The sequence below is a fragment of the Pristis pectinata genome, chromosome 9, assembly GCF_009764475.1.
Source record: "Pristis pectinata isolate sPriPec2 chromosome 9, sPriPec2.1.pri, whole genome shotgun sequence".
Classification (NCBI taxonomy): domain Eukaryota; kingdom Metazoa; phylum Chordata; class Chondrichthyes; order Rhinopristiformes; family Pristidae; genus Pristis; species Pristis pectinata.
In genome coordinates this window covers 85200230-85272318 of record NC_067413.1, presented here as the reverse complement: position 1 = coordinate 85272318, position 72089 = coordinate 85200230, and positions in this window count along the sequence as shown.

Below are 72089 nucleotides of genomic sequence, written 5' to 3'. Positions count from 1 at the left end.
CACCCGTTGCGTTCAGAAAGCATTGCATAAATAAATATGATTGCTAGTGCCTATCTGACCTTAGCCTGGAGCAAATTATGCAAACTTTATTATCTTTTTGTATTTCCTATAAATATATAAAATATACTTTTTGTCACTATGCTCTATTTATGCACAACACATTACTTCAAAAGGCTTGTTTGCAGTACCAAACTTCTACTATAAATTGTGAACAATAAGATTCTCTGATGTAATTATAAACCTTTTGCTTATCATTCTATTTAGAGACCTTGGATTTCCATTTTATGAATCTTAGCAATTCTTGCTAATAACATAGGATATTCCTGTAGTTTTTGTTCCTTGTATTTTATTGCTTTGAAAAGATTTTTTTTTTGATTTTCATTTTTCTGAGATGTTATTTGCTAACCAGTATAGCCATCCAGAGTTCTTGCTTTGATTGCAGTTCTAGCTGCAAGGAAAATAATTTTGCCTGGCACATAATGTAGGATTTTAATTCAGCATTAATTATGGAATGTGTCAAGCTAAATTTCAGTCAAAGCTCCATGTTAGTCTCCAGAGCTTTCTTAATAACAGTAATTACAGGTCATAAAATAAATCTTCTAAAATTAACATTTTTCTATGCCTTTATAGGGAACTGTAAATGGCCGAACAATACAGATATTTTGATTACTTGTAGCTTTTTTTTGTTTCAACCAGCTGCCTGAGCTGTGAATAGAATAAAGGTTGACCGAGGTGCCTCATTGTAAATTCCTTAAAGGATATATTGTAAAATCCAAACTGATTGTGCAGCCCTGAAACACTTTCATAAACTGTCTAATAATAACAAGGTTCCATATTATTTATTTGATTTTATCTATGAAAAATATAGAGATATTAAATGATAGCAACTGACATTGGGAGTTTTGAAAGAGAAAAACAGTGGTATGTAAAAAAAAATTGGCAAACAAATAACATCAGTAAGACAGAAGTTGTATTTACAGACATGTAATTTTCCCTAACTATAAACAAACACTAAACAGAACTGATTTAAAGTTATACTGGAAGATTATAACATTTAATGAACAAAATTGACCATACTCACACTCACATTCACACACCATCCAGTGCATTTGAAGTGATAGAAAGACAATATTATGAATGCTGTACTTAATACATTACTCTTCATTGCTGCCATTTTGCTTGTCCCTGCACTAGTGCACATCTGGCAATATATAGTTATATTCAAATGGAGTTTTATAATGTTTCATTGCTATTTTTTGTGTGGCACAAACAGCATTTGGAAGCAGTATGTAAGGAGACATTTATGGGGACTAGGGAAATGGTAGACAATAAAAAATAAGGTCCTTAAAACAAGAAATAGAAGCATGAGTGGACCATTCAGTGACTTGTAACTGCGCCACTAAAGGTAAAAGGTCATGGCTGATTTTTTTTATCTTAGTGACACTTTCCTACATATACAACGTATTCCTCAATTCCCTTAAAATCCAAATCTCTATTGGTCTGTTTCTTGAATATACTCAGTAACTGAGCCTCCATGGCCCTTTTGGATGGAGAATTCCAAAGATTTACTACCCTTTGGGGGGAGAAATTTCTTCCTATCTCCATCTTGAATGGACACCCCTATAGTGAGACTGTGACCCCTGGTTCCAGACACTCTGGCCAGAAGAAACATCTACACTGTATCTTCCCCTCAGAACGCTTAAGAATTGTGTATGCTTCCACGAGATCAACTTTCATTCTTCTAAACTCAAGGGAGTATATGCTTCACTTCTCTTTATCTCTCCTCAGTCCCGCCCCCACCAATTCAAGGAACCAACCTGTTTAACCTTTACTACACTCCTTCTATTGTAAGTATATCCTTCCTTGGGTTGGGAGATGAGATCTGTACACAATATTCCAGGTTCTATATAATTGCAATGAGATGCCTTTACTCTTATACTCAAATCCTCTTGCAATAAAGCCAAATATTCAGTTTGCCTTCCTAAATTGTTTCCTGCACTTAACATATTAACTTACAGTGACTTGTTGAAAAGCACAAACAACACCTTTTAATCTCTCACTATTTAAACAATACTCTGCTTTCTATTTATTCTACCCTATACTTTTCCACATTATATTCCATCTATTATATCATCACCCATTCAGGTAGCCTGTCTATATCATTTTAAAGGCTTTCTGCATCCTCTTCACAATAGACACCGGCACTCAGATTATATCATGAGCAAACACTTGGTCCCCTCATCCAAATCATTGATATAGATGTGAATAGTTGGGCTCCCAGAACCTATTCCATCACCCCTCTCATCACAACCCACCAACATAAAAATGACCTATTTTCAGGCTTTGTTTTGTTCATTAAACAGTCTTCAGTCCAAGCTAGTATATTACCTTCAATCTCATGTGGTCCAATGTTGTTTATAATCTCTTGTGTGGCACTGAATCAAAGGACTTCTGATCATCTAAATACACAACAACTATTGGTTCCTTCTTACCTATTCTGCTTGCTACAACCTCAAAAAACTCCAACAGAATTGTCAATCAAACTTTCCCTTTCAGAAATCAATGTTCACTCTGTCTAATCCTATTATAAAGTGCCCTGTTATTACTTCATTAATATTTTCCCTCCTACTGCTACCAAGCTAGCTGGTCTGTTTCTCCTCATTTTATATTTCCCTCCTTTCTTAAATAGGAGGGTTACATATGCTTCCTTCTACTCTGGTAGAACTGTTGTAGAATCTATGAATGTTAGAAGATGATAGCCTGTCCATCCACTCTCTTCACGACCATCTCTTTCAAAACCTTGAGATCTGGGTTATCATGTCCTACGGATTTATTAGTTTTCAGTCCATCTAATCCTCTATCCTCTAATGTGCAGCATTGATAGTGATCACATGTTATAAGGGCAACAGAGTTACGAGGAATCAATCCTTATCAATTAATCTACAGCAGTCCCAGACAAGACATGAAGAAAACACCAGTTATACACACTTGAGAAACAGGTTTCTCACAAGCAAACTAAATTTATCACCTATTATGCCTCAAGTTACTGATACTGAAACCAAAAATGTTCTCAGAGAAGTCAATCTAAATCTTACTGCAATTCTCAATATTAACTGTTTCCACTATCTTCTTAAGGAGCTTGTTCCAAAGATTGAATAGTCATAAACCAAAATATTGTTTCCACAGATTAGTTTAATATGTAATTTCTTTAATCATTTGGTCCTTCTGGTCTCCATTCTATAGTTCCTTTAGATTCCCAGAACAAAAGATACATGGCATCTCAACTTTCTCTCAAAGACTACACTCTCTACATGTCTGACTGTAAAAATGAAACAAAATGCACTTCCTGTGGACATTCAGAATAATTCAATGCTTTGACAATTCCCTTGTTTTCTTATGCAAGTTTCATATTATTTGATCCCATCTATGGAAAACATATCTAGATATAACAAAGCTGCGACTGGTAATCCTCATTGATTTACTTTATTCTACAGGCCATGGTGTATAGTAACCCGCTGATGGAACATAGAAGGGCATCACAGTGTCAATTGCTATGATAGCTGTCAACTTACCTGTTACCTTACAATACAAAATCACTGGTTCCAAAACCATCTTTAGTTCATAACAAAATGCAGAAAGGGTATTCAACATGCATTTCTCAAAGGCAGAATGAACAGAAGAGATCAAAAATTTGACATTATACAGACATTTAATGGTCCAGTTTTGAAGATCATTACAATGTTTCCAAATAGATATTCAGAGCAAGAGCATAATATCCCTTCTCTGAAAACTCAGAGAGAAGATATATTCTCAGACCATCAAAAATATTTAGGCTTTGAATTGCAATCTTTCTTTGTATTATATGAAATAGATCATATTTAAGTTTTCAATTGATCTACTTGATATTGTTATTTATATCAATTGTAAAAATGCAAAGTACCCAAATGTGGAAAGATACAGCAGGCTGAGGTTTATAATGTTCAAGCAATGATGCAATAACTCATCATCTGGAAGCTAGGAGGCGCAAGAGGCTGCTATCCTTATTAACGGCAGTTAGTTAAATTGAAAGGTTTACATTGGTAAAGAAAAAATTGACTTATAAGCAATTTTTCTCCCTCTGTTTTGATGTCTGGGTGTTGAAAAATCTTTTGGGATTCCGAAGCTGCAGGGAAATAAATTCCCAAGCTTTGAGGGAAATGTGAAATTTTTGCCAGGATATTATGCCATCTTCCTAAAGAGAAAATGCCTTAAAGATAGGAAATAGTGCTAAACAAAGAAGTAGTAGTTGTTACCTTTATCTAATTAGGTCAGCAGCAATATCAAGTCAAACTGATTTTCTGCTAGCTTCATTTTCTTGGTATCATCGGATTGCAGGTAGGGGTGTGACACTGGAAACAGGTAGTTAACTATAGCAGTGGGGAAATATTTTGTAGAGGATGTTGGTGAAGATTCCAAGTGGATTCAGGATCTTGTGGAGAGGAGTCCAGGGAATGCAAAGAGGAAGTGGGAGGTAGGTGCTGGCAGGCAACAGCATATTAAGCTACTTTAAAAAAACAAAACCTACTTGGTGGCTAGGCTGTACCTAGAACAAGTAATCTTGATTAGTGGTCCTAAAATACATTAAACATTATTCAAGGCCACCAATTACACTTTTGCAGTGTCTGATTCATTATGATAATGGACATGATTATCTATACCTGCCTATCTATGACTGAAATAGCCCTCTTTGAAAACATCACATAGAAATCTGCACAAAGACTCCGCACATTTACTTGATAAAGAAGGCTTGAAAGGTAAAATAAAGTTTAAAAATAAATTCTCTTAACCTTACTGTACCTCAATCATTTGTTACTTAGGTCTTTCTTAGGAAGCTGCATTTAGTGTGATTTTGAATTCTGTAACCTGAAGAGTAATAGTAAATTTTGGAAAACAGCTTTACAAGAAGCCGAGGCAGTGACTGACACACAATCTGCTGATGAATATAATACAGACCCATAGGTTACCACAAAACTATTACTGCCCTAGAAGCAGATATATAATAATCTTTGTTTGGAAGTTGTTCACTGATCAGTGGTGTTTGTTAATGAAATGTAAATGCTAATTATAGCATTTGACTGTGCTAATGCACCAAAGTTGTTAAAAAAAATAAACATATGGTCAGAAGGCACTGGCTTGATCTCCAAAATATAAAGGTGCCGATTAATAATTTCTGATGTGACTATCAAATTTGATTACCTGCTTGAAAAAGATTCATATCATTTAGTTAATCCTTCCTAAATGGATATTAAAACTTAAACACAGAAAACTAATTTAAAAAAAAACTATGGAAAGTCAGATGTAATGCTGCCAAAGTAAAAGATCTAGCAATCAATACTCTGTAATTTCATAATAAGGCCTGACAATGGTCAGAATAGGAAGAAATTCAAGGCCTGCTCTCCTCACATTGATTTGACTAGTTAGAAAAAGTATTTAAAGAAACCAAGTTGAAACAGTTTATGTTAGGCTGGAGATTAATTCATGCCTAGAGAGCTTAGGAGTTAAAGATGTATGACTAATGGATATTTTGTACTTAACCATTAGAAGTCAAACCTCTAATGTGCACCATCACCGTATTTAAGCTTAAGCTTTCAAACATGTTGCAAGACTGACATGCCTTTTCAAATTGTTGAACTAAAGCAATATGAAATGGCGGCACAGGCTAACTCACCTTCAATGGTCTTGATAAAACACTGCCTACATAAGAGGAAGCTGAACAAAGAACTACGAAGTAAATCTACAAAGGAACCAGTTGTTAAGTTAATTGAGCCATGTGCATTGAACCATTCTTAGTTGTGGTTATGGCACAGCAAGACTTTCAAGTTAGTGACAATAGTTTAAATATTCTGTTATTTTTATAATCTCTGTTTATGTTTCCAATATCTCTAATAGCCATAAGGACATGCACAATTTAAACTGAATAGTCATTTTAATATGAATGGTGATTGTCGTGGAGATCAATCAAGAGCCATAATGAAATCAATGTCAATTTTATGAGAATAATGTCTTAATTTTGATGTACATTAAATTTATCACAGTTACATTCTGTACCAAATCAACTGAAACATTGGGCAAGAAAATTTATTCACACAAGAAAGTGCTGTGCTGTTGTAAATTTGGGTTAACCTGGAGTAGATAAACATTGGACACAATTTTGGGTGCCTTAGCACCAAACGGGAAATACATCTTATTTATCAGTGGGATTTTTGTTCTTCCTGGCACATTTTATTCCAGCAAAGATCTCATCCATATGTAATCCAACACGTAAAATTTGTCCGCAGTCAGATCTTCAAATTAACAATTCTTATGTACACACAAAACCACCAAGCCTAAATTTCCTCTGAAACTGCGCTACTTAAAGGGCCAAAATTCATAATGCATTACTTGTGCTTATTGAGATCTCTGATCTCTTAAGTCCACAATTACAATTTTACAGAAGCCAGGGTCCCAGCCATTCCAGCTTGCTGTAGTTGCTGATCTCTGTCATATACCATAACTCATAGTTTACAGTTCACTACCTCTTTAGGGAGGTCATCCGGACTCCAAACTCAAGGAAACTTTGCCTACTTTTCCTTCAGCCCACGAGAGCAGGAAAGTAGCGATAAGGGCATGGGGATTTTCTTTTATTGCAGATTTCCCCAAAGTGCAGTCATTCAGAAACTGCACTCATGTTCATATAGTGACCTTCCTGGCAGCTTCCTGCTCTGGCCCTGGGAGGGGTTGAGGTTGAGGGGTTCCCTGTAGTCCCTGCACACAAAGAACATGTTTCCTGCAGACAATGTTATTCACCAGCTTGTCCATGTCCCTCTGATCCCTCGGTTGCACCTTCCTCCCATCAATCCTTTCATTCATCAGCAACATTCTCCTGTAGCTGGAGGAGTGTGGCTTGAATTGTGGTATGTTCTTTTAAGAGCTTGCTCTGAAGACTGAGTCTGTTGTGCTACATGTTGAGAATGCAAGAGCTGATCTCACACCCATAAGGAACACTGTGCTGCAACCAACAATATCAACTTGAATGAGTGTTACACAGGAAAATCAACAATGTGCTTCTGTCACCCTCACAATGGAAGATCTAATTTTTTTACTTTGACTTTCATAAACAGTATTAGGGTGACCCACACTGTTGTTTAATGCCAAGGAGATGGTGGAGCAATTTCTCAGCAAAGATGTCTGCAGATGTATTTGATAATTTTGACAAGTAGAATTATATAGTTTATTTATATAGAGATTCAATCCAGTCACACTTGTGAAAGGAAAGGAAGGGTGGCACGGTAGCGTAGCGGTTAGCGCGACGCTATTACAGCTCCAGCGATCGGGGTTCGATTCCCGTCGCTGTCTGTAAGGAGTTTGTACGTTCTCCCGTGTCTGCGTGGGTTTCCTCCGGGTGCTCCGGTTTCCTCCCACATTCCAAAGACGTACAGGTAGGTTAATATCGGTTTAAAATGGGCGGTGCGGACTCGTTGGGCTGGAAGGGCCTGTTACCACACTGTAAATAAAACTTAAAAAAAAATTTTTTTTAAATTGTGGAACTACATATTCTATATGCTCTGGTGTATTTGACCAGCTACCCACACAACCTTCCACTGCCTCTTATGGTACTATCACTGAGTGCATGTTAGCTACAGTTGGCATTATTTATCTGGTCTGGTTTATGCAGCCTCTGTCTACAAGTATGAGTTTCAGGATGTCATCAAGTGGACAATTTCAAGCTTTCATTCAACATTCTCTTCTTAAAAGATATAAGCAAGGAGAATTCTGATTGTAAATTATTATGGGCATTCTAAAAAAGGTGTGCTCGGGAAAGCAATTGAAACTACATGTCCTGAGCAACAAAATCCTGACAGACAAAATAAGAATAAAATTCATCAAAAAAAAGTTAGAAGTATTATTTCAAAATATAACAAGTTTCCTCATACAGTTTCAAATGTTTTTTTTCTGCATACAGCAACACCCCATCCAATCGGTGACATCTCTTTTACACAGTGGGATTTACAATGCTGTCGTATTTGAGCACTAAATTGTTGAATGTATGTGGAAGCCTAAATTTGTCAACAAAACTTTTTGGCAATTGTCTTTCACGTCTCACTTGAAAACCAAGCTAGATAATTAATTTGGAGGTTTAATGAATGGGAAACTAGCATAATTAATTACCATTCAGAATTCCAACAGGCAACACCTATTGTACAGGTATTTTGTAGGAAACTATAAATTATTGTGAGTAGTAACCAATTCCATCACAGGAAAGCGCAGAAAGAAGAACCCAGTTTTCAGGATTTAGAATGCATCTTGCTCGACACAAGACTGTAAGAAATGGCAGCAGGAGCAGGTCATATAGTCCATCGAGCCTACTACCCTATTCAATAAGATTATAGCTGATTCCCTTTTCAAGCTCACTTCCTGGCCAATCTTCATAAAGGGTAACAGATGCAAGGAACTATTTGGGGTTTTAATTGCTAGTAGACCTTTTATTACGGCTTTTATTTAGGTTGTTTCAATTGTTTTAAGATTTTTAAAAGTTTTTAAACATTTAATTGTTCTTAAATATTTCAGTAAGCTTTTTTTGTCTGAAACACAATGGAACACTCAGAACATTTTAAGTAATCGACAACTCATACAGTTGTGGCAAAGTCAAAGTGAGTGGGATAGCTGGCTGTCAACATTCTCACACCACACTTGTTTTGGCCCTTCGCTTTTTTCCCATTGTGGTGCAGATATCCTTGTCACCCCACAGGGCCTCATGATGGGAGATCCAGCGAACTCTGCTCCAAAGGTTGTCTAGATCACTCCCAGTCAATCTGTAGTTTACTCACTAGCTGCTGCTGATTGGGACTTGCTGCTGATTGGGAATTTGAACTTTGGTTAGATGCTGGCTATCCTGTGGCAAGTGACTTATCTCCTGACATCCTAAATCCTTTCCATCAATTACAAGGACCAATAGGGAGTATGGTGGAATTCTCTCCAATTGCCTAGATGAGTGTAACTCCAAAAGCACATAAGAAGCTAGACACCATCCAAGACTTTTTTTCCTTCCTGTGTAATCTTCACTGGCCCTGCAGTTCCACCTCTGTACCTGTCAATGTAGGTTCTTCATCTTGATGAAGACCACAGTCAGTATGGATCGGTGACAACATCTCCTCCTCGCTGACAATCAACACAGGTGCACCTCAAAGATGTGTGCTTACCCCACCTCTCTACTGTCTCTACACTCATGACTGTGTGGCTAAGCACAGCTCAAATGCCTTTTATAAATTTGCAGATGACACCACTGTTGTTGGTAAAATCTCAGAAGGCAACAGAGCGAGGAGTGAGATAGATCAGCTGGCTGAGTGGTGTTGCAACTCAACGTCAGCGAGACCAAGGAATTGATTGTGGACTCCAGGAAGGGGAAGTCAGGAGAACACGCACCAGTCCTAACATTGAGGGGTCAGCAGTGGAAAGGGTGAGCAGCTTCAAGTTCCTGGGTGTCAACATCTCCTAGGATCTGTCCTGGCCCAATACATTGATGCAATCACGAAGAAGGCATGCCAGTGGCTCTACTTCGTTAGGAGTTTGAGGAGATTTGGTGTGTCGCCAAAGACTCTTGCAAATTTCTATAGATATACGGTGGAGAGCATTCTGACTGGTTGCATCACAGCCTGGTATGGAGGCTCCAATGCACAGGATCGCATAAGGTTGCAGAGGGTTGTAGAGTCAACCAGCTCCATCACGGGCACAGCCCTCTCCACCATTGAGGACATCTTTAAAAGGTGGCGCCTCAAGAAGGCGGAATCCATCATTAAGGAGTCTGACCATCCAGGACTTGCCCTCTTCACATTACTACCATTGGGGAGGAGGTATAGGAGCCTGAAGACCCACACTCAATGATTCAGGAACAGCTTCTTCCCCTCCGCCATCAGATTTCTGAACAGTCCACGAACCCATGAACACTACCTCATCGTTCCTTTTGTTTGCACTATTTATTTATTTTGTAATTTATAGTAATTTTATGTCTTTGCACTGTACTGCTGCCGCAAACAAAAAAATTCACGTCATATAAGACAGTGATAATAAATTTGATTCTGATTTTAAGAATCTCACCTGTAAGCTTTTCATGCAGGAAAGGGGCAGTGTGGTTGATGTAATCCAGATGGACTCTTGTAAGGCCATTGATAAGGTCCCACGTAGGCTCTTAGCTTTTGCACAAGTTTCCTAAGAAATCCAGGTTAAGCTGGCAAATTGGATCAAAAACTGGCTTGGTACAGGGAGGCAGAGTGTGATGATGGGAGTTGTTTTTGTGAGTGGAAGCTTAAGAACAGTGGTGTACCACAAGGATCATTACTGGGACCCTTAATGCCGTTATATATGTTAATGATTTGGATGTGAATCTAGGAGGTATGATTAGTGACTTGGTTGATAGTGAGGAGGGTGATATTGATGAGTTGGTCAGATGGACATTGTAATGGCAGAAGGCATTTAATCCTTGTAAATGTGAGGTGATGCAGTTTGGGAGGACTAATAACACAGAAACATTCACAATAAATGGCAAGGCCCTAAGACATATTGAGGAACAAATGGACCATGGCGTACATGTCCAAGAATCTCTGAAGGTGGCGAAGAAGGCAAATAGGATACTTGTCCTTATTAGTCATGGCACAGAATATAAGAGCAAAAAGGTTATGGTATAATTTTATAAAGCACTGGTTAGGCCACAGCTGAAATATTATAGTGTAGTTCTGGTCACCACACTACAGGATGGATGTGATTGCACTGGATAGGATACAATCTCAGGATGTTGCCTGAAATAGAGTATTTTAGTTACAAGGAGAGACTAGACAAACTGGGTTTATTTCCTTGCAGTGGAGGAGGAAAAGGGTGGGGGGGAGTCATGATTGAAGTGTACAAAATTATGAGCGGCATAGATAGGATTGATAAATGGTAGACACTAAAAAAGAAATCCCTTTGTGGAGTTGTGTATCACCAGGGGTCACAGGTTTAATGTGAGGTGGATAATCTATCCCACTGGACAGATTTTCAACTTCATGTGGGAAATAAACAGGTAAACCACCCCTTCCAAAGCTAAAATGTTTGCACTGGGGCCAATTTGAGTTTGATTAGTGGAATGGGTTACATTTTTTTGTCTTTTAGATATAATTTCCACAGCAGCTCATAAAGCACATTGAACATCTATTCCTCCTACAGGACCTATTTCAACAACTTGTCTGTAAGGTAGTAATTTTCAATTGTTTTTTTGTTGAGATTTAGGCATTCCCTTGCTGTATTCCCTTACATTTTGGTCAGAGTGCAACCTTCCTAAAGTTTATTTACATTGCTCAATCCTTATTAACAGTATCATGTTTTAAACAATATAACCACAATTATTAACTATTTATCCAGAGTTAATTATATGAATGGAAGAAATATACATTATAAAAGATTATTCATTAGATTAAATATTTCATCTTGGATATGACAGATGACCCTTAACAAGTCTTGCTTCACTCAGAATTAGATTGCGTGGCTGTTTTAATGATTAAAGTAACATTTTTTCTAATTGGTCAACAGTGGATATATTTAGAAAGACATTTTACTAAGCACAGCTGTATTTGCTTTATTAAAATTTTCAGCAGCATTGGGCTTGCTGTTACTACTTCATAGCCCCAGATCATGTAGCTACTGGTTCAAAAGAATCACTGCAAAGATAGGGAGTGCTCTTCCAACTTGTACAATCCTTTGCATGGGTAAATAGTTAAGAATAAAAGTTACTGGCAGTGTTGCATCAAATAACTTCCTTTGGTGCAGTGTAAATCAGACAATCACAGAAGTAAGTATAAGTATCAGAAGCCTCATAATTAACTCTGTTCTTCATCTGAATTTCATTGATTTCTGCAGTAAGGACATCTCACTAATCTTGGCTGGTTTTATTAGTTTTGTGTTTCTGTTAATCATGGAACAACCCCTAAAGAGGTCCACAATTCAAAAGATGCCAGGGGAGAATAAGATTAGATTTGGCTAATCCTAATGCTGTTAAATAGATTATCAATGTCCACAACTGAATAAAAACCATTTAGACAAGTAGACAATTGTAGGTCTCAAACCATTCCAATGAGACGTCTATGGCCATTAAGCCATCTGCACGTGTGATTCTTTGTTTCCATGCTGTTTAACTCTATGATTCTACGGAATAACAGTGGTGAAGACCTCTTGGGAAATGGGGGATACCTGCATTGAAGCAAGCTAATATGGGAGTCTTGAACTTCCTGATACTCACTTGCAACTGATGGAATTTCACAGGAAAATCTAGATCAATAAATTTAAGGGGAATAAAAATTAGTAAAAGCATAAACATTGTGCAAGAAAGCAAAATTCCTATTACCTGTGCTATATTCATCCAGGAACAAATGAACTTACCCCACAATTAGGAATAAGCTTAAAAAAGAACATTAAAAAAGGAAAAAGTGTAATTTGTACATTTAAATTCTGTTATTGGATGAATTTCGAACAACACAGTCGACAAAAATATAGAACACGTTGGTTGCAAATAAATTTTACAAATTTTAAAAGAAAGTGAGGCAAATGTTCAGTTCACAACAAAATTAGTCATGCCGTGGAACAGGCTGTCTGTTATGAAACACGCATGTTTGTATCATTGATCTCCATTTTGCAGAAAGTAATTTATCCCATGAAGACTAAAACAATATTCTCAATATGTGGGAGGAGAGCTTAACATTTCCATTTAAGAATTGGCTCTGTATTTCAAGCTTGATTCCTTCCCCTTTTGATTACTGTTTTCTTCTTTGACAAATTTCTTCCTTCACTTAAGTATAAACTTACCTAGCAGCTAAAGCTGCCATTATTGAGATTAACCTTTGTAGACTGTTACATAAGAACATAAGAAATACGAGGAGTAGGCCATCCGGCCCTTCAAGCCTGCTCCACTATTCACTAAAATCATTGCTGATCTTCTACCTTAGTGCTTCCACCATTTGCACATCCCTTTATTCCATTAATGTCCAGAAAAATATCAATCTCTGTTTTGAATGGACGCATTGATTTAGCCTCCATAGTGCTCAGAGGTAGAGAGTTCCAAAGATTCATCTCACTCTGAGTTGAGACATTTCTCATCATCTGAGTCCTAAGAAACCTACACATTCTGAAACTCTGCCCCTGGTCCTCATCTCCTCTGTCAGGGGACAAGTCATTCTTCTAAACTCTAGAGAATACAACCTCCATCTACTTAACCTCTCCTCATACAGCAAATCTGCTTTCCCTGGAACCCGGAATCTTCACTGCACTCTCTCTACCACAATTATACCCTTTAGATAAAGAGACTAATACTGTACACAATACTTTAAATATGATCACACCAAGGTCTTATGATAGGACTTACTTAGTTCTGTATTCAAATCTTCTCGTAATAAAAGCCAACATACTATTTGCCCTCTTAATCGCTTGATGCACCTGAGTGTTGGCCTTCAGTGACTTGTGTACAAGCACACCTTGGTCCTTTTGAACATAAATGCTACCCAATCTCTTTTTAGCATATCCTGCCTTTCTGATATGGACACAAGAGGAGATGAACTTCACATTTTTTGCACATTGTATTCCATCCATTATATACTTGCCCACTGATTCAACTTACTCTTTAAGTCTCTGTGATCCTCCTCCTCATTCGCAATCCTAACTTGTTTGGTATCATCAGCAAACCAGAAAATATAACATTTGGTCTTCTCAATGTAGATTGTGAGATGCTGGAACTTTAGCACCGATCCCTGTAGTAAACCATGAATCACAGCCCGCCAGCTTGAGAACAATATGTTTATTCTCCACTCTTTGCTTTCTGTCTAGTATTAATTCTCCATCAATATCAGTATATTATCCCCAATTCTATGTGCCTTAAACTTGTTAATCAACCTCCTGTGTGGAAACTTATCAAATGCCTTAAAAAATCCAAATACACCTCATCCAATGGTTCCCCCGTTTCTATTTGAGTCATCACATCCTCAAAGAACTTCAGCAGATTAGTCAAACATGATTTTCATTTTATAAACCCATGTTCATTCTGCTCAATCCTTTTCAAGGTGTTCTGGTTTTATGTTCTTGACTCCAGCATTTTCCCTGCCACTGACAGGTTAGTAGGTTGGTGGTTCCCTGTTTGTTCTTTCCCTCTTTCTTAAATAGTGGGGTCACATTTGTTGCCTTCCAATCCACAGAACATTCTTGCAAAGTCCAGTTTTGACCTCACCATGTTCTCATGCCAGCTTTTTTAGAAGAGCTACTTAATAGCAATAAGGGGAGGTGTTTCATTGACTTTCACCTCCCAGAGAAGCTAAAGCCATTGATAAATGATATAACTGGTAACTTTCTATTCATTATTCTAGACTGAGTCTGAACTTGAGATCTCTCTGTGATCATTGGTCTACTGATTAAATCACCTTCATAACATACCGGGGTTGCAGGTGTTCAGGGGTATTTTTTTGTCACATGAAAAGTAAGTTCTTTATTATTAATTCTATTTTTAATACTGCCCACTAGCATCATCCTTATTAAATAGAATTCAACATTTGCTGTTCAGAAAACTGAATGCTGATGTTATAACAACAAATTAGCCCAATGTCAGTTTATAATGCAACCAGTATTGTCAATAAGATGTAATTTACAGTTGCTTGGCTGATGTCGTATACTGCAGGTCATTTGTGGTACTAATTAAATATTATTAGCTAAGCAAATGAAATGACTAATTAGAATATTACAACTATTCATCTTTGAATGCGTTTCAACTTATATTAATGGCATCATAATAAATTTTATAATAATTCTAACAAGATAAAGTTTTATATCAATGCAGTCCTAAAAAAAGCAAAACTATCTAAAATTAAAATCTTATTTACATTCAGCTAAATTTTCAAAGAATTTCATTTGCATGCATGAGCAATTACAGCTAGCATCATTATCAATTACACACACAATGACATAGAGACAGATAGTGACACCATGCCATCAAATTCTTTCAGGCCTCACTAAAAATAATGATTTTCAAATGCAAATACTGCACTTAAAACATAAGCCTTTAGGCTATCCAGCACTCCCAAGAGGATAGGATAACTTCATTTACATATATTAAAAGTAAACAAGGAACAGTTAGTGAAAGTGACATCCTTCAGGTTTATTTGTCAGAACAAAGATTGTGGTGGATTACCTATCGAATATATGATTTTCATCAATCTTTGAAATAATTCTAATTTATAAATCATTATATTTTAAAAACATTTAAAATGCAACACTGCCTCTTTAAGAAACAAGAGACTGGAAGCTTAGCTGACTGTCCACTTCTTCCACAAACGTGACCTTGTTCTAGAGAGAGCACTTTGTTCTCTGCATGTAGGAGAGAAGATTCTGATCTCAACTAACAGCTGCTTTCTGAAATACAAGAGGAAACAAAAAGAACCATCTCCCAGCTATAGCAGCAGCTTGGAGCAAGAACTTGGGAGAGAGTAAGCATGACCTTCAGTGAGGTGGGGAATATAGGAATGTTCCTTAGTCATTTAGCCTCTAGCATAGAAGCATCAGTACATCAGTAAATTCTGTGCTCATGGACCCACTAATTTGAACACACTGAGTGATACTACCCTTCTTAGTGATATAACATGCCCTGCTGTCATTCCTCATTTCTTGACTGCTCCCCGCATCTAACCAACTTCCCCCTGGAGAAACTATTCTTTGATGGACACTGTGATTATTGACACAAGTGATGACCAGGGGCTGCATCTTTAGCACAATTTCCATTAATATTGTCCCCTCAATGCATTAAAAATATCCCAAGGTGCTTTGAAGGAGTAAGATCTGTCAAAATTTTACAACACAAGAAAAGATATTTAAGTAAAAGACTACTGAAAATACTCAGCAAATCATGCAGCATTTGTGGAGAAAAAGGGGATGCTGGATTGTGCCTGATTTGATCCATCCCACTGCTTGTGCTCACCACTGCACTAGCCTACTAACCATGTTACGTGTGTACTGCAAATGACTCAGAGGCCTCAGTTCTTTGACAGACCTGTGAGTGGAGCAGGCCATGAGTAAAGACCAAGCCTCAAGACACATTTCCTGACACCTGACCCCTCCACTGCCATGGCAACCTTAATCAGGGAGACTTAAAGAGTTGAAATTGATTAAATTTATTCAATAAGTTAATACTTTGAAAAAATAATTTCATTTAAATACAAACAAAACTATTGATAGTCTATAGCAACTACAATCACTGAATTGAAAGTCTGAAACAGGCTGATTCACGTGCTGAGTTCGGCTGGGGATTCACCATCAGCCGGCTATCTGCAGCATCCAACCCAATCAAGCAGATCTCACAAGTATTGCACGAGTGGTCCATTCCCGGAAGTGATATTAGGGCAAGTGTTGCACACCTTGGGATGCTGTGCATGTCAGGGTATACTGATGGGTTGCACAATGGTGCAGCCGCTTCCTCACAGCTCCAGTGATCCAGGTTCAATCCTGACCTTCAGTGCTATCCATGTGGAGTTTGCATATTCTCCCTGTGAAGTGCTGGTTGTTAAGTTAATTGGCTACTCTGTCTCCAGTGTATGTGGGTGGTAGAATCTGGTGCAGTTGATGGGAATGTGGGGAGAATGGGTTACCCGGGAAAACTAGTGGGGGAATATGATTGATCTGTGAGTCAGCTTAGACTCAATGGGCCAAAATTGACTCTTTTTATGTCATAAGGAAACATGACTTGAAAGGAAAATTACAGAATTCATGCAAGTGACAGTAAGTCCATGTTTTTACTTTGAGAATGACTTTTGTTTCACTGAAATTGAAAGGCTGAGAATAAAAATATGGCACTATTCAATCTACAAGTTTTAATTTGCAAGGAAAAGGGAAGGGGATGAAAGAACAAGATGGTTTATGATTGTGCCTAAGACAGTAATTGTTAAGTGAGGTAAGAGGGAAGATGCATGTGTAAAAATGGCTTTCGGGGACAAGTAAAGGGAAGAGAGTAAATGCGAACAGCAGAGATTTTTTGAAATTGCTGGATACAATGTCCAATTGAAAGGTGAGATGCTGTTACTTAGGCTTCCATTGAACTTAACTGAAGCAATGTTAAAGGCCGAGCATTGTGAGATCAGAGTGGGAGGAGAAAGGGGACAGGATGCTAAATGCTCAGAGATTATACTTGTAGACTGAATTCTGACGGTTGTTCCCCAGTTTGTGTTTGGTCTCCTTAGTGTGGAAGAGACCACATTGCAAGTGACAAACACAGTGTAGTAAACTGGAAGAAGTAAATTGCTGTGTTTGAAAGTGTTTGGGGACCCTGGATGCTAAAGATGAAGCAAAAAAAAGGTGCTGTATCTCCACCGTGTGCATGGGAGGTGGTATTAACCATTTTTACTCATGCAATCCCCCCTTTCCTCACTTAACCATTCTTGCTTTAGGCACAATCATAAACCTTTTTGTTCTTTCTTCCCTTCCCCTTTCCTTGCAAATTAAAACTTGTAGATTGAATAGTGCCATATTTTTGCTTTCAACTTCTTAATTTCAGTGAAACCAAATTAATTCTGTAAGTAAAAAAGGAAGGACAAGGGGAGCCTTTTAGTAACGTTAGGAGGGAAGGAATGGATTAAGAACAGAAGAGCAAGAAATGGACTGTGTGTGGTTGAGTACTGTCCCCGTCTATGTGGATGCAAATCGTTGGGTGAGGAAAGAGAAAGGTGCCGTGTAAGCTCTGGTATGGAAGTTGGCAATGTCTGAATGGATGTGACAGAGTTGGAGAAATCTGAAGGTTGGATTTCAAGTACTCATAGCAAGTAGCATGAAAGAAAGTATTGTCAAAATAGCTGTGGATATTTGTTGGTAGACTATTTGTAGAAATGGAAACCGGGTATGGAAAAGATCGAGATTAATCTTTGATGAAGGGATGAAATTGCTTTAAGTCATAGGTATAGAGGTAAGAGTGATGACGGAGGAAACCTGAATAAAAATGGAACACAGAATGTTCTATAAACCCAATGATAAGGCAGGTGTAGTTTGTAGCCATTTCAGTCCCAGTTGTACCACCTTTTATCTGGAAGATGAGAGTGTGGTCAAAGAAAATGTTCAATGTGAGAACAAGTTCAATCAGGCAGAGGTGAGCTTGATCACCATTGAAGGAAGAACTGGGGGACCTTAGGCCATCACAGTGAAGGGTGGATGGGGACAGGGAAGCATGCAATAATGAGTAGGGATCAATAAATTAGAAACCTTAAAAACTGTAAAGATGTTTGGAAGAGTCAGAGGATTGAGACAGAAAGAAAAGGTCCTATGGGATAATAACAAGATGAAACTATGCATCACCAGAGCAGTTCTGTTTGTGGATACTGGGAAGGATGTAGAAGCAAGTATAGCAGGCAATGGAGACACAAGAGATTCTGCAGGTGCTGGAATCTGGAGCAACGCACACAAAATGCTGGAGGAACTCAGCAGGTCAGGCATATAAAGGCTGAGTGACCCAGGGCAGAGAGAGGCTGAGTGAGCTAGGGCTTTTCTCTTTGGAGAGAAGGAAGATGAGTGGTGACTTGATAGAGGTGAACAAGATGATAAGAGGCATAGATCGAGTGGACAGTCAGAGACTTTTTCCCAGGGCGACAATGGCTAACACGAGGGGACATACTTTGAAGGTGATTGGAGGAAAGTATAAGGGGGACGTCAGAGGTAAGTTTTTACACAGAGGGTAGTGGGTGCGTGGAATGCACTGCCGGCAGAGGTTGAGGGGGCAGATACATTGGGGACATTTAAGAGACTCTTAGATAGGCACATGAATGATAGAGAAATGGAGGGCTATGCGGGACGGAAGGGTTGAATCGATATTAGAACAGGATAAAATGTCGGTACAACATAGTGGGCCGAAGGGCCTGTTCTGTGCTGTTATGTTCTATGTTCTAAAGCATCCAGTGCTCCCAGTGCAGCCTCCTCCACAACAGTGAGACCCGTTGCAGATTGGGTGACTACTTTGTCGAGCACCTTTGCTGCATTAAAAACTCTGTCTCCATCTCTGGAGACAGATTATCCACCGACATCTTTTACAAACCCACTGACTCCCACAGTTACCTTGATTACACCTCTTCCCACCCTGTCACTTGCAAGGATGCTATCTCCTTCTCTCAGTTCCTCTGCCTCCGCCGCATCTGTTCCCATGATGAGGCTTTCCATTTCGGGACATTGGAGATGTCCTGTTTTTTCAGCAAATGGGTTTCCCTTCCACCACCATCAATACAGCCCTCACCCATATCTCCACCATTTCCGACATTTCTGCCTTCACCTCTTCCCCCCCACCCCCAACATAACAGAGACAGGGCTCCCCTTGTCCTCACCTACCACCCCACAAGGTTCCGCATCCAACACATCATTCTCTGTAACTTCCACCACCTCCAATGGGATTCCATCACCAAGCACATCTTCCCCTCCCCCTCTCCCTCTGCTTTCCACAAGGATCGCTCTCTCTGTGACTCCCTTGTCCACTCGTCCCTCCTCACCGATGGCCCTCCCGGCACTTAACCCTGCAACCGCACTAAGTGTTATACTTCCCCCTAGACCTCTTCCCTCACCACCATTCAGGGCCACAGACAGGCAGCGCTTCACCTGTGAATCTGAGGGTGTCATTTATTGCATCCAGTACTCCTGATGCAGCCTCCTCTACATCGGTGAGACCCGACACAGACTGGGTGACCGCTTCGTTGAGCACCTTCGCTCTGTCCACTGCAACAGCCAGGATCTCCCGGTGACCAGCCACTTCAAATTCCACATCCCACTCCCATACTGATGTGTCTATCCATGGCATCCTCTACTGCCACATTGAGGCCAGACACAGGCTGGAGGAACAACACCTCATATTCCGCCTTGGTAGTCTCCAACCTGACAACATCAACATCAATTTCTCGAACTTCCGGTAACCAATCCCCTCTGCTCCCACCCCCCGCCCCCCACCTTTCCCCACCTTCACCTACTCCCCTTTCCTGGCCCCCTCATGCCTTCCCTTTCCCCTCCCCCAACCTCATGACCTGCCTTTTACCTCCCTCTTATTCCCCACCTCCTTCACTTTATTCCATGGTCCACTGTCCACTCCTACCGGATTCCTCCTTCTTCAACCCTTTGCCTCTTCCACCTATCACCTCTCAGTTTCTTGCATCACTCCCGTTCATCCCCCTTCCCCCACCCAACTCCCTTCCCCCCTCACCCGGACTCACCTATCCCCTGCCTCTGAGCTCCTCCCCCTCCCCCACCTTCTTATTCTGGCTTCTGCCCTTTTCCTTTCCAGTCCTGATGAAGGGTCTCGACCCGAAATGTCGACTGTTTATTTCCCTCCATAGATGCTGCCTGACCTGTTGAGTTCCTCCAGCATTTTGTGTGTGTTGATAGTAGGCAATGGGGGAATTTGATGTGGGGGGCCATGGAGCTTTAGAGGAGAAAAGGTAAGCAACAAACTGAGAAACAACTTCTTCATGTTCAGTCATAGTCCAGGGGAGATTGGGAGGAGGAGTCGAAGTTCTGATATTCAGCGTTTCCACTGCAGAGGTGGGATTGTCAAACAATGGTACTACTGCAGTCAGTGGGTTTATTGACAATGCTTGAGTTGGATCTTATGAACTGTGGTCTGCAGATTCAAAAGGAAGTGATTTGAGAAATGCTGCTTATCTTGAAGATGTCTGTAATCATGGGTCAATTTGAAATTTAAGGATGGAAGTTCAGTTGGAATCCACGTGGAAAATATCAAAGACACATTTTTGCTCTGGAAAACGATGTAGCTGTAAATGAGAGTTTTGTTAATTCTTATCAAAAAAGAAGGAACACTCTTGTTCCCTCAATTATCTTCAATAACCCCGACAAATCTGTCATTAGCTTTTAGTGAAAAGTTATGCAATAGAAACGTGATACATGGGACTTTGTATTAAGAAATATCTGATACCTCATAACAAATCTTAACACTAGAGTTGAAACAGTGCGTAAGCCAGGCAAAAACAGTGATATAAGTGATTTTGAACTTTGTTGTCTAAAAACTTCAGGCATAAACCTCAAAAAGTATTCCAACAAAGAAAAGTTACCGATGAGAACTAATAAATGGCCATTGACATCTTTTTATGCAAGAAACAATGATCTGCTAATAACACAATGTGATATAAAACCAAATTAGTAGTTGATTGCTCAGTGAGAAGACTTCTGAAAGGGTACAGAGCTTGAGATGAAATTCTTCTCCTAAATAGTTTAGTTTGTAATTGAGTTTCAATGAATATATTTTATTCCTATTAAATGAACCATTCTTCATTAAAGTTACCAAAACTTGCTGATTTAACTGCTATTGTGGAAATGTGAATTTCAGATTTTGTTTTAACAGCTGCAGCAGCTCCAAATGAAATGGACAGGATATCTGATAGGTACATAAATATTTGGTGCTGTAATTATTGTAATGTATTTTCTTTTTCAGATAAATGAATTAAATTAAAATGTACCTCTTCATTGTGGCTCTTTGTCTTTTCCTCCTCTGTAGCCAACTTTAATTGAAGATCTTTAGCTTGAGACTTCTCTTTCATTAGCTCCAAACAGATGCGATAATATTTGTTTTGCAGATATGAGATCTCTTCTTCCTTAATCTGTGAAGGCACCAAAGTATTCTATTTACTTTAATGAGGACATCTTAGGACGTAACATATTTGGCAGCCTTGGAGTATTTGTGATCAAAAGATATTTATAAATTACTTGCAAAAAAAGAAATATAGGCAAATATGGAAGTTCTAATTGAAAAAAGGTACTTGCTGGCTTCTTGGGTCCTAATGAACTTTAGTAATCCTTTTCTTATCGACAGGAGTCCAAAGCACCAAACTGATTAAGATTGCTTTCATTTGTGGAGGGGAACGCAAAGATGTCATACTGGTAGAGTAGACATTGGCCTCCAGTAGCTAATATTGGCACATACAGTTAAAAATTAGAAATGGGAGTTTTGATCAACACTTAATCATGGGATACTTGATTTGAAATATTAACCTTGTGCAAATTATAGGGTCTCAAATTCCAAATGCTCTTTCCTCAAACGGGCATGGTCTGTGCTGGCACATGAAGGAGATGGTGAAGTTTATCATTGATGTCTGCCTTCACTAAAAGATGTGGAAAACAGTTCACAGTTTCCAGGCTTTCAGCATTGACCCTTTATTGTCAGGGGACAGGTAGAGCTCAACCTCTGATGTGTTGCCTACAAACTGCAGCTCAGATGAGTGAGGTTAGAGTGATCTTCGTTTGTGGAGTAGAGGCAAGGAAAGTGGAATAGCTTCCCTTTCGTCCAGAAACTTGCTGCAAGAAAAACTGAGGAAAGGGTTGACTCCAGTCTGCAATGGGATTAGATCTGTGGTGGACCGACTCGTTAAAATCACAGCTTGCATGCCACCATGAAGCAGATATGGATGGAGAGGAATTCTGATGGCTGCCAAACTCAGGAAATATTCTCCACAGTCCTTTTCCACAAATAGAGTCAAAGACTTTGTTAAAATTAAAAAATGCTGCAGCTCCATGCATTCTTTTAATAATTGGAAAGCAGTGAAGATCATGTCTATTGTTGCTCTTGGTGGACAAAATCCATTCTGTGATCCAGGGAGCATCTTGTGAATTGCTGGGAGGAGGCAGCCGAAGAGCACCCTTGCAATGCCTTCTTTTATGGCAAACAGATAATGGCATCCCCGGGCACTTGTGCAAGATGCTCCCCTCTATCTGGTGTAGACAGATGGGTGGAGACTTGTTGGGACAAAGTCAAGATAATGTGCATGAGAAATCTGGTGCAGCTTAGGAAGTCCCAACACAAATAGCTAACAGATAGCCAAAGGGAGTATTTAAATTAGAACATGGCAATGAACTGGTGTATGTTGTCTCGTGAAAACAAATGCACACATTTAGAGAAATGACCTTGTTGTTTCGGCATTTGTCTGAAATTCAACTCAACAGATTTTGTTGGTATACGTTGGTGGTTGTACATGGAACCAATAATAGTTATTGGTTTAAACAATAAACGGGATTTTCATGTACGTCCTGTCAAATATAGAAGTTGCAATTGTACCAACAGATTCACAAGACCAAATTTGCCAGTTTATTCTGCTGCTGGACTTCACATGGAGTTCATCTGTGGAGCCCAACCTTGCTTGTGTTCCCTGAACTGAAGCTGTGGAGTCAGCTGTGAAAATGCCTCTGATCCAAGGTTTCACTGATTTCAATTGTGATTGTAGTAGTGTGGATGAAAAAGAAAATTATTCGGTTCTGTTCAATGCTTTTAATTATTTTGAAGTATTTTGAACTTGTCTTTAATTTAAAACCATTTTCTTTTCTTGTTATTTAATACAGTTTTAATAATTCTTCAGTGTCTCCTGACTTTCAAAGTCTTCTTGGCAGTTTCAGCAGCTTGGCTTCCTTAGCTTGGTGCCAGAGGTCCTGTTGCCATTCACTCTGCACTGCTGGAGTCCTGAGTGATTCAGACTACAACGAAGGCCCTCCACACCCAGAAAGAGCATCGTACAGATGAGGGTTGAGCACAGGTGGCAATTCCCAGCAGGTGGACTGGGCTGCCAAAATCTTGATGACATGACTATGGCTATGCTCTGCCACAAGGATGAATGCTCCTATTTCAGTCTCTAGATTTTGCTGCTGCTGGAAATGAAAGTCTACCTGTGTTTTAGCTCCATACTTTGTGTTTGACCTAAACTCCCACTTTGCTCGACTTCCCTCCTCTTCGACATCGTGCTCCATTCTCAATGCAGCTGCATCTTTTAGGAGTATAGCATAAAGTTATGCTACAGGTGCCTGGATTAGTCCACCCAAAATATGAATTTGAATACCATCATGGCAGATGGGAAAGTAATCATTCGTGAACATGGCCATATTGTAAAAATCAATCTGGTTCATTAAAGTCCTGGGAAGGACACCAGTCTAAGCCTACATGTGACTCCAGAGTCTTACCTGCACTGTGAAGCAATCTAGCAAGGCTTCTAGTTTGAGGGGCACTTAGGGATAGACAATGCTTTTCCAGGAATGCCCACATTTCCTGAATAAATTGAAACAAAAATTCTTGGTCCCTGTCTAGAACTGCCTGTGAATAATTTAACAGCAGAATTAGTTATAATAATAGTTTTATTTACCATCTGCATTTCACTTTGCTTTTTGATTTTGAGGTTATCTACTTCTGCCTCCATTTCAGATGTATGGTGCTTTAATTTAACAAGTTCCATTTGTTGTTCGTGATAATGGTTTCGTTCCTGATTAAGCTCGCCCTGTAAATACCTTATCAGATCATCTTGGTGTTGAACCTACAACACAAATATCAACAGTAATGGATTACAATTATTTTTGTTGTACTTGGAACAAAAGTACATCCACCAATAACAAATTTCATAGATCTATTTCAAGGGTGTCTTCTCAATTTTCTTCAGTAGTATGAGCCTACTAATCTAAGCAGACAAATAACATTCGTGATTATAAAGTACACGACACTATGGCCAAGAAAGCACACTGACACCTCTGCTTCCTCAGAAAGCTAAGGAGATTCAGCATGTCCCCGATTACTCTTACCAATTTTTACAGATGCACAATAGAAAGCATTCTACCCAGATGCATTGTGGCTTGGTATGGCAACTGCTCTGCCCAAGGCCACAAGAAATTGCAGAGAGTAGTGAACACAGCCCAGTCCATCACGCAAACCAGTCGCCCCTCCATTGACTCTGTCTACACGTCCCGGTGCCTTGGGAAAGCAGCTAGTGTAATCAAGGACCCCTCCCGCCCTGGACATTCTGTCTTCTCTCCCCTCCCATTGGGCAGAAAATACAAAAGCTTGAAAGCATGTACCACGAGACTCAAGGACAGCTTCTATCCCGCTGGTATTAGAATCTTGAATGGACCTCTCATACGCTAAAGATGAACTCTTGATCTCCCAATCTACCTCATCGTGGCCCTTGCATTTTATTTGTTTACCTGCACTACACAGGCTATATTCTCTGTAGCTACAACCCCATATTCTGTATTCTGTTTTCTCTTTTTGACCTCGATGTACTTATGTATGACATGATCTAACTGGGTGGCATGCAAACAAAAGCTTTTCACTGTATCTCCGTACATGTGACAATAATAAAACCAATAAATAAACTGCTATTTAAAGCTTTGAAGCAATAAATGAGAATGCTGTAGTGATACAATTGAAAGAAAGACTTGGATTAATATAACTACTTATGTTGATGATTCTCAAAGGACTTCACACTTAAGAGTTATCAAGGTCCAATAACTAGTATGCAAGAAAACACAAGAGATGCTGGAATTAGGGAGTGATTTTCGAAGATGGCATAGGTGCCATCTGAGAATGCAGGAAACACGAGCAGCTGCATCGGGAGGGCAGACACATGCTGCAGCATCCAGGAAGGCAGCAATTAGGGTTCCAATGAATCTGCCTGGAGAATGCAGAAAGTCTAGGTGCATTTGTATATAAGAATATGACCATGGAAATATCAGCAGGTCACTTTGGGGTGACAGTAACAGCACAGATGGCAGCCACACTTAGGGAGTTAGAATGGTTGCTTTTAGTACAAGCATACCGAGTGGATGGTTTTATTCCTGTATAGGAGAATGATTCTGAGAATGGTCAACCAGGTATGAACAATCATATCAATGGAAAATATTCGGAGGATGGACCCAGGAGTAGATGGACAATGTTTCAGGAAAAAGACAGATGCAGAACCAGTGAGCATTCCCTCTGGATTTAAAGCTGTATGAGCAGTTTTCCAATAGAAGTCAGGCATTTTAAGAAATCGCTACATAATCATAACAGTATAAGAGAGGCCTGTTAACTTCATTGAGATGCTTATTGTTAAAGATACTTTGCTGACTCTCAGCAACTGACTATTTTGAAACTGTTGATGATTAGAAGAATTCGAAGATCTCTTCCTGACAGCTAATTAAACCTGTACAGCATCTTCTTTCTGTGATATTATGCAGAGCTGATGCTGTCAGTGGAATCCCTATGGGTACACATCTTTATTTGCAATTTCTGGAGGAGGATCATCAAAGGAACAATGCCAAGCAAGTGCAGTCACACTTTAAAGACATCTCATTTTGAATCACCCTTGTGCTGCCACTCGTGTGTATTGAGCTGCACTCATGTGTCTGAACACATGAAAGATCTCTATAGGCACAGTTTTGCAGCACATTTGCAAAATCAGTTAGAATCATAGAATCAGTAGGGCAAAGAACAAGGGCAGCCATTGGCCTAATGAGTCTGTGTTGCCTCATTATTGGAGCAGTACAGTCTATCTCATTTCCCCAAATGATTTTCTTCCAGCACTGATCCAATTCCCTTTGGAAAGCCCAGAGTGACTGTTTCTACCACTGCCACAGACAGTGAGCTCCAGATTATCACCACTCTGCGTAAAAATGTTTTATCTCAGATCCCCTTGTACTTTTTGACCATCACTTTAAACTAGTGTCACTTAATAATTGAATCATACACTACTAAAAACAGCTTTTATTTCTCAAATCCAGTGAAGGGAGGAGACACAGAGTTGCAATGTTGATGATATTGATGCCAGAGCATTGGAGGGTGGGCAATGTAGTACCCATTGGTTTTGAAAGGGAGACAGCTAATATTAACCATAAAATTAATAAAGGCAAGTTATCAGGAATTTATCAAAGGCAGAATTAATTAGGTTGAATGAGATGATTGTGGGCTTAGAAATAGCTTTGCACAACTCCAAAAGAAAATGCTGTGAGTTGAAAATATGCTTAACCTGGAGTACAGCAATTTTGTACACACTTCTGAGAAACTCAACTCCTAATGTTTCATCAGGACTTTTGTTTGTTGTAGCATCTTTTTTTCCTGATATAAAACTTCCCAAATGACGCCAACAACAGTGCAACATGCAGTATGTTTCTAGTGAAACCACTGATCTGAAAAACAATGGTTTCTGTTTACACACTGAACAACCATATTTTACTAACACTGTTTTCCCTGAAACTGTGCCTTGTAAAGGGTCAACATTCAAACTATTTTTGCCCTCAGTAAGATCTCTGATCTTCAATGCAACCACATTTGTGTGCTTGGACTGCTTTACCCATGGAGGCCAGGGTCACCCTCAGTATCCTAGCCTCAGGATCATTCCAGGCAGCTGCTGTTATTTCAATCCCAATATCATTACTACTTCGGGAGATCTGCTAGACTCCATTATCAAGAGGAAGAGGTTTCATTCATTTTTCCTTCAGCCTATGAGAATGGGCACAATCATTGGCTACACTGCTGGCTTCCCAGTGCAGGCATTCATATCTTCACAGCGATATCCCTGCCCAACTCTTGCCAGGAGCATCTGGCTGTAGCCCTGGAAGATCTCTGTCATCCCCCATGCTTCCTGCAGGCAATGTTCTCTACCGGCCTGCTTAGCTCCACCTGACCCCACGGGAGCACTCTCTCTCACCTTCTCTCATCACTGCGGCATCCATTCATTCAGTAATGACACACTATTACAGCTGGAAGAGTGTTGTTTGGGCTGTGGTATGCCCCTTTAAGAACTGCTTTTAACACTACAGCTCTTCTTAATTAATGGCTTAGACTTGGGTATACAGGACACAATTTTAAACAGCCTGCTGGAATGGAAGGTCACATTGGGGATGAAATTTAGCAGTGAAGTATGAAGTGATGTACTTTTATAGGAAGAATAAGGATAATTAATACAATGAAAGGATACAATTCTAACAGAAAAACCTGGATGCATATGCACATAAATCTTTAAGATGGCAGCAAAGATTGATAAAATGGTTGAAAAAGCAGAGGGGATTCTGGGCTTTTAAAGAAAGGCTTTCTAATACAAAAGAATGGGAGTTAGGTTGAACCTCTATAACATCCCAGCTTGACCATCACTGAAGTATCATGTTCACTTCTGAAAACTGTGCTTCGAGAAAGGTACAGGAACAGTTCCATGGTTTAATTATGTGGGTGGATGAAGTGGCCTGGGAACATCGTCCTTAAAGAAGGCTTGATAGATGTGTTCTATCGCAAAAAATGTAAAACCAAGTGAATAAAGTTCCCAATGGAGGATCATCATAATGCCTACAGATACTAATTGGTTAGGATAACCATAAACCATATGATGTTGTTAGAGCTGTGCTAAAACATCACTGACAAATAAACTTCACATACGTCTGGGTTTCTCAACTTTAATTGAGTCCTTCAGCCAGCATACCTACACATTAATATGCAGCCTAAAGATTCAACAAAGAGATTACCATTTGACCTTCACAACTCTCTCACTATTGCTTTGCAGCTCCCTTTAAATGATCCTTGAAATTGCCATGTTAATGCTATGTTAGTTTGTGATTGTGTCATGGATGCAGCTCTCCTGCATTTTCAGTGGGCCCTTTCCTGAATCAGCATCCTTCTGATCATTTGCATATTTTTTTCCTAATGCAAAATCAAGCAAGGAATTTCTCCATTTACCCAGCTTTAATTCTTTATGGACTTCTGGCTGGGCTAATTTTGCTACTGGCATCCAACCACCACTGGGTTTTACTTTGTATGCTCTGTTTATCATGGGCATCAGACATTAATGGGAATGGGTGAAGGGCCAAAGTGGAAACACGTGGTCAATCCTCATGTCCCAGCTGATATTTCCTCTGTTAAACCTGAACATTCTCACATTGATCCTCTCAGTCTGCAATTGCTGTCAACTGGGCATCTGTGTGAAAATAACATCTTCTATGGTGACTCACTTTTCCTCATATCACCAATCTCATGTCTTATTACTTACAGAACTGATTAAAAACTTGACAAAAAATTTAAAACACTAAATAGGTTGATAAGAAGGCAGAGTAACACCAAACTTCAGTTGCAGCAAATAAACCTATTTTGTGGTGCTTTTAAGGCACATAATGTGGGGGCTATATTTAGAGTAGATGTGGAGTGAAGTTTAGGGAAAATGTATTGGAGAAGTTAGTCCTGGCCAATTAACTGTGTTTGAGTACACCAGTGGGCTTTAAAAAGACTGTCAATTTCTTGTGGAAAGTTACATTGGTACCAGATGAGACCAACGTTTGACATGATAGACATTACCACTGCATTTTATTCAACTTATTACTCCAAATTCAGCAGTAATTGAAAGGAAAATCAAGCTTTTCACAATTACAAAAGAAAACTTATTGTTGAATATTTATTTACACAGGGACTCTTATATTGCTTAAATCTATTACTCAGATGCTATAATTTTACAAATATTCTAAGGGACATTCTGAATTTTCAGTGTTTCTTTCACCATAGCCTATTGCACATTCAAAACCGACAAATTGCTTAACTATTTTTAGCAATGAACTCCCATATCACTGAATTTGTAATATTATTTGATTCAAATTATTTAATACAAAAGTGACCTCCAGTTATTAGAGTGGGCTGGAATAATTAACCAATCTACCTTCCCTCATGAAATATTTCGGTGTTGCTACTGTAAACTGTTGAACACAATCTCTCATTCATGATCTTGGATAACTTCTTTCTATTCAGGCTCTGTGGGGGTTCTGAGGTGACTAATAAGGCCATTGTGGGACCCGCAAGCTTTGTCATCGGTGGAAGAGGAGATGCCTGATGGTACATTCATTCCACCATGTTTGCTTGGCTTCCATATGCTTCCAATGAAAGTCTTTGAGTCTGTCAGACCTTCCCAGTGCTCCTCCTTTTTAAACAATTGTGGGCTGGAGGTTCTCATAGGATGGTGAGAACCCTGCAACTTTTCTGAAGAGGTTTTCAAAGCATTCTTCAATTTTCTCCTTTGTGCTTCTTGAAATCCCTGGCCATGATACAGCTTGGAGCAGTGTTCCTGTTTCAGGTGTCTAGTGTCAGGTAAGCAAATATGTGACCTGCTCAACAGAGCTGGCTAGATGTAATTGGAATCTTGATGCTTGGGTTGTTTTTCTGGGAAAGGACGGTAACATAGGTCTGCTAATAAAATTGGAGGATTCTGCTAATAGATTTTGCAAAGACAGTGCTGGCTGTACCCCTTCATTGCTTGGAGGTGCCTGGTGTAGATAGATGAGTAGTGATCCCCACCAGAAGGGTGGGGATTACTGTTGATCAGTAGAGTTTGAGCTTTGTGTGACATTTGAGGTATTTATCATCAAACATCCTTATCCTTAGACGGTCAAAAGCTGCACTGGTGCACTGGAGTCTGCCTTCACTGAGTTTGGTCTTGAGATACGGAAATTGAAGCATGTTTTCTGAGATCTCATCATGGGCCTTTATTAGCCGGAGAAGGTGTTGTACAATGGGAGCAGGCTGGTAAAGAACCTTTATTTTGCTGACGTATAGTAATAAAGAATAAAACAGAAAATAAGGGAGTTACTGAACTTGCACCATGTTAGAATGTAAAAAAAATGCTGGAAATGGAAATGCTAGAAATCTGAAATATAAACAGAAGATGCTGAAAACACTCAGCAGGTCAGGCATCTGTGGAAAATGAAACAGAGTTATGTTTCAGGTCAAAGGCCCTTCATCAGAACTGGGAAACAGAGTTTGCAGTAACAGAGAAGGTGGGGGAGGGATAGGTAGAAGAAAGGGAATATCTGTGGTGGTGTTTGACCAAGAGAGTTAATGTGGCAGCTAGTATCAGATTAGAAGAATACTCAGATTCTAACTGCCACTTTAGCTCATTTGGTCTCACCCTATCAAGGATATTCCCTTTGTTCTACCCACCTCTGCAACTGATAACTCATGTGTTTTCTCTCTTTCCCAGTTCCGATGAAGGGTCTTTGATCTGAAATGTCACTCAGTTTTTCTTTCCACAGATGCTGCCCGACCTGTTGCGGGTCTCCAACATTTTCTGTTTTTATTTCAGATTTCCAGCACCTGCAGTTTCTTTTGACTTTTCATTTAGGTAAGGCCGGGTAAATTACGTTAATTAATTTAATTAACTTAGGAGTAGGTAATGAAGGCAGCAATGAAGGCAGTCGAGTGCTCTGTATGCAGTATGTGGGAAGTCAGGGACAGCACACTTGTCCCTGATGACTACACCTCTAAAAGGTGCATCCAGCTGCAGCTCCTGACAAACCGAGTTAGGGAACTAGAGCTGGATGAACTTCGAAGCATTCGTGAGGCAGAGGCAGAAATAGACAGGAGTTTCAGGGAGATAGTCACCCCTAAAAGTCATGACGTAGGTAGCTGGGTGACTGTCAGGAGAGAGAAGGGGTATAGAGTGAAAGAGCAGAGCACCCCTGTGGCTGTTCCCATCAACAATAAGTATACCGTTTTGGATACTGTTGGCGGAGACGACCTACCAGGGACAAGTTGTAGTGGTCGTGTCTCTGGCATCAAGACTGGACCTCCTCAGCTCAGAAAGGAAGGAGGAAAAAGTGGAGAGCAGTAGTGACAGGGCATTCGATAGTTAGGGGGGCAGATAAGAGGTTCTGTGGGAGAGATCGAGAATCCCGGATAGTCTGTTGCCTCCCTGGTGCCAGGGTCTGCAATATCTCAGATTGAGTTCTCACTATTCTCAGGAGGGAGGGTGAGCAGCCAGATGTCGTGGTCCATGTAGGGACCAATGATGTGGATAGGAAGGAGGAGGAGGTCCTGCAAAGAGATTTTAGAGAGTTAGGTGCAAACTTGAAGGACAAGACCTCCAAGGTTGCAATCTCAGGATTGCTACTCATGCCAAGTGCTAGCGAGGCTACAAATAGGAATATAATGCAGCTAAATACGTGGCTTAAGGAGATGGTGCAGTAGGGAGGGCTTCATGTTTCTGGACAATTGGGCTTTGTTCCAGGGAAGGTGGGATCTGTTCCGACAGGACAGTTTGCACCTGAACTGGAGGGGGACTAACATACTTGCAAGTAGGTTTGCTAGTGCTACTCCGGGGAGTTTAAACTAGATTTGCAGGGGGAGGGGAACCAGAGTGTTAGAGCAGATAGTGATGTGGAGGAGGATAAAGGTCATGCAAGGACTGTATGTATAGACAGAAATCAAAGGTTTGTACGTGATAGAAATGTTCTCAGGTGCATCTATTTCAATGCAATGAGTATTGTAGGTAAGGCAGATGAATTTAAGGCATGGATTGGCACGTGGGATTACAACATTATTGCTATTAGTGAGACTTGGTTGCAGGAGGGGCAGGACTAGCAGCTTAACCTTCCGGGGTTCCGTTGTTTCAGACGTGATAGGGGGGAGGGATGAAAGGGGGAGGAGTGGCATTACTAGTCAGGGAAAATATCACAGCTGTGCGTAGACAGGACAGCCTGGAGGGCTCGTCTACAGAGACCATTGGGTGGAGCTGAGGAACGGGAGAGGTGTGACCACACTAATAGGGTTGTATTATAGACCGCCCAATAGTCAGAGAATTGGAGGAGCAAATCTGTAGAGAGATAGCAGACTGATATAAGAAACAGAAAGTTGTAACAGGAGGGGATTTTAACTTTCCACATATTCCCTGGGACTCGCACACTGTGAAAGGGCTGGATGGCTTAGAGTTTGTCAAATGTGTTCAGGAAAGTTTTCTAAATCAGTATGTACAGGTACCAACAAGAGAGAATGCAATACTTGATCTCCTATTAGGGAACCAGACAGGTCAGGTGACAGAAGTATGTGTAGGTGAACATTTTGGGTCCAATGACCATAATGTCATTAGTTTCAAGTTAATTATGGATAAGGACAGGTCTGGTCCTCGAGTTGAGGTTCTAAATTGGAGGAAGGCCAATTTTGTGGAAATGAGAAAGGATCTAGGAATAGTGGATAGGGATAAGTTTGACAAGTCTGGCAAGGATGTGTTCAGTAAGTGGAAGGCCTTCAAAGGTGAAATTTTGAGAGTGCAGAGTTTGCATGTTCTTGCCAGGATTAAAGGCAAAGTTAACAGGCATAGGGAACCTTGGTTTTCAAGGGATATTGGCAATCTGGTTAAGAAAAAGAGAGAAAGGTATATAGCAGGTATAGGCAACTAGAAGATCTGAGTGGTCATCTATGTGTGGAGCCTCAGGAGATGGGGGATATCTTAAACAGTTTTTTCGCATCAGTATTTACTCAGGAAACTGGCATAGTGTATATGGAAGGAAGTGAAACAAGCAGTAATGTCATGGAAACATATAGAGATTAAAGAGGAGGAGGTGCTTGCTGCCTTACAGCGAATAAAGGTAGATAAATCCCCTGGGCCTGACATGATATTTCCTTGGACCTTGAGAGAGATTAGTGTAGAAATTGCAGGGGCCCTGGCAGATATATTTAAAATGTCCTTAGCCACGGGTGCGGTGCTGGAGGACTGGAGGGTAGCTCATGTTGTTCCATTGTTTAAAAAAGGCTCTAAAAGTAAACCAGGTAATTACAGGCCGGTGAGCCTGACGTCAGTAGTAGGTAAATTATTGGAAGGTGTTCTGAGAGATCGGATATACAAGTATTTGGACAGCCAAGGACTGATTAAGGATAGTCAGTATGGCTTTGTGCATGGTAGATCGTGTTTAACGAATCTTGTAGAGTTTTTCGAGGAGGTTGCCAAGAAAGTAGATGAAGGAAAGGCTGTGGATGTTGTCTACTTGGACTTTAATAAGGCCTTTGACAAGGTCCCACATGGGAGGTTAGTTCAGAAGGTTCAGACACTAGGTATCCATGGAGAGGTTGTTTCGTAATTGGCTGTGTGGGAGAAGACAGGGAGTGGTAGTGGATGATTGTTTCTCAGACTGGAGGCCTGTGACTAGTGGTGTGCCTCAGGGATCTGTGCTGGGGCCATTGTTGTTTGTTGTTTATATCAATGATCTAGATGATAATGTGGTAAATTGGATCAGCAAATTTGCTGATGACACTAAGATTGGAGGCATTGTGGACAGTGAGGAAGGATTTCAAAGTTTGCAGAGGGATCTGGACCAACTAGAAAAATGTGCCAGGAAATGGCAGATGGAATTTAATGCAGACAAGTGTGAGGTGTTGTATTTTGGAAGGACAAATCAAGGTAGGACATACACAGCAAATGGTAGGGCACTGAGGAGAGTGGAGGAACAAAGGGATCTGGGAGTTCAGATACATAATTCCCTGAAAGTAGCATCACAGGTAGACAAGGTTGTAAAGAAGGCTTTTGGCATCCTGACATTCATAAATCAAAGTATTGAGTATAGGAGCTGGGATGTTATGGTGAGGTTGTATAAAACATTGGTGAGGCCAAATTTGGAGTATTGTGTGTAGTTCTGGTCACCTAACTATAGGAAGGATATTTGTAAGATCGAAAGCGTGCAGAGGAGATTTACTAGTATGTTGCCGGGTCTTCAGGAGTTGAGTTACAGGGAAAGATTCAACAGGTTAGGACTTTATTCCTTGGAGTGTAGAAGAATGAGGGGAGATTTGATAGAGGTTTACAAAATTATGAGGGGTATAGACAGAGCAAATGCGAGTAGGCTCTTTCCACCTAGATTAGGAGCAATAAGTATGAGAGGACATGGCTTTAGGGTGAAAGGGGAAAGGTTTAGGGGGAACTTTAGGGGGAACTTCTTCACTCAGAGAGTGGTGGGAGTGTGGAACGAGCTGCCACCTGACGTGGTAAATGTGGGCTCACTCTTAAGTTTTAAGAATAAATTGGATAAATACATGGATGGGAGAGGTCTGGAGGGTTATGGACTGGGTTCAGGTCAATGGGACTAACAGAATAAAGTTTCAGCACAGATGAGAAGGGCCAAATGGCCTATTTTCCGTGCTGTAGTGTTCTATGGTTCTATGAGGCCCATTGTCTTGTATGTTTCGGTGGATGAATCAGTAATGACCCAGACTTCAGCTTCTGAATATACACATATGTAAGCATCATTGGTGTAATGCTGCTTGATGAACTGGGTTGGATATTTAATATACTTCTGGAAATTAGATCCAGATAAAGTGCAACTACATGGAGATTACTGAGCAAAGTGTAAAAATGCCAATTTGTGCAAAACAGACAATTGACTCCCCCGTATAATTTTTAATTACATATACATGGTTCATTGATGGTATAGGTCTTGAACATTAGAACAGCTCTAACCAGAGGGTTGAGGCCTGCTCCACCATTAATTAATCCTTACCTGGGCTGCTGCCAGGGAATTTGGGGAATATTCCTAAATTCAGGTTGACTTTTTATCTTATTGAGGGTGATTGTCTTTGCTGTGTCTCTTCCCTCCTACGATTCTTTGCCCACCTCCCCGGTTTTCCAACTGATTGCCTCCAATCCTTTTCTCACGCCTGTTGTGATCTTATTCCTCATCAGCTCCCAGCCACCCATTCCAATCTGATGCCCAACAATTTTTCCTTGATCTCCATTCCCACAAAAACGGGAGATGATAGAGGAAAGGCAATGGAAAGGTGTCCGTGGAAGCTAGGTCCATCCTACCATGCATGATGCCTGGGGCATCGTACAGTGAAATTCTGTGCTTAAAAAATTGCTTAGCCCTCACAATAACAACTTGCATTTATGTAGCATTATTAAATTTGTAAAACACTTCAAGGTGCCACACATTCTTAAATCAGTAAAATACCTCAACATGCTGCACATGGCATAATTAGGAAAGCAAAACACGCAGTCAGCTAAAGAGACATTTGGCTAATTAGGCAGGATTTTAAGAAGCATAGTAATGGAATCTAGAATTTAGAACCTGGCTAACTGAAGGCACTGCTGTCAACTGAGGAACAAAGGACATCCGAGAGGCACAAGAGATCAGAGGGACATGGAATTCTCAGATGGCTATTGCATTAGAAATAAAGGAATTTGAACATAAGGATGAAAGAGGAGCCATGATGAGTGATATTTCTTCTGCATTCACCTATGATTCCGATTTAACATATTAATCATATGGTGATGGGTGAATGTAACTCATCACAGTTTGGAATACAAACAACAGGGTGCAAGTTTTGAAGCTGACCTTGAAAATGTTATAATAATCAAACTGGAAATATAAAAGAATGGGTGACAACTGCAGTGGATGGGCTGAGATAGGGCAGAGATTAGTAACATTACAGATGAGAAAGTAAATCTTACTGATGGGGTGAATGCATGGTCAGAAGTTTAGCTCAATCACTCAGGTTTAAAATAAGTACCTTAGAAAAATAAGGTAACATGCCTTAATGACTACCGCCTGGCAGCTCTGACATCCATCATCATGAAGTGCTTTGAGAGGCTGGTCATGGCACACATTAACTCCAACCTCCCAGACAACCTCAACCCACTGCAATTTGCCTACTGTCAAAACAGGTCTATGGTGGGTGCCATCTCCCTAGCCCTACACTCATCTCTGCAGCATCTGGACAGTAAAGACACCTAGGTCAGACTATTGTTTATTGACTACAGCTCCACCTTCAATACTATAATTCCAAGCAAACTCATCTCCAAACTCCAAAACCTGGGACTCAACACCTCCCTTTGCAACTGGATCCTTGGCTTCCTGACCAATAGACTGCAATTGGTGAGGATAGGTAGCAACACCTCCGCCACAGTTATTCTCAACATTGGTGCCCCACAAGGCTGCGTCCTCAGCCCTCTATTTGAGTCCCTATACAGTTACGACTGTGTGGCCAGATTCTGCTCTAGCTCCATCTACAAGTTTGCAAATGATACCACCGTAGTGGGCCGGACTCAAATAACGATGATTCAGAGTACAGGAAGGAGGTAGAGAGCCTACTGACATGGTGTCATGACAACAACCTTTCCCTCAATGTCAGCAAAACAAAAGAGCTGGCCATTGACTTCAGGAAGCAGGGCGGTACACATACTCCTATTTACATCAACGGTGCTGAGATCAATAGGGTTGATAGCTTCAAATTCCAAGGAGTGAACATTACCAATAGTCTGTCCTGGGTCAACCAGATAGATGCTATGGCCAAGAAAGCTCACAATTGTCTCTACTTCCTCAGAGGCTAAAGAAATTTGGCATGTCCTTTTTGACCCTCACCAATTTTTATTGATACACCATAGAAGGCATCCTATCTGGATGCACCACAGCTTGGTATGGTAACTGCTCTGCCCAGGACCGCAAGAAACTGCAGAGTTGTGGACACAGCTCAGTACATCTCGGAAACTAGCCTCTCCTCCATGGACTCTGTTTACACTTCTCGCTCCCTTGGTAAAGTAGACAGCATAATCAAAGACCCCACTCACCCCAGGACATTCTCTCTTCTCCTCCACTCCCATTGGGCAGAAGATACAAAAGCCTGAAAGCACGTACCACCAGGCTCAAGGACAGCTTCTATCCCGCTGTTATAAGACTATTGAACGGTCCGCTAGTACGATAAGCTGAACTCTTCTCCTCACAATCTACCTTGTTATGTCCTTGCACCTTATTGACTACCTGCACTGCACTTTCTCTGTAACTGTAGCACTTTATTCTGCATTCTGTTATTGTTTTCCCTTGTACGACCTCAATGCACTGTTGTAATGAAATGATCTGTATGGACGATATGCAAGACAAGTTTTTCACTGTACCTTGGTATATGTGACAATGATAAACCAATTTACCAAGTATTGCAGCTGTATTCAGTCTGTCTACACTGAATGGCTTAAGAATTCAATGGGATTAATGACTTGAGAACGGAGTTAGTAGTGAGAGCAGAAGTCAAAGGGTTGGTCATTACAATGTTTCATTAGAGGCAATTTTTAGCTAGGACTGGAGGTTAGAGGCAGCTTTCACTGAAAAAATTAAACTACTGGGGGAACTCAGTGAGTTGGGCAGCATCTGTGGAGGCAGAGGCATCATTGATGTTTTTGGTCGAGACCTTACATCAGGACCTGATGCAGGGGCTCGACCCAAAATGTCGACCATCCTCTGCCTCCACAGCTGCTGTCTGACCTGCTGAGTTCCTCCAGCAGATTTTTTTGCTTCGGATTACAGCAACTGCAGCCTCTTGTGTCTCCTGCTTTCAATATAGGTAGTGAAGTGGTCAAAGTCAAGAACAGAGAGAGATAGAACCAACAGTAGCCAGTATACATGTGCTATTGAAGGTTGCATTTTCAGATTATATCACTGTGGATTAATGTGCGGATGGAAACTGGATGGTGGTCAAGGACAGATCTCTTCCCAGAGGCAAGATGTTTTCATATTTTAGCTGCTTGAAATAAAAATAAAGAGCACAAATGGTGCATAACATGCAAATATTGCAACATAATACCTGTGGTGGATTTTGTGCATATGAAAAATTTAAATTATCATAGAGGTGTTCAGACTTTTTAAAGATTTTACCATATTTAAAAAAGTTTAACTCCTTTCCGAATATTACAATAAAAACCTGCCAAGTATATTTTGCTCAGTATTGATTACCAAAGAACTTCCTCTTCGTCAGCTTCTGCCTTCCTCTCTCCCATTTGGTCACTGAGACGTCTGATATTCAGTTTTAAGATGAGCTGATCATCCAGGTTTCACTGAAGGAATTTGTATTATGGATTTACTTCCAGGCACAAGATAATCACTGGCACTTCTGCTTTTAGAATGTTTTGACTGCCTGAATCTGTTTTTATCTTTGCAAGTAAATTGCATGAACTTCACATTAAATCACACTTATTAGGCAATCAATGAGTGAGATTTAAACACATAAATACTCTGAAGACTGGATCTGTCTATACCATGTTCTCATAAGCTGTATATTATCTATTATTTTAACTTGCTTATTAGTTTAGCATACCAGAATACCACAAAATATCAATTAATGTTATATGAACAATCACAAATATAAACTATTGCATAGATTTTATAATTATTGGCCAACTTCCAAGGACTATGTCCATTACAAATAGGGGGTTTTAATGACAAAGGTGGCAAGCCATGGCATGAATAGTGATAATGACATTATGGCAAAATGGGAGTGACGGTTGGACATAAGACAATTGGGAAAAAGGACTGGTAGATGACTGTCCCATAACAAGGGTCCCTTTGAGGAAGAGTATCTTAAGTTTTAAAATACTGTAAAGATTTCAGGGTTTCATGAATTGTGGAGATAGAAGTTTTAGGAAATAGGAACACAATTTACAGGATGTGAGGTCAGTGGGAGAGAGATCTTATGATCAGGAATCATTAAGAAATGCAACCTTGGAATATGGAATCAAGGAGTACTGAAAGGGCATTTAATTTAAACCATAAAAAGAAAAACACCATCATAGGTTCAGCTATTTGCAAGTGTTCTCTGTATTGAACAAAATATAACTTAGAGAATAAACCTACAAATTCTTTCACAGCTGGAAAAAAATAAATAAAAATTCAAAACCAATGAGGACCAAACCCTTTTATTGTAAAATTCATCTTAATGAACATATTGTGTGTTTGGAAATGGTAGTGCTCATGAAGTTGAGCCAGTGCAAATGAAAGTGTGATGCTTACTTCCTGTTCAATTTATTGGGGACAAGTTGCTGAAAAGCCAGGTTCATATTTCTTTGGGTTGAGAATTAATTTGGATTTATTCTTCGTTGGAAGTTCCGTGCAAGGGATTCTGTTTTGTTGTATTTAAGCTGCTTTTTTTTTCTTTAGCTTTTCTTTTTATATTTTCATTCCTTCCATATGTACATTCTTTCATTACTTCCGGTCCTAGTGCATTTACAATAACTTGTAGTTAGTTGTCATTGAAGTAAATAATATTTTAAGGTCAACCTTTATTTCTTTAATATTTGGATTCCTTTCTCATGTCCCTGGTACTTTAATAATGTTTAAAAATAGATTTATATTACTTTGAAATAATTTTGCTTCTTGGTCCAGTGATTTTATTTTAGTGGCATGCATTTAATAGGTGTTGTTCAATTTTACTTTATTTATTCACATGTTGCATTCATACTGCTACAGAACAGTACTGTACCCCCAGCATTAGTCAACAGTTACCAGTTTAATGTAAATATATATATAAAACTTCTAATGAAACCTTCTTTAATCAGCTCTGTTCTATAGATATTTTAGAGCCTTCCTTTATAATTATAATTTCATCTCTTATATAATTCTCATGAATCTTCATTGACCTAGTGAATCTTCATTGTACACGCGATTAATCTCCTTCCAACTGTGTTGCTTCAGAACTCTATGCAATTTCCAATAATAATAATTTAACCAATAGATGATGCAGTGGCACAGCTAGTAGAACCACTGCCTCACAGCACCAGAGACCCAGGTTCAATTCTGACATTGAGCACTGTCCTTGTGGAGTTTGCGCATTCTCCCTGTGATCACATGGTTTTCCTCTGGGTCCTCAAACATCCCAAAGGTGTGTGAGTTGATGAGTTAATTGGCCATTATAAGTTACCCCTAGTGTGTGGGTGAGTGGTAGAAGATGGGAGACGTTGATGAGAATGTGGGGAGAATAATAAACAGATTAACGTAGGATTCGTGTAGTTGAATGTGCGAAGAATAATAAAAGGATTCATGTAGGATACAACAGGTAGTTAATGGTTGCCATGGAATTGGTGGGCTGAAGACCCTGTTTATGTGCTGTGTCTTGATATGACTCTTTGACTTTAATGTCTTACATACACTGAACTACACCTCCTGGCCTTGATATTCACTGTCCCAATGCAGAAAACCCAAAATTCTACTTGCCCTTATATAACCAGTTTGATCTGCATTTCCTACATTTTGAAGAGTTATGTTGTGCACAGCCTTACAACTCTCATGCATACAATGAAGAGCTTCACTGCTGAGTTCCCAAAATATAATACTCTATGCACCTACCTGAAATTTCTTGTTTCTTTCCTCAGTTTGTCATTGTTCAAACATGGTATCATTAGCAAGCGTTGATACAATTTCCTTATAGCTAAACTAATTCTAGCCAAAAAGGTCAACACACTGAACATATAACACACCAATACTTGCATAATGGAGAATCCCAACATCCTAACATTTTGTTCTTGAATTATTGTGTTTTCCTCATTCATTCAACTACATGGAAATAAATAAAAGAAGAAAATGCTGTAAGCAATTAGAAAGTTGGTCAGCATTTTTTTGAAAATAGATCAAGAGAATTTCAGGTCATTGACCTTTCATCAAGCATTCTATTACATGGATGTAACACTCGACTATGGGATAAATGGGGCAAAAATGAATCAGCATCTATTTTAATATTATAGCTGATTTATTTTCCATTCATACACCTTGAGAAAAAGGTAGCTAGATAACATGATTCATTATCTTCCATTTTGTGCTGCTACGACCAATTTTACCCCCTAAGTTTTGGTCTTCCTCACATTCGGCCATCTTTAAAACGTTGATAAGTTTCAATTTTTCTAAAATGAATAATGGTAAAAGCTGAGTATCCTTGGAACTTTTAGATGCACAGATCTTGTTTCTATCATTGGATGGAGCAGGAGAGGTTGCTGTGGGAGTAGGCGCATTGAATGTAGATTCTTACCAGGCTGCCTTTGTGTACATCAGCTGTGTATGTGAGATGCAGTCTAAGTGGGCCAATCATGTTCCATTTACTGGTATGTTTAATGATTTCCCATGACCTGTGAACTCTGGCAGGATGTGTGTTCCCAAGTTAATCCAGTTGACTCTGTTGCCATTATTGAGTATAACCAACCTGCTTCCTAACCTCATGCTGATTGTCTCAGCTTGTTCCACCTTTTTCTAGGTCTTTATTAATTTCAACCACTGTTATGAAATCTAGAAGTTTACCACAACCAAAACTAACTCGTATATATCATTTATTTCATTTTATCATTTATCATTCATATTTTAATATTACTGTTAAGATCTCCATTAATTAATTAGTTCATTGATGTACTACTCTAAATTTTTCTGCCTCAAGGGAGAAACTGATACAATTGTCAAAATCACCACAACAAAACCACATTAAAAAAAGCCTGACCATGCACTAGCCTAAATAACTAGAAGTTCTGATGCTTATTTGTATGGATTTAGTTTCCTTGAAGTGCAAGCATTTCACAACCAGATCTGGTAATTCATTACCTGTTGCTGCAGAGTTTGGATCTGATCCTTGGCATTTCCCAGTTCCATCTCTGTCTTTTTGCTGCCTTGATGGTGGTTCAGGGTTTCCAGCTGTTGTTTTGTCATATTCAGTTCGTTTCTCAATTCCTCTTGTACTTGTCTGGGTAAGTAACAAGAACAAAAATTTTCAGACATGACCAAAGACACTATTTAATCTTGGTGGTTAGGTACTGTAGGTTGCTTGAAAGCATGAGCACAATGAAAGGAATTGTATTTATAGGCCTACAGAAGTTTGGGGTACAAATCAGACTAGTTATCCCATTATGTCCGTGTAAGCTTTTAGCTAGAGCAATTTATATTGAATTCCACTGTCCTGCTCTCTTCAAGCAGCCTTGTCTCAAAGTTTTGGTTTAAAAGAGTACACTGGTGAGCTTAAATGGTAACAAGTTCTATGCTCCAACAATCTGCTGCAAAGAGAGTCCTTCCATCATTTTTTCTCACACTCTCAATGAGAACCTTAAATAGCAGATCCCTTGGCACTAACTCCAGGAAATAGTCTTCACTCTATCAATATCCAACATTTAAAAATCCAACTAGGCATTCTCTATTCCACTGGAAATAATCCAATTTTGGATCTGACATCATAGCCAAAGATTCCTACACCTGGCAGCATGTTAACAATTCCAAACTTCTCCATGGCTTAAATATAAGTTGCTCCAATCATTTTTTCGATTTTATAAACAGGTGCATTGAGCAACCCATATTTTCAGGAAAATACATATCTGAACCCTAAAGGATCTATCTGACATATATTTGATGATTTTCACCCAATCATCCATTAACTTATTTGCTAACTTTTCTTCCAGTTAACTTGGTCTAGATCCCTTATTTTGCTGAACTTGTCTTTCCTTATCCTTTTCTATTACACTGCTCCTATGTTGTTCAGACCTGAACTATCCTCATCCTGTTCAATTCCACACTCACTTGATGTGTGGGTACATTGGTTCTATATTGATTCAAGTAATCCCCGCTTATCACTGTACTTCTTTGATCAATTCATCACCTGCTCCAATAGTGCATGACAAATGTACTTAAACAAAAAAATTAGACAGATAAGGATGGAAGATCCACCTTCACCAAAATCTATGCCCTACTTTTAAATTCCCATTAGGGAATTGGGAGCTTTACAAGGGAAATATTTATCCCAAACACTGCAATGATATCAAACTCAAAGCAGTGTAGAGTAGAATGTGGGACCATACATAATGATTAATTATAAATGGAACAGGAGGAGGAAGTTAATGACGTGAAAGGAAATATCTCCTGACTATCCAAGTTCCTTCCTAATTATTCCCCAAAAATAAACAGTACTCCTCCTCATCATCCATACTCATTTTTCCTTTCTATTCAATTCTGGCCACTGTCTATAAGGAGTTTGTACGTTGTCCCCGTGTCTGCGTGGGTTACCTCCGTGTGCTCAGGTTTCATCCCACATTCCAAAGACGTGCGGATTAAGAAGTTGTGGGCACGCTATGTTGGGGCTGGTAGCGTGGTGACACTTGTGAGCTGCCCCCAGGACATTCTACGCAAAGATGCGTTTCACTGTGTGTTTCAATGTACATGTGACTAATAAAGAAAGAAATATCTTATTTACTTCTTGCCCTTCGCATATTCTTATGTTTTCAAAATTTAATATTCCTGCTCTTCTCTTTACCCCATCCTAATTTAATATTTTTCCCTCTACCATTATTTTTCTTACCTCAAACATTCAACTTTCTAAAAAAAGACAAAGAACTTGTTATCTAACTACAGCTTATAAAATATTTTTGATTAAACAATACATTCAGTCACATACAGCATGGCAGTTTGACGTGGTATAACATATTTATGAGAACAAATCCAGAATGAAGTTTCAACAATAGTAGCTTTCTGGAAGTTATTCTTTTTTCCTGAGTCTACTCCTTCTCTTTCTCCTATCTCCTTATCATCCATTCATTATAATATTGCACAGCGACATGATATTGTTATCCTATAAATCCTCTTTCTATCATGTTGTAGAACATCTTCTGGGCTTTCGAGCTTCTGTTATGAGGAGAGTTTAAAAAAACTGGGGTTTTCAAAAAATAGTAGAGATACTAAAAATTATTGTTTTGATAAAGTATGGTTTTCACTGCTTGTTGAGTCAGTAGCTAAAAGGTTCAGTGGCAATTTGTTTATTGTACAAGTCTAACCTGAATTTATGATAAAAAAATGAGTTCAAATCCCAATTTTAAAATAAAGGAGTTAAAGCTTCTGGAATAAAAACATCAGTATCATAAATGGTGCTGAAGTACTGGATTCTCATAAAACTCCATGTGGTTCATCAATGTCCTTAAGGGGAGGAACTCTGCTGCCCTTCCCTGGTTGGCCTGCACATGAGTCTAGTCCCTCAGCATTGTTGGAAACTCTGAAGTGCACTCTGAACTGAAGAAGCAACATCATTAATAACAAAATCAGTTTGACTACCTGGCATCAAACTAGACAACAGATAGGACACAAATACACCCGAACTTGTTGCTTCAAAGTTTACTTCATTAACATATGGAGACTTATGCTGGAATTGAGAGAGCTGTGCCCAACATAATCAAGCAACAGCCTGACATAGTTGTATTCAGAGAATCATACCTTTCAATAAAATATTTAGTATCAGTAAACAGGAAACGGGATCATGAGAGGTTTTATACAAAAAAGACCATAAGACATAGGAGCAAAATTAGACAATTTGGCCCATCGAGTCTGCTCCACCATTCAACCATGGCTGATTTATTTTTCCCTCTTAACCCTATTCTCCTGCCTTCACCCCATAACCTTTGACACTCTTACTAATCAAGAACCTATCAACCTCTGCTTTAAATATATCCAATGACTTGTCCTCCACAACTGTCTGTGGCAACAAATTCCACAGATTCACCATCTTCTGGGTAATGAAATTCCTCTTCATCTCTGTTCTAAAGGGACGTCCTTTTATTCTGAGGCTGTGCCCTCTGGTCCTAGACTCTCCCACTACTGGAAACATCCTCTCCACATCCATTCCATCCAGGCCTTTCAATATTTGGTAGGATTCAATGAGATTCCGCCTCATCCTTCTAAACTCCAGCGAGTACAGGCCCAGAGCTATCAAATGTTAACCCTTTCATCCCTGGGATCATTCTCATAAACCTCTTCTGGACCCTTTCCAACGCCAGCACACTCTTCCTTAGATATAGGGCCCAAAACTGCTTATAATACTTCAAATGTGATCTGACCCTGACCAACACCTTATAAAGCCTCAGCATTACATTCTTGCTTTTATATTCTAGTCCTCTTGAAATGAATGCTAACATTGCATTTGCCTTCCTTACTACTGACCTGCAAGTTAACCTTTAAGGTATCCTGCACTAGGAGTCCCAAGTCCCTTTGCACCTCTGACTTCTGAATTCGCTCCCAGTTTAGAAAATAATTTACGCCCTTGTTCTTTCTACCAAAATGCATGATCATACACTTCCCTACACTGTATTCCATCTGCCATTTCTTTGCCCATTCTCCCAAACTGTCCAAGTGCTTCTGCAGACTCCCTGCTTCCTCAATACTACCTGGCCCTCCACCTATCTTTGTATCATCCACAAACTTGGCCACAAAGCTATCAATTCCGTCATCCAGATCATTAACATATAATGTGAAAAGTAGCAGACCCAACACTGACCCCTGAGGAACACCACTAGTCAGGGGCAGCCAACCAGAAAAGGCCCCCTTTATTCCCACTCCTTGCCTTCTGCCAGTTAGCCAATCTTCTATCCATTCTAGTACCTTTCCTGTAATACCATGGGCTCCTATCTTGTTTAGCACCCTCATGTAAGGCACCTTGTCAAAGGCCTTCTGAAAATCCAATAAACAACATCAGCTGACTCTCCTTTATCTATCCTGCTTGTTACTTCCTCAAAGAATTCCAACAGATTTGTTAGGCAAGATCTCCCCTCAAGGAAACCATGCTGAATTCAGCCTATTTTATCATGAACTTCCAAGTAGCCTGAAACCTTGTCCTTAATAATGGACTCTAAAATCTTACAAACCACTGAAGTCAGGCTAACTGGCCAATAATTTCCTGTCATTTGCCTCCCTCCCTTCTTAAAGAGTTGAGTGACATTTGCACCTTTCCAGTCCTGTGGAACCAATCCTGACTTTAGTGATTTTTGAAAGATCACTACTAATGCTCCAAAATATTTTCAGCTACTTCTTTCAGAACCCTGGGGTGTAGTCCATTCAGTCCAGGTGACTTATCCACATTCAGACCTTTCAGCTTCCCAAGCCCCTTCTCCTTCGTAATAGCGACTACACTCACTTCTACCCCCTGACTCTCTCGAATTTCTGGCATGATGCTGGCGTCTTCCACAGTGAAGACTGATGCAAAATACTTATTCAGTTCATCCGCCATTTCTTTGTTCCCCATTACTACCTCTCCAGTGTCATTTTCCAGAGGTCCGATGTTATCTCTTGCCTCTCTTTTACTCTTTATATAGCTGATAAAGCTTTTGGTATCCTCTTTTATATTATTGCGTATCTTCATATCTCATCTTTTCTCCCCTTATTGCTTTTTTAGTTGCCTTCTGCTGGTTTTTAAAAGCTTTCCAAACCTCTAGCTTCCCGCTAATTTTTGCAATATTGTATGCCCTGTTTTTTACTTTTATGCTGTCTTTGACTTCCCTTGTCAGCCATGGTTGCCTCATCCTCCCTTTAGAATGCTTCTTCTTTGGGATGAACTGATCCTGCGTCTTCTGAATTACTCCCAGAAACTCCTGCCATTGCTGCTCTATTGTCATCCCTGCAGGGTCCCCTCCCAATCAACGTTGACCAGCTCCTCTCTCATGCCTCTGTAGTTACCTTTACTCAACTGTAATACCAATACATCCGATTTTAGCTTCTCCCTCTCAAACTGCAGGGTGAATTCTATCACATTATGATTACTGCCTCCGAAAGGTTCCTTTACCTTAAGCTGCCTAATCAAATCTGGTTCACTGCACAACACCAAATCCAGAATTGCCTTTTCCCTCATGGGCTCAACCATAAGCTGCTCTAAAAAGCCATCTCAAAGGCATTCTACAAATTCCTTCTCTTAGGATCCAGTGCCAACCTAATTTTCTCAGTCTACCTGCATATTGAAGTACCGCATGACCACCATAACATTGTCTTTTCTATCTGTTGTAATTTGTACCCTACATCCTGGCTACCATTTAGAGGCCTGTATATAACTCCCATGAGGGTCTTTTACCTTTGCAGTTTCTTAACTCTTATCACAAGGATTCTACATCTTCTGATCCTATGTCACTTCTTGCTTAGGATGTGATTTCATTTTTTACCAACAGAGCCACCCCACCCCCTCTGCCCACCTGCCTGTCTTTTCGATAGGATGTGTATCCTTGGATGTTTAGCTCCCAGCTCTGATCTTCTTTCAGCCATGACCCTATGATGCCCACACATTATACCTGCCAATTCCTAAGTACGCGATAAGCTCATCTACTTGTTTCGTATACTGCATACATTCAAATATAATACCTTCAGTCCTGTATTCACCACCCTTCTTCTCAAATAGGTCACCATGCTGCCTGAAGTTAAATTCTTACCCCTTTCTAAACTTTGTCTTTTTTTTTATTCTGGAGACTTCAGTAACCTCTCCTGCTCTCTCCTTCCCTTTTACTTTATCCATACTTTTCCAATCTGTTGAACCCACCCCCCTTATTATTTAGTTTAAAGCCCTATCCACAGCCAGGACAACTTTAGTTGAAACAAATTCTGTAACTACTTTCAAAAAGGAAGCATATAAACATTTGCAAAAGAAGAAAAAGGAGACTAGGGAAGGGGCAGGTTGATTAGACTAAACAATTGGCTTTTTCAGAGTGATGGCACATCCATAATTTGAATAGTTTCATTTCATGCTGCAACATCTTATTTGACTAATAAGATCTATTATCAATAATTGTTTTAATTGCTGATTTTCTCAACATATGTTATTCTTGTAAAACTAATTTAATATTAAATGAAATTGCAAAACAATAGTAACTGTCATTATTGTGGAATTATTGGTGGTGGTAATATATGGCAATTAACAGTAAGTCTATGGTAGCATTTCAGCATTCCAGAAAATCCAGCTGTAAATGTTAATAAGTTACCAGGCTTATTCTTCTAAAGTATGTTTCAGTAAATAAGGAAGTCATTAATTATTGAGTTAGGCATATCTGAGCAGAGTTGCAATTAATTAAGAAGTTACAATAGAATTTAGTTATTTGCAATACCAGAATCACTTGGAACAAACTTTTTAAGCTCTTGGATTGTTTGAGAAAAGCTGCAGTATGGGCATGTGTAACTGAAACAATTATTTCAATGGATTATGACTGAACTGAATTTACAGGAGGCAGGGCTCCACTCTGTCCCCTAGGTAGACAAGTAGCGAGTTATTTGATACGAACAAAACTATTGTCGGCAGCACACAAATGAGAGGTGAAAATTATGCCTCAAAACTATGGCTACAAAATTTAATCAATAATATGTCTATTTCTGCCTTTCCACAAGGGGCCACAAGTGCACAGCCTCAAACAATCAATTCTACAAATTATTACAATTTCCAGCTTCCCAGCTGGATGTTCTAACAACTTTTAAAAGCTGCAAGCAGCAGTAAAATTTGAAGTAGTGAAACAATTTCCTTCCAAACTTTCAGTTAATGGTGTCTATAATTTGCATTTTCCTCTCACTCTCTGGCTGTACAGCTGGACATTGATAAAACAGAAGGTGAGATGTGGAGGGAGGGAGGTGTGAAAGGAGATTCCTTCAGTATAGTTTAGGTACCAACGAAAATTTGAAGTGGCCAGGGTGAAGGTCTTTAACTGTTATGTCTGTCTAAAGAAAGAAAGAAATTCATGCTTTAATACAATGCCTTTCATAAGATCCTGTTATTGCAAAGCGCTTTGCAGCCAGTGAAAAGTTGTTATTGTTGTAATGTTGGAAATGCATAAGCCAACTTGTGCAGAACAAAGAGCAATCTGATAATGACCAGATAATCTATTTATTAATGAATGTATATTTTGTGATAAAATTCCTATTTCTTCCTGGAGTTGGTGACAAAGGATCTTATGTTATCTTAAGTTCAATGTCTTCTATGAAAGAATACTTCCTCAGTACTGAAGTATCAGCCTAGGTTTACTGCTCCAGAGACTTGAGTCTCTGGAGCAGTAAACCTACAAGCTTCTAACTCTAATACCTACATGTAAAATATTTTGCCATTTTGATAAAGAAGCAGGTTCTAGAATTTACTACTGAACAACTACCAGCTGCTTGGAGGTAAAGCAGTCATTACAAAGGACTTTGAGCAGTACTTAATGGTACATCACCTTTACAGTGCCCTTGCTGCTGGAGATTAAAGAGGAATTTTGAAATACATTTGAAAACTCTTCACAATGTTTTACCAAACTTCATCAAGGCTATTATTGTTCATGCTGGACATTCTCTGAGAACTTCTTCTGTAAAGAATTAATACTTTGCAGTTTTTCCTTTGAATACCTTTTAGATGTCACCAAGAGAAAAGGAATGCTTGGTCCTAATGACCTTGCTGGGATCCACCTTTGTTTGGAGGGAGAATGGGAGATGGATGTGAGATCAGGAAAAATTGCAACAGCTGATATAGGAGGGAAGAACAGAGGAGAAAGCACATTCCTCTCCCTGTGGATTGACATATTTTATCCTCTGGATCTCCTCCATCAAACGTCCATTGCTGAGCTGAAAATCTTACATATCCTCTCCTTTGATAGTAGGACTATTCTGCTATATACTGCATTAAGAGCATGGCTGATACAATGGGATGGACTATGACCTCACGATCTACCTTGTTGTGACCTTGCACCTTATTGCACCGCACTTTCTCTGTAGCTGTGACACTTTACTCTGTACTGTTATTGTTTTTACCTGTACTACATCAATGCACTCTGTACTAACCCAATGTAATTGCACTGTGTAATGAATTGACCTGTAAGATCAGTATGCAAGACAAGTTTTTCACTGTACCTCGGTACAAGTGACAATAATAAACCAATACCCATACCAATTCTTTACCTCAGCATCACTTTCTTCCACCAACTCTATATCTCTTAATTCCCTTAATATATAAAAATCTTTTGATCTCTGTCTTGAATATACTCAGTGACTGAGCCTCCACGGCCCTCTTGGGTAGAGAATTCCAAAGATTCACTATGCTCTGGACTGGAATGTTTCTTCTCAACTCTGTCCTGAATGACCAATCCACTATTTTAAGACTATGGCCCTTCATGCTAGTCACCCTAATCTTCTCCTCACACCCAGCCTGTCAAGTCCCTCTAGGATGTTATTGTTTTCAGTGAAATCACCTCTCATTCTTCCTAAATATAAACCTGGCCTGTTGAATGTCTCCTGATACAACAAACCTGTATACCCAGGAATCAATTTGATGATCCTTTCTTGCATTCCTTTTTATCGCGGTTCCTTAGGAAGTCCAGACATGCACATAATATTCCAACTACAGTCTCAGCAGAGCTCTGTACAATTGGAACAAGGCATTTTAACTTCTGTATTCGAATTCTTTTACAATAAAGGTCACATACCATTTGTCTTCCTGTTTGCTATTAACTTTCAATAACTCATGCACAAGGACACTCAGTTCCCTCTGAACACCAACCCCTTTCAATCTCTCACTATTTAAAAAATACTCTCCCTTTCTATGTTTTTCTAGGTGGGAGAGCTCTTGGTTTTGGGAGGTACTTTCAGAGTAGCCTTGAACATGAAATCCAGTGTAATCTGTAGATGATACACACTGCACCATGGTGCACAAGTGGTGGAGGGAATGAATATTTAGTGTGGTGAATGGGATGCCAATCAAATGAACTATTATGTCCTGAATGTATAGAGACCATGGATGACCCTGTTAAATCATTAAAAGCCAATAGTTAAGACACCTTTACATTCCCCTTTATCAAGGTGCCTGCATTGTAATTTTGTCAGGAGCCATGTGGCAAGTGTATCAGAATATCTTCTATCATAGAAACGTACATTTGTTTGTAGCAACTTTATCAATTCCCTCATAATGCGGGGAAGAACCAGGTAGTGAATATACTTCAAGTTGGACCTGACCAATTGCTGATGAATTAACGTGAAGTTAGGTGTCGGCAATCATTGATAGTCGATGACGCAATACTGCCAAAAGAAATCCAACCTACAGTCTGGTTTGAAATAATTAATCCTTTTTTATCTAAGAATCCCTATCTATCTTGAGATCTCATAAGGTGATTAGTCCTGATGCTTCAAAGCCTGTATGAGATGATCCATTGTATCTACACGTCCGAGTATGTCTCCAGATCAGACCTTCACATTGATCTCCACATCTTCCTGATGTCCATTTGTGAGGTTGTCTAAAATATGCAGAACTTTTTTATTGCAGGATCTTCATACCCACCTTTTCTGAAGTGCTTACACTCATTTGCTCAGGCTTAGAGATGTACCATTAGTAATGCAAAAACTAACATAAGATATCTAAGGTTTTTGAACATCACAAAGTCTTCTAAAGTCAATATTACATCAGTTGATTGCAATATTTGTAGCTTCGGCAGATCTGATCCTATTGCATGGCTAAGCGGTTTAATAGAATGCTGAGAATGACGGAAATTCAAATCATCACAGAAGTATTTTTATGGTAATTGTTATAGGCAGTTATATTATGGTATGGAATTTGCAAATGTTGACATATCAATCACTGTACATGCCTGAATACATCTTAATGAATCAATTTGACTGAAATCCATAAAGATCCTTAATTAAAGAATGATTGTAAAGAACCTTCTATTTGCTGAATTGTCACCATAACCACAGGTGTAAATGGTGCAGCAAAACATGGTCTTCTGCTCATTGATATTTAAGCACCAGCTTGCATTAGCTTTTGGAAGCAGAGAAAACTTTAGGAAGTTGGATATTTAGCATTTCTCCTTTCTCAGGGCACTGGGGCACAATAATGCTATTACCCTCAGTGGAAACTTTTCAATGCCATGTTCAGCTCGAAAGCTTTCAGCAGCATTTGCAGGTGAAGTCCACTCAGGTTGAAAGAAAGCAGGGCCCTACTACATTCAGCTCTCATCAAAGGAACACAGATGGCTGGTATAGAGTATGCAATCCCTCAGCTCCATTTTTAAAACTCTCTGATTAGATACAGAACCAAATGGAGCAGGTATGTCTGGAGAATCTCTGCAGATAGTCAGAGTGATGTATCTGGACAGGGCTTCCCTTTGCCAGTGCCTGTCAACATCATCTCTCTTGCCACTGGCTGTGCATGATCCTGCTCTCCCTTCTGCTGGAGTGCTCCAGGCGAAGGCAGAGCTTTCCTCTTGCGAGGTTGTACAGGAGGCAGCAGATGACAATGAAGTATAAAACACTGGTTTGATTTTATCTGTCAAGATGTTTTTCAGGGTAATGGTGATAGCCATTAACAGAGGAAAGGTCAACGTGGGAAATTTCAGTTTCTCTTTACTTTTTAATTGCAGATATCTGTTAGTTTTGTTTCTCTGTACTCAGTTCTAAAGAACTTTGCCATAGCCAAGAAGCAACTCCCAATGAATGTGGCTAAATACAGCTAGTTCTGCACTTACCAGGAACAGACCTTCCAACAAAAATCATATCCACAGAGCTGGCTCTGATCTGATCAAAGCTTTGAAGAAAGCAGAGCAAGCCATATCCAGAGAAATACTCTGATACCCAGTTACAGTTAGGATCTCAGGATAAATTGGCTATCAAAGAGCTTGGATCTCTAGGAATTCCTCAACAATTCCAAATACCCAACAATTATTAAAAATTGAATTATCCTTGTAAAAATTTTTAAAAAACTATTAAAGAATTAGAAAATACTGGAGATCAATTTCTCTCCCATGAAATAAGGGAGTGACTGAACTTGCACCAGTTTAGAAAATAAAAAACATTGCAGATGCTGGAAATCTGAAATTAAACAGAAAATGCTAGAAACACTCAGTAGGTCAGCAAGCTTGTGGAAAGAGAAACAGAGTCTCAGGTCAAAGACTCTTCATCAGAACTGAGAAAAATGGAAAACATGTTAGTTTTAAGTTGCAGAGAGGATGGGGAGAGATGGACAGAACAAAGGGCTATCTCTGATAGCATAAGACTAGGGTTAGACCTGCTGGAGGTTCAACAGGGTGATTCTTTAGTGTACCAGCTGGGAACCTATAGGAGCTCTACCACTGGACTCCTTGAAGAGTTCAGTGTCAGAGTATGGTCACACTTTTGTGTTCTGGGAGCACCAGTGTTGAGGGTCAGGGTGGATGAAATGTTATGATCAAATCTAACCAACTGAAGTCTGCCGGTCAGAAAGTCTAGAAGCAGATTACAGATAGGGGCCCCCAAGGTCCAAGAGTTTAAAGATGAGATGAGCCCACTGACAGCCCTCCTGAGTCATCACTTCTCTACGTTCCCCAGATTCCTGCTAGTCCAAAATGTATCAACCCATGCTGTGACCCAGCTAACTGCGGTTCTTTCCTCATCCTAATTTTTGTTCATTAACATTGACTCCCTGTCAGACAATGCCATGCAAAATCTTAAGCTCAAATTGTTTTCCATGGCCTGGCTCCACCACTGACACATTTCCTCTAACCTTATATCTATAGTCTCCTGTTGCACTCTCACTGACTTTTTGCAGATCCCTTGTTTGGTCATGGCAAAACTGGTCAGAGATTCTTTTAGTTGTCTTGACCCTATTCACCCTAAACACTTATGTGAATGAAATTCACTCTCATTAAAAAAAAATCATCTCAAACTTTCTTAAACTATATTTTAAGTCATTCCCATTGATCCACTCTTGAAAGGGTCAGAGTCCTTTACAACACTTCCTAGTTGCTTGAGAGAGAGCCCAAGACCTTATTTTCAGCACTACTGTAGAGATACCTTGCTGACTAACAGCTCTCCTCTCAAAAGGGCACTTGCAGTGACATTTAGTGCAATGCTCTTTTGAAGGCTCTTCTGACTACTCAGGTAGACAAAAAAATTCCATGGTAATATTCAAAGAAGAGCAGGCAGTTTTTTCAGTGGCATTGACGAAAATGAATTGCTAAAGAACAGTATGTCTCATTACTAATTGTGGGACTTTGCTGTGTCCAAGCTGACTGTTGCATACTCATGACAGCGTGGCCAGATTCTGCTCTAACTCCATCAACATGTTTGCAGATGATACCGCCATAGTGGGCCGTATCTCAAGTAACAATGAGTCAGAGTACAGGAAGGAGATAGAGAGCTTAGTGACATGGTGTCATGACAACAACCTTTCTGTCAATTTCAGCAAAACAAAAGAGCTGGTCATTGACTTCGGGAAATCACAGAAACCAGCCTCCCCTCCATGGATTCTGTCTATACCTCTCACTGCCTTGGTGAAGCAGCCAACATAATCAAAGACCCCACTCACCCAGGTCATTCTCTCTTTTCCCCTCTCTCATCAGGCAGAAGATACAGGAGCCTGAGGGCACATACCACCAGGCTCAAGGACAGCTTCTATCCCACTGTGATAACACTATTGAATGGTTCCCTTATACGATGAGATGGACTCTTGACCTCACAATCTACCTTGTTATGACCTTGCACCTTATTGTCTACCTGCAATGCACTTCCTCTGTAGCTGTGACACTTTACTCCGTATTCTGTTGTTGTTTTTACCCTGTACTACCTCAATGTAATGAATTGTTCTGTATGGACGATATGCAAGACAAGTTTTTCACTGTACGTTAGTACAAGTGACAATAATAAACCAATACCAATATCATCATCCCACATTACAGAAATTTCTAGGTTGCCAATTCTCGTTTGACATTGAATCACATACTACTCAATTACGCAACACTAATCACTTGGTGTTTAATGACATTATACTTCACCAGGTGACATCTTTGCACCATTTACAAATGTGATTGCAATTCTTCAGTTATACCTGTTTCAAAGTCCAAATTAGATACCTGAATTTTCATGTAATAGTGAGATGAATAACATAACTTACTTGTGCTTTGCACCAGTCTACTCCTCCTGAAATCCTGTTGATCTCTCAGGACAGAGTTTTGAGCTGATATTCATTAGCTGCAATGCTGCAATCTTCACACACCATTAAGTATGGTACATCTTTGATAGTAAGAAGCAAACAGAGCTCATACAGTGTGAGTTGAATGCAAGCTGTACTGCACATAAGAGGTAAAAAGTTGTAACTCCTAAGTCTCCAGTTGTTAGATTCAGGAATCCAAACACAGTGGACTCCTGGTCAAAATTCTGCAGTATAAAGCCTCAGTAAGGTCTTGTTTCCACCCCACAAAATCCCTGTCTTTGTTGTCCCCAATATGCAAACCTAAGCAATTAAAGTCAGCAGACTATTCACTCTGCAGACACAATCAATTAATTTTGCAAAGACCACTGATCAAACCAATGTGCATGTGCATAAGCAGCATGTTCACACACTTGGTGGAATTATAAAGGATTAAGATTGGTTGTCTAGATTCACATGAATAATATTAGAATAAGCAGAACTTGAGACCTTTGAAACAGAACTCCTGGAATTAGATGTTTAAGGCAGCATTGGAAAAGTTTGAAAGACAAGGGACAACTTTCTTATACCAGTATCACTAAAACAAATTCAAATGGTCTACCCAAATCAGATAAAATGAATTAGCTTAGTGAGTTGATATGGGTAAAGGAGATCTATCTGGACAACTAAGAAAATAAATTATCTTCATTTGTGAAACATATGGAGCATAATAATAAACCCACCAAACAGAAAAGTCCACCTGTTTTTCTCCACGGATGCTGCCTGGCCTGCTGAGTTCCTCTAGCATCATCGTGTTTTTCATTCAAACAGAAAATAAACTTTTAAAGAAATAATAACTTACTTGTACTTGTTCATCTCTTCCTCTGCAGTTTCAAGTTGATCTTTCAGTGTTTTTATTTGCATGTGTAATTTTTGTTGCTTTTGCTCTTGATGGACTACCTCAGCTATTTGGTTATTTAGCTGCTTCTCTGTAGCTTGTAGGTTTGATCCCACTAAAATCACTTTCTCTTCTTGATTTGCAAGCTCTTGAGCTGTAATTAGACAGTAATAACTTTTACTATTAGAAGGCTCATAATTTGCACACTTCTGGACAATTACATAACACTTCAACATTTTAAATTTGATACTGCAGTTAGACGAATAAAATGCATTTCTGCTTTTTCTCCCCCTCTACACTTGCTTTTTTTTCCTTTTCTCACCTCATTAGTTCTTTTCTAAGAATAATTTCATTGGTGTTTTGTCATTTGTTAAAATAAGCAGTACTTACGGCACTTCTTGACAATGAGGGATGTTAAGCCATAATAAAGGGCAGCAAGCTGAGCAAAGTCTAACCTTACACATACTTTTCTAACAGAAGTCCTTGGACAGTAGGCAGAGAGGACCTCTTGATTTCCCCCAGAACAGAGGCCGTGTGTAGTGACTAGGTTGAAATCTGGCAATTAGTTTGCATGTTTTCCTCCAACATCAAATAGGTGATTACCATTGAACAAATTGTAATATTGGAACATTCAGTTTATATTTCACAAGGTAATTTGGATTATCATGACAATGGAGAATAGAAGACTGACAATGGTTCCTCCACAAACCACCTCTGCGAAACATAACGTCTGATAATACTGATGAACTGCATCCACAGCCAACCGATCTATCTGCCGGTTAGATTTCAGGATAAATGGTACAAGACGTTGCAGAGGAAGGTAAAAAAATGTTTAACTGGAGGGCAAGAGGAAAATACTGGATGTAGCTTGCAATGAGAATAAAGCAATAGGTGGCGCTAGATTTCTGATCACCAGAAAACCAAAACACAATGTGGTAACATTGTAGTATAAAATTTGAACATCAGATTATAGTTCTGTTAACTGTTGAAAATTAGAAAAAAGCATGTCATAGATGTATCTTTTGAATGTAGAGACTTTTTAAAAATTTTTTTGCACCTATTATTTCACCTCACAGGCTCAACTAAAGTCATTGTCAAAATTACAAAGAACCTTATTATTTAATATGTGTTAGTAAATGGAAATTAACAATGAATTATTAAACACAATAAAATCAAGCCAAGCATACCCAGAACACTTAAATGATTTTGTTGTGGGAAAAAAATAGAATGTATAATTATATAACACTCATGATTAATATGTGTCTGCAGTGTAGAAACATTTAAGCTGTGCCTTAGGAAATCACACAGGTGACTTTGATTACTAAATATTTAACAGTGCAAACATTTGTTGCACATCTTATTGATGGCAGTACAAGGACAATGAGAGTTTGCAGAAGCAAGTTAACAGTTCAAATATACAGGACCATAAATTCAGTCACGCAACAGAAAAAATCATCGAGCAGTACTCACACCCGAGCTGGCCTGTTTGCATATTCAACTAAGGGGTCTAATTGCTCCCACTTCAAGACTGGTTTGACCTGACATAGTTGGTGATAGCATGAACTACATTTAGGAAAATCAGGTCATGGGATTACATAAAATATGAAATAATACTTGCCTGTAAGATAAGATAAGATGAGATAAGATATCTTTATTAGTCGCATGTACATCGAAACACACAGTGAAATACATCTTTTGCATAGAGTGTTCTGGGGGCAGCCCACAAGTGTCGCCACGCTTCCGGCACCAACATAGCATGCCCACAGCTTCCTAACCTGTACATCTTTGGAATGTGGGAGGAAACCTGAGCACCCAGAGGAAACCCGAGCACCCAGAGGAAACCCATGCAGACACGGGAAGAACATAACTCCTACAGACAGTGGCCGGAATTGAACCTAGGTCGCTAGCACTGTAATCGCATTATGCTAACCACTACACTACCATGTTGCTCCCAATCTACATTTGAAGAAAGCAGCACCCTAGAAGTCCACCAATCATCTTCACTCCTCATCCCCCACACCCTCCATTGCTTTCTAGTTATTCCAACTTACAAGTCATTAAGTATATGGATATTGATCAGTTACAGTTATGGGCAGAGAAATGGCAGATGGAGTTTAATCTGGGCAAGTAGGAGGTGTTGCATTTTTGGAGGGCAAATGTAAGGGGAAAGAATATAGTTAATTTCAGGATCCTTAACAGCATTGAAGTGCAGAGGGATCTTGGGGTCCAAGTCCATACTTCCATGAAAGTGGCAAACCAAACAGATAGAGTGGTAAAGAAGGCATATGGCATGCTTGCCTTCATCACTGGTGACACTGAGTATCAGAATCAGGAAGTCAAGTTGCAGTTGTATAAAGCCTTGGTTAGGCTGCACTTGGAGTATTGCGTGTAGTTCTGGTCAGCCCATTACATGAAGGGGGTGGAGGCTGTGGAGAGGGTTCAGCAGGGGTTTACAAAGATGCGGCCTGGATTGGAGGGGAGGTTAGATAAACCTGGGTTACTTTGACTGGAGTGTTGGAGGCTGGAGGTGGGGGGGAGGCCTGATAGAGGTTTCTAAAATTATGGGAGACATTGATAGAGTAGACAGCCAGAATCTTTTTCCTGGGGTACAAATGTCAAATACTAGAGAACATAGCTTTAAGATGAAAGTTTAAAGGGGATGTGCAGGGTAATAATTTTTCCATATGGAGTAGTAGATGCCTGGAATGCACTGCCAGGGAAGCAGATATGATAGTGGCATTCAAGGTAGGCACATGAATATGCAGGCAATGGAGGGATATGGCTTATTGGCAGGCAGAAGGGATAAGTTTAATTTGGCAATATGCTCAGCACAGACATCATGGGCTGAAGGGCCTGTTCCTGTGCTGTGCTATGCTGTTCTATGTACCTAAGTCCTGCAATCTCTGTTTTCCTCCAGTGGCTTCCATTTCAACGACCTCCCTTTTCTCCTTCATCTTCCCCCCACCCCTCCCCCCACCCAACCACTTCACACTAAAGAAATCAAGCTTCTTTAGCTCATTGCTGGCACCGATATAATTAGGACTGACATGAGGGCAGCTTACCCTCACCATTCACGGGTGGTGATTTTGCCGGTCACTCCCCAAACCCAAAAAGAGCACATAAAATCTTGGCATGTCTCCCCCATCCATTGACTAACATTTAACTACAAACATATAACATGCCTTTATAGATAATTTTAAAATTCCCCATCAAGTTGAAGGATTATTTTCTTTAACAAAACAACAATGTAATATAAATCAATTGTAATCAAAACAGATTATCAAAAAATATTTAATAATATTCTGACTGGTTACTATAAACAAAAGATAGCAAAACTGATAGTTAGCACCTCAATGCTCTATTTTGGCCAGATCTTTAAACAAATTCCCTATCTTATTTTATAGTTCTGACGTAGGGTCTTCAACTTGAAATGTTAACTCTGCTTCTCTTCCCACAGATGCGGCCTGACTTGCTGAGTATTTCCAGCATTTTCAGCTTTTATTTTAGATTTCCAGCATCTGCAATTTTGTTTCGATTCTCTATCTCGCCTTAGTTGGTTTCGGGGCACAGGCAACAAAAGTAGCATGCTTTACTTATAATCCCTTTAGCAGCCTTACAACTGCCTAGGGCTATTACAGTGTACCTGGTGTTCAGACTGGCAAGCAATCTTATGTCAAACATATTCTTTTGATATAAGATCAATAATAGATTCTTGTTAAAAGGCAATTTTTCGTATGTTTTCACCTAGCCTTTCTCACAGGTAACATTTACAGGAAGTACATTCATGAATTAGGAACAATAAAAGAGAAACTATTTTACTTTTTGAGAAACAATTTCCTGTGCACAACAATTCTAAGTCAATACAGCATCCAACTACTTATCTGGAATCAAATATTAGTGCAGGAAAAGCCAAATGTCAAATCATTGTCTCAAAAGGAGAGGATGCAACAAACAAATGTCAGATCAGTTCAGTCTGTTATGTTTCACTCGAAGGTTTTAAAACTTGTTCTCTAATTTTTCTTTAAAGAATTGGTAAAACAATCTCATACTGATATTGGTCTGTGAAAAAAACATTCAATCACTTGAATAGCTTTAATATTACTTATCCATCTAAGGCAGTATCTTTATAAGAGATGATTACAGGTTTCCAAAAAGACTGATTCGCTCAGTTACAGAGGTCTTGAAATCAAAAGATCTTGCATTTGTTTCCTTCCATTCAAACCATGTAGAAAAAGCCATGCTTCTTACCTGGTGAATACTGTGCAAAGTTAGAAAAGGAACAACTCTATAATGAGCAATCCTCGAGCAAATCCAGTTGGAGTGCAGTCAACTGCCCAACAATAGACTGCTGACATTGACTCCAATATTGTATTACAATACATAGGGACAGCTTATGCCTGAAGCCAGAGCATACCCCACTGCTGAACAAAAGATCCTGGAGCTGGACAGACTCAAACTGTCTCTAGTAACTGTGGATATTGTATGAAATTATCTTGAATTGTCAAAAAAAAAGCAAAAGAAGACATAATTCAGGATCAACCAGTTATCCAGTCCTGAACTATGGCTATTTTTAAAAGCACCACAGTCTTCAAAATATCTGCTATTAAATTTAGAATTAAATTCTATAGTTAACACTCTAACCCATTCAAAACAAAACTAAATAAAAGGCCAATATTTTTAAGGTAGCTGTTCACTCATTCCTCTCAAATGGTGTAAATAAAAAAAAGCTGCAGATGCTGTAAATCTGAAATAAAAACAGAAAATGCTGGAAATGTATAGCAAGTCAGGCAGTAGCTGTGGACAGGAAACAAAGTTAACATTTCAGGTTAATAAGCATCAGCAGAGTCAACTATCGCCATACTTGGCAGCATTAACTTTATCCTGCATTCCCTCAAGTTCATGTACATATGCCCGCCATCAACGAGAGTCAAATCTGGGAGGCTGGGGCAGGGATGATTATTCAAAGAATCTTACAGCCCAACATACCTGTACCCGCTCCTTTAAAGCATTCTTTAAAAGTACAGTCCGTGCTATTGAGACCAATACTACACCGTGGTATTCCCAACTATTATCTACCAGTATTCTACCCATGTTATAAGGTGACAGAGATGTGCCCAGTGGTACTGCATCCATCTTACATCTTGATAGACCAAACCTAGAGGTACAGCATCCATGCTATAATGAAAACCTGTGACTACCAGCACTGCACTTGTGTTATAGAACGGCATCCTTATCCACTGATAAGATATCTTTATTAGTCACATGTAAATTGAAACACACAGTGAAATACATCTTTTGCGTAGAGTGTTCTGGGGGCAGCCCGCAAGTGTTGCCACTCTTCCGGCGCCAACATAGCATGCCCACAATTCCTAACCTGTACGTCTTTGGAATGTGGGAGGAAACCGGAGCACCTGGAGGAAACCCACGCAGACAAACTCCTCATAGACAGCGGCGGGAATTGAACCCAGGTCGCTGGCGCTGTAATAGCGTTACGCTAACTGCTACATACACTGTACCCATGGTATAGTGACAGACCTGTATCACAAGTACTGTACCTTGAGTTGTATAATGACAACCTGTAATCACTATCACAACATTCATGTTATGGCAACAGACTTGCACCCACCGATATTGTACAAGTTATACAGTGATGGACATGTGCTCAGTAGTTCTGTACCCACTGTATTCATTATTGTATCCATAGTTGTAGGGTGACAACTTGTATCTATCAGTACTAAACTCATGATATATTATCTGACTGGTACCAAGTAATACTATATTCATTAAATGATAGGCCTTCGCCCACCATTCTAATACACCTGATTCAAGAGCTGGACGTGGCTCTGGACCTGGACTCAGGGGCAGTGGGCCTGGGATGAGAGACCAATCTGGTTCCTGGGTCTCTGGTCTCTCATCCCAGGTCCACTGGGCTCTAGGTCCATGGGCACATTCTAGATGCCAGGATGTCTGGTCCTGTTCCTGGTCCAAGTCGGATACCTGGTCTCTAGTTGGGCATGAGATGTAGTTTACACTTCTTGCTTGTTACTTCCTGCTTTGCAGTCTGTGTGTCTTGATGAAGATGGGTGAGATCGGCTCTGGTGTTTACCTGAACAGGGATGCCATGATTGGCTGTGAAAGTGGCAGGTTCAAATAGAGAGCGGATGGCTAGATGTGTCCACTCATGAATCCTTAAAAAGTCTGCAGACAATCACACGAGCTAAATGATGACTTGCCGTTCATTGCTCACACCAATATACAAGCAAAAATTCTCACAATATTATGAAATTAGTGTTTTAAAGAGAAGAGAGGGGTAGAAGGGGGTAGAGAGAAGGAGAGAGGGCAAGAGAGAGAGTGTGGTGGGAAAGACAGAGCAAGAGTGAGAGAGAGAGAAGGTGAGTGGGGTAGAAAGGAGGCTGGGAGAAGGAGGGTGGGGGAATTAGAGAGTTGTGGGTGAAAGGTATAACGTAGGGTTGGGAAAAGGAAAGGACTTGGGGATGGGGGACTGTCACTGTCACTTCTGTCTTCTCTCACCTCCTCCCCACTGTGCCTCTTTCTAACATCTCATAGTCTCTCATAGAATCATACAGCACAGAAACAGGCCCTTCAGCCCACTATGCCAACTATCAAGCACTCATCTACATTAATCCCATTTTATTCTCCCCATATTCCCATCAATTTTTCCAGATTCCACCACTCACCTTCACAATTTACAATAGCCAATCAACCTGCATGACTTTGGGCTGTGGGAGGAAAGTGGAGTACCCAGGGGAAACCCATGCGTTCACAGAGAGAATGTGTAAGCTCACAAAGGCAGCACCTGAGGCCAGGACTGGATCCAGGTTTAGGGGCTGCACCACTGTGTCACCCCTCTGCCAATCTAGATTGCATGACGCAGGGGATTCCTGCTTAGGATGACATTTTGTAAATGTTTCATTGCTTAAATGAAGATGGTGACAGGGTTTGCACATGGCAGGAATTTGGGAGATTTCCACAGAAGTCTAGAGTGCTGTATTTCAACGTCCTGTTACTGCAGTTGTGGGCACTACTGCTATGCAGGATCCCACACTCCCCCCACCACAATGTCATAAATAGCAGACTATTTGACTGTGGAAGGCATCATGGCTGGTTCTCTTTTTCTTTTTTAGTGGACTCCTTACAGTCGATGATCTCCAATGCAAATATCCATATTCCAAAACTTCTGAACTTTATGAGGTAAGTTTCTTCAAGAAATATTTCCAAATGTTGGCAAATCCAAAAAATAGAGGCATTAAGTAAATGTTTTGTTTTAGAAGTTTTATATAGTTTCTTAGCTTTTATTTGCTTTTAAAATATGTTAACACATCATACAGCAGGTACACATAAACATGGTGGATTTATAATCTGAATGCTGCCTGCTCCAAGGGATCCTCCTGCTGCATCGTAAGAAGGACAGAGAGGCACCAGGGAAGGTGCAAAGGAGACTTACAAGGAAGGCAGCAGTACTGGGAGGCAGCACCAGAAGAATGAATAGTGGGCTCCTTCCTCTCAGAAAGGTGGAATGTTTGTTAGATTAGGCCAGACAGAGACGTTTCTACATGTGAGGGTCTAAAGCTCGGGGACATCAATGCAAGAGAATCACCAACGAGCCTGATAGGACAGCTTATCTAAAGAGTGGGAAGACTGGATATCTCATTCCCACAATGAGCTGGGACAATTGGCATTAGTGAGTTTAAGCTGGATGAATATGTGACATATTAATAGAATGAGTTGAAGTAAGGATGGAGGAGGCTGAACTGGACCATAATTACAAGCATGGATCAATTAGGCCCTATGGCCTGTTTCTGCCCTATATGTTCTAGGGGGTCATTGTAAAGAAATCCTCCATCTTGCTCAGGGATAACGAGGCCAGTGCTCTTGCCGAGCATCAGTGCAGTCCTCCTCTTCTCTCATTCCCTCCTTTACCACCACCCTCTCCTTTCTCATGCACCTCAAGCCCCACTTTATTCTCCCTCCCTCCACTCTGCCTCCCTCCTTACTCCCTACTGTCTCTCCTCATCCTCACCCCACTCCACACTCTCTCTTTGCCTTCACTCTCTCTCTCTTAACTACTCAGATCAAATGGCAGCGGGATTCAGAGGACTGGATCATGTGGGTAGGGCAGGTAAGAGTAGAACACTCCCGCTATTGGGGGACCAGGAAGAAGAGAGTTATTTGAGGTCCAACATTGTTGTGGGGGGAGGATATGCAGAGGGGAAGGAACCCTAACATAAGGGGTTTGGGAAGAGGGCAAGTGCTGGAACAGTGAGGTTGGTGGTGGTGGTGGTGGTGGTCCAAAGTTTGAGGCAATGTCCTGGCCTGAAAGTGGCCTCCAGAAATCACAATGAAACTTGTTTATAAAATGTTTTGTTTTTCTAGTAGCATATACAATTAACATGTAAAAAAAGAGTTAACTCATGTTGATCATTCACATTGATGTTGATTGATTGTCCTAAAATATAGTATATACATTTGAAAGCTTAAGCTTAGTCACCAAACAATTCAAAGTTTTAGCATAGTTGAAAGCATGTTGAGATTTAACACTTAAACAAGAAAGGCTGGAAAACCTGTAATTTGAATTTATTAATAGATTCAAAAAATCCTTTTCAATAGCAATCTGACAATCTTGTTTGGAAGTTATTATATAATTTGGGAGTATGGACAAAATATTTTGTAAATACTCAGCCAGTCAGTCAGCATCAGCAGAGAGAGAAAAATAAAGTTAATGGTGCTGATGTTGTGCCAAGTACTGTGCCCCCCCCCCCCACCAATCTGCCAGCAAATAAACCTGTTACTTGGTTACTCCTGAGTGTACACTGAAGTATGGCCTTCTACTTATTAGTGAGCCAGCTCCAGCACATCAACACTGCACCGGTGAACCCCTGAGTCCATCAGCACCAACATCTGCAGATTCCTCAGCTCTCAGGCAGGGAAATCTGCCTATTGGGACTGCATTAGGTTAGACCAGGTGCCAGTATGGTGGGCCCATTAAAATGAAAGGAGAACTCATCTATTGGGAATAAGGTAAGTTGAACTTTTTACTTGATTTAATTAAATTAGATGAAATGTTTTAAAATTGTTTTTAAGTGTGTTTGTGAGAGTGAGTGGATGAGTTTTAGTCATATTTTTTTAATTAATAATTTAATTTAACATTATTTTTATTTTTTAACAGGACCCAAGTGGTTTTGAATATGACATTCAGCAAGAGTAGAGAAATAAAAGACTGCAGATGCTGGAATCTAGATGAAAAAACAACAAGATGCTGGAGGAACTCAGCAGGTCAGGCAGCATCCATGGAGAAAAGCAGACTGTCAACGTTTCCTGAAACACTGACCGTCTGCTTTTCTCCACGGATGCTGCCTGACCTGCTGAGTTACTCTAGCATCTTGTTGTTTTTTTTATTCAGTAAGAGTAACAGGGTTGACAGCCAGTGAGCAGAGGCAGAAGACAGGGCCCTACATTTCTGATAATTGATATTTTGGAGTTCTCTTGAAAGGTCAATGACCTGAAATCTCACCTCTGTTACTCTCTCCCTAGTTGCAGCCTATCCTGCAGAGAAACTCCAGATTTCTTACTTTTGCTTCAGATTTGCAGTCGCCACAGGACCCAACCATATGTGCCAGGATTAGAACGTTAGGTATGAAAAGAATGAAAAGTCCTATGGTTCAGGTTGAATTGGGCTAACTTAACATAAAAAAATGCACTAATTGTCACTGCCTGATTTCATTCTGAAATACTGATGGTTTGTGAAAAATTAGGTGAAAAAAAAACTCAAATTGAACTGGCACTCCAACTGGCTGCCTGCCCCAATCTCTCTCCCACTAGACTGGAGTGGTCCTTTGCAACCCAACTTGATTTATACATAGGACTGCACTTGCACTCCCTCCAGCCTATTGATCGACTGGGTCAAGGTGTGCTGCTGAGTACTCAAGCCAGTGCAGTCTGAGTAGGGTACGTGGGACTAAGTGGCCACTTACTTTGAGCAATGAACAAGCAGCTCAAAATTCTAGATCTGCTGTGGTCACTGTTGACTGCCAATGGAAAGGAAAATTGGATGAAAGACATTGTGGGAACCAACCAACTACTGCCAGAATTTTACACGGTGGTGAAAGTTGCTGTTTGGGTTTAAAACGTAGCTCATTTGATGTGGCATTACGTAAGAAATGCAGAAATGCCATAGGGAAATGTCATCTGGATATAAACAGACACCACAGGTTCAGTCTCGTAATTCATAAAGTTGTCACTTTTCCATCATTGTCCCAGTCTATAAAGATGAATGAGTATTTACAAATCAAAAAAAATGCCACTGCAAATGAGGTCAGTCTTGAAACCAAGGGCCAAGTTCAACTTCTGCAACTGTGTAAAAATCTGGCAGTAGCTTACAGGTTGATTATGATATGCTTCATCGAATTTTCCTACCAATTGGGAACATGTAAAGGGGTCTATGAGCTCAGTAAGTGAATACTCTGGCAGTGGTTAGTCAGGTCTGATGACTAAGTTCTTGGCAGTATGTGAAGCAGCAAAAATCTGTAAAATATCTCATCTATCTCAGTTAATTGTAGTTACTTTAAATAAAAATTGATTACTCTTGGTAAAAAAAAATCTCAACTATGCTTGTAATTAAAGGGGGATCAATAAATGGTGGCAGCAACTGGATGTGATTGTGTAAAGCACTTCTCAAATTATATTGGTGTGCATCTTTGAGTTGGTTGTGTTGTTTAAAAGTCATTTGAAAACTATGTGCATGATGGTGTAAAGAAGTGCTCTACCTCCACAACAAGCTCTTGAAACACACAATGGGAATAGTGCAGAACAGTGGAGGGTATTCGAGTTAGCTTGGTAGAATTATGCTGTAGTAATGGAGCTGCAACAAAAGACAAAATGAGCCCCAATAGCAGCACCTCTTACCATTATAGAGGTAGAAGAACTTCAAAATTTATTCCACAGACATGCCTGAAGAGAGGTATAAATACATGATTGTACCTGTTTTGCATAACTTTTTTCAATATTGCACAAAGTATTGAGAAATATAATCTTTTTGGGAGGTATAATTTAACAAGCAAAAACAAGTTATTGGTGCAATCAATACAGAACAGCTTTCCAAACCCACCAAAACATTATGAGTTCCATGCAATCATACTGGAAGAAATATTCAAGGATGGACTTGTGTATATAATTGCAGACTCAAGGGTGTAAGAAGAACTGCTTTGAGAAATTTACCTGACCTTAGAGAAAACAGATAAGGTTTGGCATGTATCAGAAAGCGTAAAGGGTTGATTAGTCGGTTAAGAGGACAGAATGTGAGTTCAGTATATAAAGGCAAAGAAGTCTCCAGAGTCTGACAGAAGAAAAGCTTCAAGCTAGTTTTAACAAATCTCTCAGGACAGAAGAGTGTTGGAACTCTAGGAGGGAACATGAGTTCCACAGGAGACAAGTGTTCTGCTTTTGGTATTTCTAGGAAATGTGGAAGGAACAATCATATACACTATGGAGAAAAAAATCAAGTAGATATGAACAAGCAACCAGAACAATTGATGAGGAACAAGGATCAACAGTTTTTGTTGCAATAAGGTCAGTCCTCATGGTTTGGATGATGAAATTTATTACACTTAGAATCAAGCAACTACCTGAGATTTCAAATAGATCTGGGAGTAATGTAATTTCACTCCACTTACACAAGAAAAGAATTCTCAACTTGCAAAGATCACTTAACTGTGTGATCATAGCAGATAGTGGAGTTCATCTTCCAGTTATAAAAACAGATATTATTGTTGGTTCAATTTGGTGACCATAAATTAAGTTAGAGTCAAAGAATTGTACAGCAGAAAAACAGGCCCTTCACAGCCCACCTATGTTGACCATCATGCTTAACTGTACTAACCCCACTTACCTGCATTAATTCCATATCCCTCTATGCCATGCTAATCTGTCAAAATGCTTCTGTCATGTTGTTACTGTTCCTGCCTCCATCACCTCCTCTGGCAGATCATTCCAGACACCAGCTACTTTTAGTGTGAAAAAATTACCCCTTAGATCTCCATTAAACTTCCCTCTCACCCTAAACCTATGTCCTCTAGTTTCAGATGCACCTACCATGGGAAACAGACACTGGTTATCTGCTCTATCTATGCCTCTCACAATTTTATGTCCCTCTACCATGTCACCCCTCAGCCCCTTTCACTCCACGGAGAACAGACCTAGCTTATCCAGTCTCTCTTGATAACCCAAGCCCTCCAATCCAGGAGACTTCCAGTTGGACTGTAAGCTTCTAGATAGCAGACTTTCAGATTTGTTCTGCACAGAAAGGCATGTTTGTGCATGGATATTATCAAATACAATAATTAAAGTGCAATGAATAGAACACCATCCACTGGAGTCATGACTCTTGAGCTAAATAACTATAAGCTATTCACCACAGATTGCTAATGCTGATATATCTTTTTGTGTTAAATGACAATATTGAACAACTTAAACTTGAATTAAAATCAGATGTGCTGTAAAATGCACCTTGTAATGTGCAAGTGGCTCTAAGGGATAAGCTGTAAGAAACACTAGATGGTTTAGACAGACAAGATATTCAAGTTCCAACAACATTACCAGCCACTTGAACCAGTTCAATGCTAGCAAGGTCTAAGAACATTGGATCGCTGTGTAATCGTGTACATCCTAAAGATTTGAATAAAACTATTAAAATACATTATTATCCACTGTTAGCTACCTGCCTACATGATGATCTGCAGGTTCAAAATGAGTATTGACATGTAAGTTGAGATGACAGTTGTCATACCTCATAACATTCCATTCACCTCTCGAGAGGTACAGCTGGAAGTGTGTACTATTTAAGATTAGTTTTGTGCCAGAAATTTTCCAAAGGGAACTGCATGAGTTGGTGGAGGGACTTCAAGAAATTGAAATCATTCCTGATGATTTTTTGGCTTTAGGTTTTGGAGAAAAGTTGAAATAAGTAATGGAAGATTATGGGAAACCTTTCTTCAAAGTTGCAGTGAGTGTGAAATAATGTTAAATAAAGATAAAGTTAAACATGAGGAAAGAAGTTGCTTTTATTGGACATATTGCCACAGACAAAGAACTTTGTGTAGACCCAGTCAAAGTTAAATTAGTTTTGGAGATGCCGACATTGACGTGATGGGAATTCAATATATGTTGGGACTTGCTCAATATCAGAGTAAGTTACAGTGAAGAAAATATTTAAGATGGAAAGATACAAAGTAGTTCTGGAAAAAGTTCCAAGAATTGGCACTGAAAAAAAAATAAATAGCAGTCACTAGCACATCAGTTCTTAGATATCATTTTCATAAGGAAGGCATATGTTTACAATGTGATGCATCTCAGTGTGGACTTGGAGCTATAATCATATTGAACAGACAACCAATTACCTGTGCATCAAGGACATTAACAGAAGCAGAGATGAGATATGCACAAATCAAGAGGGAAATCTTGGCACTTGTATTTGCCTGAGACCAGCTTGAACAGAATATCTTCGGATGAGACATAGTAAATGTTGAAACAGATCATCAAATATTAGAGACAATTATTCTCAAAACACTAAATAATGTACACAAGAGATTACAGAGAATGCTGTTGATATTACAAGTTTTCTTTGAAAGTAGTGTACACAATTGGGAAAAGGTGGCACTGGCAGATACACTGAGCAAAGCATACACGTCAGAGGTTAATATCTGTTATTTTGTACAAAATCTGGAAGAAATTGATCACTGTGAAACTCTTCCACTTGCATGTAGGGCTTTATCATACAGCTGCAGATGGTTAACATCAGGAGTGAATGTGGGTCGTTAAGCAAAGATGGACTAGGGTCAAGTCAGTGTCTCTCTCCTATCTTTGATTTTTAAGATGAATTTATCATTACAGGAATTCTAATATTCAGAGAAAACACTTTGTAGTACCAATTGTGTTGTGTAGAGTTAATGTCAGCTACTCGTTCAACACTTATTGGCTTACAAAATTTTATTTCTAAAGTATGAGATTGTCTCTTTTGGCTGAGGTTGGCATTTGAGCTTGAATAATGTTTCTCAAAGTGTGTTATTTGTTTGGCACAATGCAGTTTGCCAAGTAAGTAACCTCCATTTCAACACAAGACTTTGGGAAGGCTGGGAGCAAATGCTGGAATTTACTTTTGCAAATTACATGGCCTTACTCAACTTGTCTGGAATTATTACATTAACTTTATTGAAGTGTCTAGACTTATTTCAATAAGTATTATCATGTTTTCAAAGAACTTCAAATACTGTTTGCTAGATTTAAAATACCAGCCATCCTAGCTACAGTGTTACAGACTCAGTGAAAGTCCCTTTAAGATAGAGTGTGTGTGTGTATGTGTGTGTGGGGCGTGCTTACGTCAATAGAAGATAAAGGACGTAATGACGTTGTTGAAGAAGGCAGAAGAAGAAGGAGAGAGAGAGAGAAGGGAGAGAGACACCAGCCTGCTTGTTTTCTCTATCGATGGATGAGAAACAGTAACTGTGTTTGCCACTGAAATCCATGTATGGAAGTTGGAAGTAATCCGGTGGAGTTCACTTTGTTGCTGACCTGTAGAAGGAAACAGGTATTTGTGTGTGGACGACCACGGTTCGGATGCTTTTCGGGGTGAGGAAGTCACTACCGAGTAAACACTGAAGTGTCGTTTGGGTTCCATCGTGGAACATTTGGATTTCGTATGTACTCTCTCTATGTTTTTCTACATCTACATCTTATCTTCAGACAACGGTGGTTGTTGAAGAAGCCCTTGCTCATGTTTCACCTTATGGCTTGCGGAACTGAACTTTAAGAACCATTCCGGAACTGGGAGTTTTGGACTTTGTCACACACACACACACGAAGAGTTTAGTTTTGGGGTTAACGTTCGAGGTTTAACATTTTTGAATTCTAACATACTAACATTTTTACTTTTATTTTACGTATTATCATAAGTAGTGATTAATAAAATAGTTTTTAACACTGAATCATGCTCAGTGTGTTTCTTTTGTTGCTGGTTTGTGACAACATTGGGGGCTCGTCCGGGATAGTTCCCAAGGTTAACGAGAGTCGTCTGGGATCGTTACCCAGATTGACAAGATTTATTCGGGATTCAATCCAAAGATTTTTGAGGGAGGTCTGATAAATTCTTTTTAATTGGCTTGTGTGTGTGGAAACCAGCAGCAATGGATATTAAGGCATTTTTGGAGTCACCAACCCAAAAGGGATTGGAGGTGGCGAAAAAGGATGATTTGATAAAGATTGCTACAAGGTTAAACCTTACAGAAGTAAAGCAGTCTATGAGAAAGGCAGATATTCAGAGACTGATAGCTGGCCATTATGTGGAAAAGAAGGTGTTTGAGAAGGAAGTGTTAAAACAGTTTCCTAGCAGTGAAATAGCAATTTCTGAGGCACAGGTGCAGCTGGCAAAGATAGAAGCTGAACGAGAGCAAACCCAGTTAAAGATAGAGGCTGAACGAGAGCAAAATAAATTAGAAGCTGAACGAGAACAAACCCAGTTAAAGATAGAGGCCGAGCGAGAGAAATTAGAGGCCGAACAAAAGAAATTAGAGGCCGAACAAAAGATAACTCAGATGAAGATAGAGGCTGATCTAGCAATGAAGCAGATGGAATTGAAGAGGATGGAGCTGGATAGTGAGGAGAAGGAGAAACAGAGGCAGCATGAGTTACAAATGAAGCGTAGGAGTTCGGAATCTGATTCTGATGATGGTTTTTCAGCCAGCAGGGAGGTTCGATTAGTCCCTCCTTTTGAAGAAGATCAGGTTGATCAGTATTTCCAACATTTTGAAAAGGTTGCTGTGAGTTCAAACTGGCCAAGGAAAGGATGGGCTCTTATGGTACAGAGTGTGATTAAAGGTAAAGCTCAAAAAGCTTATTCTGCTTTGTCTGCTGAGGATGCAGCTGATTATACCAAGGTAAAACAAGCTATATTGAAGGCCTATGAATTGGTCCCTGAGGCTTATAGACAAAAATTTAGAGACTTGAGGAAATCTGCAGATCAGACTTATATGGAATTTGCCAATGGAAAGAGAATATGTTTTGAACGATGGTGCCTGGCTAAAAATGTAGATGGGGATTTTGATAAATTGAAAGAATTGATACTAGTGGAAGACTTTAAAAGATGTGTTCCAGCTGAATTAACAACATATTTAAATGAAAAGGCAGTGGAAACTTTACAAGAAACTGCTA